The sequence below is a fragment of the Humulus lupulus genome, chromosome 3 (assembly GCF_963169125.1).
Source record: "Humulus lupulus chromosome 3, drHumLupu1.1, whole genome shotgun sequence".
NCBI lineage: Eukaryota > Viridiplantae > Streptophyta > Magnoliopsida > Rosales > Cannabaceae > Humulus > Humulus lupulus.
In genome coordinates this window covers 147146618-147218706 of record NC_084795.1, presented here as the reverse complement: position 1 = coordinate 147218706, position 72089 = coordinate 147146618, and the positions used below count along the sequence as shown (strand labels likewise).

General features: G+C 42.7%; 1 non-coding gene across 1 annotated transcript; it reads right to left on the bottom strand.

Moving 5' to 3' along the window:
- Positions 1-25926: 25926 nt before the first annotated feature.
- LOC133827800 (small nucleolar RNA R71) lies at positions 25927-26033 on the bottom strand. The gene has a single exon (XR_009890451.1). It is a non-coding gene; the product is annotated as a small nucleolar RNA R71 (small nucleolar RNA).
- Between the last annotated feature and the right edge of the window lie 46056 nt (positions 26034-72089).

Below are 72089 nucleotides of genomic sequence, written 5' to 3'. Positions count from 1 at the left end.
CTCGGACAATACAAGTATGCATACATATTAATCATCTATCTCAGCCAATTAAATACAAACATAGTAATAACCATGTTCCTTAACGGGGTTGAGCCCTAATTACATAGATAATGCAAACTATCATATATCATTAAACAATTGTCCAAACACAAAGCATTTAAGCATAACCTTAATCACGTTCATTCTTAGGGGCCCGAGCCCAACTCATAATTACATTTAACAACCGGGCCAAGCCCTAATCACATATATCAAGTATTGGGTGCAGTTTTCTTACCTCAGGTCTGATTGCAATGTATAATAAGAATGACCCTCAAGCACGATCCCGGTTCCAAGCCCCTAGTGGTAACCTAGTGTTGGTATTAAATGATCAAATCAAAGGTATGCAACGGAATATATGGACCCATTTTAATAAATATTAATACCAGCCAAGACCATACACATACATAAATATTAAATCACATACAAATAGATCAGGGATTACCTCTTGTAGCCTGTCAAGTGTCCTTGAGTCTTTTTGTATAAATCAATGATCTTCCTATCCAGTGTTTTGAGATGTCACACCCTGATCTTCCAGACAATTCCTAAATCACACAAGGACGTGTATGGGCACGTAGGATACAAAAGGTTTATTTATGTGACTCCCTAGATGTACTCAGCACATGAGATCTAGAGAGTTTTGACAGTGAGAATGTTTAGAATAATTTTCAGGTTTAGAGAGAACTATCGCTTTAGAGAGAGAGAGAGTCTGTATTTTTATTTTTTAAAAAATAAAATCAAGCCTTATTATGAAAGTCACGTACTAGCAGACTTATAATGATATTTAATCTAATTAAATTATCTTTATTTAATTAAAAAAATATAATTCAAATTAAAACAGATTAGATTTTTTCATTTAATTATTTATTTAAATCATATTTAAACAGAATAATTGAATAAATGATTAAACAAACTTATTTGAAATTAAAAATTCAAATCCCAGGGATAATTATCCCTGAGTTAGGCGCCACACACTCTACTGTACAGTGTGTGTCGCCCAGCCCTAATAGGGTTTCCCTATTTTTCTCATTTGTTTATTTAATCAACTTTTAAGAAAATATATTTATCCAAACATAAATATTAGTTAATTCAAAATTAATTTTATCTTAAAATATCAGTATTAAAATAAATATATATCATATTATAAATAAGATATTTATTATTCTCTCTCTTTATATTAATCCAAACAAGATTAATATTGATTTTAACCTATAGTTTTTCAAAATAAAAACTATATAGTTAAATAATTAATTAATTCATAATTAATCAATTATCTATTATCACATAATTATTTCCTTGCACTGGAAAATTAATTCCTTTGCAATTTAGTCATTTCTCTTTACAAATCTTTCTTTTGACATCCTTACCCTTGACAGTGTAGGACAGAGGTTATCTTGGGACTATGGACCTATAATACGAAGCTCCAATAAACCAGATTATTAATTAAACTCTTTAATCTAATAATTTTATTTATTAATTCCATGATTACTCCACTATAAATATGGAATTGCACTCTAAGTATCTATGGAATTATATTTACAGATTTTTCTTTTGTAGTCCATTGATATAATCAATATATGTAGTTCTGTCCTCCATTATTGGTTTGTTAATTAGAGTTGGTCAAAATTACCATTTTACCCTTCTATTTACCTCTTGATCCTTAAGTACCATTAATTCATTAATGAATAATTAATCTATAATCTAATTATAGATTTGAGCTCAATAACTATTCAGTTCCAGAATTAACCCATAAAGGAACCAATATTCGATCCGTTAGGAAAGTATGGATTCCAATATTGTGATTCATTTTCCCAGCCATCCATGATATTGAATCTCCAAAACAAAAGTCATTAGCCTCATTATTCTAAGATACCTCAACGAGTGAATCAATAGATCCAATAAACATAACGAGGAATTCATGAATACTCAGGATTTAGAATGTTCTACAAATGATCATCTATTACGACAAGAATTAAATCTTTACGTCAGACGACAAGTTTATAAAGATAATTAATTCTCATCGGTCCTGTCATATATAATCTCTATTATATACAACACCTTTACTAAGATTTCTATCCACATTAGTAATCTAAATCTAGATTACTTGCATCTCGTATGCTTAACAAACCGTACTAATAACCATTCATTAAAGAATCCTTACTTTAATATGTTACAGACTATTTTACTTATTATATACGATCTTAATTCTCTCTTACTAATACAAAATCATATTCTCATGAATGATTAGGAAATTTTGTTGATATTGTTATATAATTTTTTCAAACAATAATTATAGCATTCAAATATTGTACTTTTATTTAATACCAATAAAATGTATTTACATGCTTTTAGTGCATTAATCCTAACACCTAGTCACAACATTAATATAGAATCCCGTCAATAACGAGCGAATAAAGGCTTATAGACTGAGTCCTAGCCTCTGGGACGTCGAATTCTACTAAACCGGGTAGTAGAATCGATCCCATGCCCTTAGGTTTGAGTTCCCGCACTCAAAACCTTCCTGGGGCTCAAAAGCCCTTCAAGCATCGTGGCCCGCCTCAAGTTAGAGAGCCCAAGGGCTCTCCTCTGGACCACACGCACTGCAACACTCCCTGTAGGCGTCGTGACTCAAAATTGAGATTCAACACCTCCTCCTCCTCCTCGTTCATGAGAGGCGCGACGCCCCAAGAATAAGGCTGCGACTCTACATGAAAAACCAGTTTTTCCCCTCGTTTCTTCAAGAAAAATCTCACCAAAAACCTATCCCAACATAATCAAATCTCAAAGATAAAGTTCCCAATCAACTCAACACTTAAATACCCACAAAACCCAAGCTTAAACTTGGCCAAAACCTCACCAAATCTCCAAATTCATAGTTGAGTTTTCAAAACTCTAAAACTTAGCTAAAACCAGAGAAACACATAAGATTAAGGCTAGAAATCAATACCTCTGTTGCCCAAAATGATGCTAAGCCTTTTCCCCACGCGATCCCAAGCCTAAGCTAGCTTCGATTCCCCTTGGATCGCAATAAATTCAAAGAATAAGAGAGAGAGGGAGTATACACGAGTGAGAGAGAGTGTTGAGAGAAAGTTCTAAGTGTTTAGTAAGTGTTTTGTGTTTGTGAGGTAACTTAGAGTTCAAGTAACTCTAAGTAAATCCCGAGGCTCGAGATACCAAAAATGTCCCCGAGGGTAAAATGGTCAAACTTCCCAAAATTCCCTCCTATTATCACTAACTCTGAATATATCCAAAATACCCCTTGACTCACCCCGAGTCAGGTATTCGATCTCGTTGTGACTCTCCAGCTAACTTGCTTCCTAGGATCGCCTCGTGCCGAGTAACACAAATATATCCACATAATAATGTGGTCTCACACATATATCATATATATGCACATATATTCCAAATATACCTATAACATGCCAAATTACGAAAATTGCCTTCTAATAAGAAATGAGCCCACATGCATTTTTAATACACCTAAACATGCATACCTAGTCATATTATAATATAACTCACGTAATCATATAATGATACACATATATATATATCACATTAACACATATTCCATAATTAAATAACATATATGAAAATAATTTTCTATAATTTCCATCCTAGCCCCCTAATCAAGGCTCTAAGCCTTATTAGGTAATTTGGGACGTTACAACTATCCGCTCCTTACAGAAACTTCGTCCTCAAAATTTTACCTGAATAACTCGAGATATTGATTTTGAATATCTGACTCTAGCTCCCAGGTGGCTTCCTCGACCTTGCTATTCCTCCATAATAACTTAACCAAATGTATAGTCTTGTTCCTTAGGACCTTGTCCATCCTGTCTAAAATCTGAACTGGCTGCTCCTCATAGCATAAATCTGTCACCAGTTCCAGATCCTCACAAGTCAATACATGAGTCTCATTTGATACATACTTCCTCAATATGGATATATGAAATACATTGTGAACACTAGATAGTGTTAGCGGTAAGGACAACCTATAGGCCACCTGACCGATCCACTCTCGGATCTCAAATGGTCCAACAAACCCAGGGCTTAACTTGCCCTTCTTCCTAAATTTCTTCACCCCTCTCAGTGGTGAAACCCTAAGGAAGACATAGTCTCCCACTTGGAACTCCACGTTCCTCCTCCTTGGGTCTGAATAACTCTTCTGTCTACTCTGAGATGCGAGCATCTGAGCTCTGATCTTTTCAATAGCCTCAGCGGTCCTCTGAATTGCCTCAGGACCCAAATATTTTCTCTCACCAATCTCATCCCAATGAATGGACAATTTATACTTCCTACCATACAACATCTCATAAGGTGCCACTCCAATGGTCGACTGGTAGCGGTTATTATAGAAAAACTCTATCAGAGGCAAATATTTACTCCAGGACCCTTCAAAGTTTAATACACATGCTCTAAGCATGTCCTCCAATATCTGGAAAGTCCTCTCAGACTGACCATCAGTCTGAGGATGATAAGTTGTACTAAACTTTAGCTGTGTACCCATTGCCTTCTGTAAACTTTCCCAAAACTTGGATGTAAAGATAGGGTCCCTATCCAATACGATAGACCTCGGAGACCATGAAGGCGTACTATCTCTTTCACATAGAGATCTGCATACTGGTCAACCGTGTAATTCGTCCTCACTGGTAGAAAGTGAGCTGACTTCATATACCAGTCCATGATGACCCAGACTGAATCGTGTTGGCCCACAATCCTAGCCAAACCCACCACGAAATCCATTGTGATGTCCTCCCACTTCCACTTTGGGATATCCCGAGGCTATAGTAGCCTCGTTGATCTCTGATGCTCTGCCTTGACCTGTTGATAGGTCAGACACTTTGCCACGTACTAAGTCACATTCCTCTTCATCCTAGGCCACCAATACAATGCTTTCAAATCTTGGTATATCTTCGTGGTGCCTGGACGTAGAGAATAAGGGGTAGTATGAGATTCATCCAGAATCTCTCCTCTAATCCCAGTGTCCATCGGAACACAAATTTGATCCTTGTACCTCAACAAATCCATGTCTGACACTGTATAGTCCTTAGCCACTCTAGCTAGGACGTCCCCTCTAATGTTTCCCAACTGTGGGTAACTCAACTATTTCTCTTTGATCCTCTATAAAAGAGTAGACTTGTAACGTCCTCCTAGTCCAGGACCGTTACACTGTGTACTTTAAGTTGTGTCAGACTTGCTAATTAAGTCATTTGGCTTAAAATGTGTAACTATGGTCAATGTCAAGGGTTAGGGTTAAATTTTTTGGTCAAAGAAACCATTGAATTTTATTTAAAAAGTTTCATACATTAACAGGATCCCAAAATGTTACAACTAAACTTTTAAAAAGGTGTATATACATAAAAAAATTACATCCAGACGACCTAAGCGACAAAAACAGGGCTACAACCCGAGTTCCTCTGAAATATCCTCGGGTGTGGTGGTCAAGCAGCCGCATATGTACACGCTGCCACCGAAGCTCTCCAACTCATGGATAGTCAAGCTTTCCTTTCCCCTTACCTGCACCACAAAGCACTCGTGAGCCAAGGCTCAGCAAGAAAACTCAACATGTGCATAAACAGAAAAGTAAAAATTCCCAAATATTTATCTAGCATGTCCAGCAGTAATAACCTACACATACAGTCTTTCGGTTACAAACAAATGGTCATTGGACCAACTTGGGGCCGCTGCCGTGAACAGTTGACCATAGAGCAACCCTGGGGCCTATGCCTTAGCTATGTGACCATAGATTCACCTAGGGCCCTCTCCCTTAGCTCTGAATAACTAGCCATAGAGCTATCCCAACACCTTTGGTTTTCCAACGACCATAGGGTCGGCCAACGTAATAGTATGTTGCTGATTTAGGCCTAAGCCTTTTGACCAGTGCGCAATGCACTTTTGCCATCCTTGACTAAGAAGTCAAGCCCTGATCCAGGTATTCAAACTTTAATATAGAAACAGATATGAATAGGCATATCCCAACAAAACTAGTATGCAAGCATGTTAATCACACAACACCACCGAGTAACCGAACTCATAATACTAACCATACCTATTTAATGGGGCCTCGGGCCCTAACCATGGAATCCATGCAACAAACATGAAACACTTAAGTAGGTATAGAATATTCAAGTAGAATTAAAAAACATGTGAAGCAATAGCTTAAACATAAACATTCTCAGGGACCCAAGTGTTGGGAAACTTATACATGATCTTTATTTATTTTCATGTAGATCTAACATTAAACAAATTAATATGAGATAACCTACAACATGTTTCTAAAATTGAATTCAAAGAGAAACAACAATAAGAATACGCAGCAGAATGAATGAGTCCTTCCTTCAGTTTCTCTAACCCTTGTATCCTTTTTGTCGCAAAGTATTACCAAGAAACTAAATCGATCTTCTATAATCTTCACAATCTTCCTAAGTATCCTTACAATCACCTAGACTAGAGTGGAAAATTCTCAACACATGAGATAGATACAGAGAGAATAAGAGAAAATAATAATAAGAGGCTTAGAATAAGACTTGTGTTTAGAGAAAATCTAAAACTATCAAAAAACCAGTGAATAAACTTATGTCTGTCCTCTTGTGACTTATGTTTTCTTCTCTCACTTAGCACTCCTTTTATAGACTCAAATGGTCCATTTAATTTAATTAAAAAATCAATAAAATTATAGCCAATTAACAGCCCTAGATCAAAATAATCATGGGCTTTAGGCTGGTGAAATTTCTCATTTGATTATAAGCCCATTGGACTTAAAATCAAGGCCTGCATTATTTTCTATTGATTTAATTAATTATATAATTATTTAAATAATTTATCAAATTAATTATTTATAATTTGAACCTTGATTTAAAATTATTAATTTAGATACCAATTTATCTTAATTAATAAATTTGTCCTAATTTCTCTTTTCTTCTCAAAATTACATCACTCTGTGAGACTATCAAAAATTGACCTGGTCAACTTTGATAATTCTAATTGATCATTAAATCAATTAATTAATACTATCTAGATGATTTTATCCAAGGTAAAGTGGGGACCATGGGCCTATGAAATCAAGCTCCAATAAGTTATCATAAATCTAACAAATAAATTTACTAACTTATTAATTCCTCGTGACTCCACTAAAGACTTGGAATTGCACTCTTGAATTCATAGAACGATCTATAACAAATATAGATACGCTATTAATTATCCATTGTTACAACCATAATTGTCACTCAATCCTCTATAGACGGTCTACAATGAGATGGGACTAAAATACCGTTGTACTCCTCATTGTATTTTATCCTTAAAACACTTAGTTCCTTGTAAATGATATTTGAGCAAACTAATTTAATTAATAAAATGAGATCTCTATCATTTAACACCTTGAACCAAACTAAAAGGAAACCATCGCTTTACTTCTTCATCAGAAGCTATAGATGTTCATATCTATGATTAACAATCCCACTCAATTATACTCCCGAGTTCCCAAGATGTAAGTATGGGCTAGTTCGTAGGGTAAGCTGGTAACGAATAAGTCAAAGAACACAAATAATACAATCAGTTAGAATACTAACCACTCAGAATTGAGATTGAATTGACCTATGGTAAACTATATGATATGACTAGAATAGATAATAACGGTATCTTTACTTATCCTATCAACTATCAAAATCGGTCCAGTCTGATGTAACAAATACATTCATTCTTATCTACTTTGCTAATGTTCTAGAAAGAACATAACACTACAATGTGTAAGTAGATCAAATCGTAGAATGGCTAGTCAGTGCAAATTCTATGCACTGACTAATCTTAGGACTAACTTATTTTGAACATATAATCTTATTTATATTCCATTGTGATTACGTCACTATAAATACGATTAGCTATATGCTCGGGATTTAACATAAGTTTATATTAAACAAATAATCATGAAAATAAAACATGTGAGCAAAGTGATTGACCAAGTCAAAAAATGATTTCTATAATTTTATTGATAATAAAATGAGATAAAAAAGAATATGGGTTTTAATTAGGGCATAAAACCCCAACAAACTCCCACTTGCACTAATTGAAACCAATGCCTTAATTCTACTAATCCCATTTCCTTGATATGCTTATCAAATGTAGCTTCTGGTAGTGTCTTTGTAAATGGATCCGTAAGATTGTCTTCATATGCAATCTTCATAACCTTCACATCTCCCTTGGCCACATATTCTCGAATAATGTGATACTTCCTTTCTATATGCTTACTCCTCTTGTGACTTTGAGGTTCTTTCGAGTTGGCTATCGATCTTGTATTGTCACAAAACAACACAAGTGATTTATCCATTTCTGGAATAACACCAAGATCTGAATAGAACTTCTTTAGCCAGACTATCTCCTTAGTTGCTTTTGATGTGTCTATGTACTCGGCCTCCATGGTGGAATATGAGATTGCAAAGTGCTTTATGCTTCTCCACATCATAGCTCCACCCCCAAGAGTAAACACCATTCCAGAAGTAGACTTCCTGTCATCAACATCAGTCTGAAAATCTGAATCAGTGTAGCCTATAGGGTTCAGAACACCACCCTTGTATACTAACATATAATCCCTAGTCCTCCATAAATACTTCAGGATGTGCTTAACTGCTATCCAATGTTCCAGTCTTGGGTTTGACTGATACCTGCTGACTTCTCCCACTGCATAGCAGATATCTGGTCTAGTACACAACATAGCATACATCAGACTTCCAACTGCAGATGCGTAAGGAGCTTTTCTCATTGCATCTTCCTCTTTAGGTGTAACGACCCCAAATTCGGTATTAAGGCTTAGGGCCTGAGATAGCGTGCCTGGAGGGCATAATGGAATTCTGTGTGGGTCTTTAATGGGTTTTATGCATGATTATGATTTAGTGCACGTTTTATGATTATGTGATTAATTGTGGTGCATGATTATGTGAATTAATATGCATGTAGACCTGATTGAGCATATTTGTAATTTGGCCATGTTGGGCATGACTATGTTGATACCTGTGATCTATGACTCGAGACGATCCTAGAACGAGCGGGTTAGCGGAAAGTCAAAGCGGGAACCTGTACCAGGCTTGGGTTAAGCCTGGGGAGTTAATCGAGAATTTGGGAATATATTTGGTGATTTATTAGGTATTGGGTAGCGAACGGGAATTATTAGGAACACTTGAGGAATTAGTGGGAATTTGGGTAATATGACTAAAATGCCCTTTATGGACATAAAGGCTTAGAATTAGTAAGAGAGGGTATTTTGGTCATTAGGCTTGCAAGAGATAAAATAAAGAAGGCCTTTATACTTAGTGGATTTAGTAGAGAAAAAATTATAGGCTGAAAAGAAAGAAAGAAAGAAGAGAAAAGAAAGAGTGGGAAAGCTGAAGGGTTGGCTTTGAAGAATTGGTTTGTGGTTCTCCCACCCTTTTTCTTTGATTTTTCTTGAGGTGAAGCTCAGTAGTAAGCTAGGGTTGTGGATTTGCAAGGGATTAGCAAGATCAAATCAGAGATTTGAGGTAAGTTCTTGAGGTTTTCGGTTTTAGGGTTTTGCTGGTTTTGAACTGTGTTTTTGAGCTAAATGGATGGGGTTTTTGGGGAAAACAGGTCAAGGTTGTGAAGGTGCAAGCCAAGGAGGTCTAGGGTTCAGTTCAAGGTCGAAATTCCACCCACGGTATGATTTCTAAGACCCTATCCTTGTTGTTTGATTGATTTTTCTGGTTTTTGGGGTTCATTGGGTTAGATTTTGATTTGTGGGTTGCTTGAGCTTGGGATTGAGTTCTTGGGGTGCTTGGGATGAGTGTGTGGTGTATATATGTTTGTTTTTGGGCTTGGGAAAGAGTTGGACAAGTTTGGGTTCGAAATGGGGGAAGAAAATCGCAAGATGCGATTCTTGGTTTTGGTCTGCTGCAACTAGCGCTAGGCAGGGGGAGCTGTAGCGCTAGCCCCTGTCTGGTGAGGATGGTTCTGCTTGTAGCGCTACAGCGCTACCTTTTGAGCGCTGTAGCGCTGCACTGTTCACAGAGGGGATTTTTGGGCTTTTGTGAAGGGATTTTGACCTAGGGTTCGGGGTTCGATTCCGCCACTTTTTTTTGGGGATCTAGGACTTCCCGGGGGCTCGGGATTAGTCCCAAGGCTAGGTTTTGGACTTGAGGATTGGTGATGACTTTGACTTGTGGATTTTGCTTAGGTAAGCGCTAGGGCTCGGGTAAGATCGTGCTCAAGGAGTCAGGTTGATCAAGGCTACTTAATCTAAAGGTAAGAAAACCGTAACACCCGAATTTAGGGCATGGCCCCACTGTGTGATTGTAGGGCATGGCCCCGGATTGTATTACGTGCAAATGCTTAACCTTAAATGAACCGTGATGTGTGTGAATGTTTATTTTGGATGTACTATATGTGTGATTATGATGAAACGAACGGCAAAGGCCAGGTACGGCGTAGGCCGGGGCGGCCGTGGGGCCGAAAGTAACACACAGCACATGGGATGCTTATATTCAGGGTGGGACCCAAGGGATACATGAGTTATCCTCGCGGTGAGAACCGAAACTCCAGGCTTTGGTAAGGCCTTGGGAGCGGCATGGCCGTACTTGTTTATTATGATGGTTTTCCTTTGTGTCAGTGAATTATTGCCAGCTATTTGTTTTGCTTATGTTATGTACTATTTGGGTTTTCATGCTGGGCTTCAGCTCACGGGTGCTCCGTGTGGCAGGTAAAAGCAAGGAGTCAGTCAACCGGCCATGAGTATGGAGAGCGTGGGGGCGGCGCGTACATGTTCGGCCTGCCCGACTGCTTTGGTTGGGGGCATTTTGTATATGGCTGTATTAAATCATTCTTTTGATAACTGATCAAGTGTAAATCTATTTTTGAGTTGTAAATATTTTGTAAACCTTATTTTGGGATCCCAGATGTTTTATATTTAACGTTTTAATGAAGTTAAACATTTTCAAAGAGTACAGCCTTAAATTCTTATTTATCCACACTTTTGGTTTTAGTAACCACTTAGAGTCAGTCAAAAGCACGATTTCTAATTTAAACTCACTAAGTAACGGCTCTAAGGTAGTAGGGCGTTACAACTTGGTATCAGAGCGAGCCAAGGTTTATTGGTTCTGGAGATTAACCGAACATGTACGCACGCTGCCATTGAAAAGCTCGACTCAGGGTGGTTTGGTATGGTCGATTGATATATTCATGAATATGTTTTTAATGCTTTGTGTGCCTGCCTAGATTGTTATGTGCATGATGATTGAAATAACACATGCATGATGCCAAGGCGAGGCCCGTTGTATGCTGCATGATATTTGTATGTCATTCTGGTCGATTGATCTTGGTTGTTGTTGAGATTGAGAGGTGGAAATTGGACCTTGTTATCATGCCTAATGAGCGGTGTCATTGATTGCAGGCATTTAGTTGCAATGCCTCGCCAATCATCGAGACTCTGTGGCATTCAGGCCGAGGATGATAACCAGGGGTAGGACCCTCCACCTGCTCCTCAGAACTGGCAACAGATTTTAGCAGAGATGGAGGCTAGGTTGAAGAAAACTGAGGATGAGCTTAGTCAGTACAGGCAACCAGCTCCTCCATCGGCCACTGTGATACCACCACCGCCTAGTGTGGTACTGGCTCCGGTTTAACCTGTGACTGGGAACAGGTTGGAACCTCTATATGAAAGATTCAGAAAACAACAACCTCCTACCTTTGAGGGGGGAGCAGACCCACTGCAGGCTGAGTAGTGGATGAGTACAATGTCGGTAATCCTGGACTTCATGAGGGTTGAAGGAAGGGATAGGGTTGATTGTGCCAGTTATATGCTTAGACATGATGCACGAATATGGTGGGAGGTAGTAGGGCAGCGAAGGGATACTGCTATTATGACCTAGGAGGAATTCAAGAGCATTTTCAACGAGAAATACTACAGCGTAGCCGTTCGAGCGGCGAAGGCGGATGAGTTTAACAGTCTGACTCAGGGCAGGTTATCTGTCACTGAGTACGCCTTGGTATTTGATAGATTGGCGAAGTTTGCGCCAGAGCTTGTGCCGACTGATACGGCCAGAAGGGACAGATTTGTACGGGGATTAGGTGCAATGATCGCCCGTGACGTGAGTATTACAATGGCTCCAGAGACTACCTATGCGCAAGTGGTAGACAAGGCCCTCACTGCTGAGAGGGCTGAGGATCAGATCTGGAAGGATAACGCTGCTGGGCGTGATACCAGGAGGATAGTGCCTTCTTCTTCTGGGCCTAGTCGGGGTAGCGGCCCCAGTGAGCAGAAGAGGAGAGTACCAGACTCATTTACTCCCTATGGTTCTGATAGGAGGGTTCGTGGTTCTATGGGTGGCCGCCAGGGCGGTAATGACAACTGGAGGAGTTACCCATGGTGTCCTCGATGCAGGCGACGGCATCAGGGCAAGTGCCGGTCCGTCTCTGGAGCGGGTGCCGGCATCAGGGCATGTTTTGTTTGTGGAAGCACCAGTCACTTGAAGAAAGATTGCCCGCAGGCTAAGAAGGAGGAGCCTAGGCAGGGAGACAGCCTCGCACCTGCTAGGGTCTTCACCTTGACTCAGACTGAGGCAGAGGCCAGTTCATCAGTGGTTACAGGTCAGATTTTTAGCACTGGATCCTTGTTTACTGCATTGATTGATTCTGGTGCTACGCACTCATTTGTTTCTGCTAGGGTGATTGATCAACTGTGTAGACCTAGTATTTTGTATGCTAGGGGTTTTCAGACTATATTGCCTACAGGAGAGCTGGTAGTCTCTAGGAGGTGGGTTAGAGCCTTACCAGTAGTGGTAGACGGTAGAGAATTGTTTGTTGACCTGATTGAACTAGATATGGATGATTTTGACATAATACTAGGGATGGATTGGTTGACGCGGTATGGAGCAACAATTGATTGTAGGCGACGAATGGTGAACTTTGAACCGGAGGGCGAGGCACCCTTTGTGTTCGTGGGAACGGTGGATGGACCGCGGGTACCTGTGATCTCGGCACTAAAGGCTAGAGACCTGATGCAAGAGGGTTGCATAGGATTCCTAGCAAGTGTAGTGGATTCCTCTAAGGTGGCGGTAGTGGGACCGAATGAAACCAGAGTCGTCTGCGAGTTTTCAGACTTGTTTCCAGCGGATCTACCGGGGTTGCTGCCACATCGGGAGATTGAGTTCGTCATAGAGTTGGCTCTGGGAGCAGAGCCAGTTTCCAAGGCACCTTACAGAATGGCTCCAGCAGAATTAAAGGAATTGAAGATTCAGCTACAGGAACTACTTGATTTGGGGTTTGTCAGACCGAGTTTCTCGCCGTGGGGTGCTCCAGTTATATTTGTTAAGAAAAAGGATGGATCGCTCAGGATGTGCATCGATTACAGGGAGTTGAATAAGTTGACCATCAAGAACAAGTATCCATTGCCTAGGATCGACGATTTATTTGATCAGCTTCAAGGGAGTACAGTGTTTTCGAAGATTGATCTCCGATCAGGCTACTATCAGTTGAGGATCAGAGAAGAGGACATACCAAAGACTGCATTTCGGACACGGTATGGGCATTATGAATTTCTGGTTATGTCCTTTGGATTAACCAATGCCCCAGCGGCATTTATGGATTTGATGAACAGAATTTTCAAGGATTACTTGGATAAGTTCGTGATTGTGTTTATTGATGATATCCTAGTATACTCCCAGTCAGAGTCAGAGCATGAGCATCATCTGCGCCTGGTGTTGCATCGGTTAAGAGAGCATAAGTTATATGCTAAGTTTAGCAAATGCGAGTTCTGGTTATCGCAAGTTTCATTTCTAGGCCACATTATCAGTAAGGATGGGTTACTAGTCGACCCAAGCAAGACGGAAGCAGTAAGAGATTGGCCTAGACCCAGCAATGTTCCTGAAGTTAGAAGTTTCCTTGGACTAGCAGGTTACTACCGGCGGTTTGTAGAGGGGTTCTCCAGAATTGCTACTCCGTTGATAGAATTGACAAGGAAGAAGACCAAGTTTGTGTGGACAGATCGATGCGAGAATAGCTTCAAAGAGCTGAAGCGGCGGTTGATTACTGCACCAGTGCTGAGCCTGCCAACAGATAATGAGAAGTTTGTGGTCTACTGTGACGCTTCCAGACAGGGTCTGGGATGCGTGTTGATGCAGGCTGGGAAAGTGATAGCGTACGCATCAAGGAAATTAAAGGAGTACGAGCAGAGGTATCCCACGCATGACCTGGAATTAGCTGCAGTGGTATTCGCACTTAAGGTTTGGAGACACTATCTGTATGGAGAGAGGTGCGAGATATACACTGATCACAAGAGTCTAAAGTATTTCTTTACCCAGAAGGACTTGAACATGCACCAGAGACGGTGGGTAGAGCTGGTAAAGGATTACGATTGTGATATCATATACCATCCTGGGAAGGCTAATGTAGTGGCTGATGCATTGAGCTGGAGGGGCCCAGGACAGGTGTATAGTTCGAGGCAGATATCTGACAGATTAGCTGTAGAGATGACCAGAGCAGGTATAGAGCTAATGGTTGGCAGGTTAGCCAACATTACTCTTCAGTCAACGCTCCTCGAGAGGATTAAGGAAGCACAGGGAAAGGACCCCCGGTTAGTTGAACGTAGAGAGAATGTCCTATCGGGAGCAGCTAAGGACTTCTCTATTTCTGAGATGGGTTTGTTGAAGTACAAAGGACGGATTTGTGTTCCGATTGATCCAGACATTCGGCGAGAGATTCTAGACGAGTCTCATACCACTCCCTACTCTTTACACCCAGGTTCTACGAAGATGTACCATGACCTGAAGGTTTTGTATTGGTGGTAAGGCATGAAGAGGGACGTGGTGGATTATGTGGCTAGATGCCTAACCTGTCAGCAGATTAAGGCAGAAAACCAGAGGCCAGCAGGATTATTATAGCCTCTTGGGATTCCCGAGTGGAAATGGGAAGATATTGCCATGGACTTTGTGGTAGGATTGCCAAAGACCGTGGGTCAGCATGACTCGGTATGGGTGATTGTGGACAGGTATACGAAGTCCGCCCACTTCTTACCTGTGAAGACGACTTATACTGTGGAGCAGTATGCAGAGCTTTATGTTAAGGAGATTGTTCGACTTCATGGGGCTCCAAGGTCGATAGTATCCAACAGAGACCCCACTTTCACTTCCAAGTTTTGGAAGAGCCTGCAGAAGGCTATGGGCACGCAGCTTCGGTTTAGTACCGCTTATCATCCTCAGACGGATGGACAGTCTGAGAGGACAATTCAGATACTGGAGGACATGTTACGAGCGTGTGTGTTGGATTTTGAGGGATCTTGGAGTAAGTATCTCCCTCTGATTGAGTTCTCGTACAATAATAGTTATCAGGCGACTATCGGAGTGGCTCCGTATGAGATGCTGTATGGAAGAAAGTGCAGATCACCGATTCACTGGGAGGAGGCAGGGGAGAGAAGGTATTTAGGTCCTGAGATGGTTCAGAGGACCAATGAGGCACTTGAGAAAATTAGAGCTCGTATGCTCGCCTCCCAGAGTCGCCAGAAGAGTTATTCAGATCTGAAACGCAGGAACGTGGAATTTCAGGTTGGTGACCATGTATTCCTCAGGGTTTCACCCCTGAGAGGAGTAAAACGATTTGGCGTTCGGGGCAAGCTGAGTCCCAGGTTTGTTGGTCCATTTGAAGTTCTAGAGCAAGTTGGGGAGTTGGCTTACAGGTTAGCAATGCCTCCAGCTCTATCAGGGGTTCATGACGTGTTTCATGTATCCATGCTTCGGAAGTATGTTTCGGACACTACTCATGTGTTGAGCTATGAGAACTTGGAGTTGGATCAGGGTTTATCGTACGAAGAAAAGCCTGTTCAGATACTTGATAGGAAGGACAAGGTCTTGAGGAGCAAGACAATCGCCTTGGTTAAAGTACTGTGGAGGAATAGCAAGGTCGAAGAGGCGACGTGGGAACTGGAATCGGATATGCAGGAGCGGTATCCCGAGTTATTCAGGTAAATTTCGAGGACGAAATTTTCATGAGGAGGGGATAGTTGTAACGACCCCAAATTCGGTATTAAGGCTTAGGGCCTGAGATAGCGTGCCTGGAGGGCATAATGGAATTCTGTGTGGGTCTTTAATGGGTTTTATGCATGATTATGATTTAGTGCACGTTTTATGATTATGTGATTAATTGTGGTGCATGATTATGTGAATTAATATGCATGTAGACCTGATTGAGCATATTTGTAATTTGGCCATGTTGGGCATGACTATGTTGATACCTGTGATCTATGACTCGAGACGATCCTAGAACGAGCGGGTTAGCGGAAAGTCAAAGCGGGAACCTGTACCAGGCTTGGGTTAAGCCTGGGGAGTTAATCGAGAATTTGGGAATATATTTGGTGATTTATTAGGTATTGGGTAGCGAACGGGAATTATTAGGAACACTTGAGGAATTAGTGGGAATTTGGGTAATATGACTAAAATGCCCTTTATGGACATAAAGGCTTAGAATTAGTAAGAGAGGGTATTTTGGTCATTAGGCTTGCAAGAGATAAAATAAAGAAGGCCTTTATACTTAGTGGATTTAGTAGAGAAAAAATTATAGGCTGAAAAGAAAGAAAGAAAGAAGAGAAAAGAAAGAGTGGGAAAGCTGAAGGGTTGGCTTTGAAGAATTGGTTTGTGGTTCTCCCACCCTTTTTCTTTGATTTTTCTTGAGGTGAAGCTCAGTAGTAAGCTAGGGTTGTGGATTTGCATGGGATTAGCAAGATCAAATCAGAGATTTGAGGTAAGTTCTTGAGGTTTTCGGTTTTAGGGTTTTGCTGGTTTTGAACTGTGTTTTTGAGCTAAATGGATGGGGATTTTGGGGAAAACAGGTCAAGGTTGTGAAGGTGCAAGCCAAGGAGGTCTAGGGTTCAGTTCAAGGTCGAAATTCCACCCACGGTATGATTTCTAAGACCCTATCCTTGTTGTTTGATTGATTTTTCTGGTTTTTGGGGTTCATTGGGTTAGATTTTGAGTTGTGGGTTGCTTGAGCTTGGGATTGAGTTCTTGGGGTGCTTGGGATGAGTGTGTGGTGTATATATGTTTGTTTTTTGGCTTGGGAAAGAGTTGGACAAGTTTGGGTTCGAAATGGGGGAAGAAAATCGCAAGATGCGATTTTTGGTTTTGGTCTGCTGCAACTAGCGCTACAGCGCTAGGCAAGGGGCGCTGTAGTGCTAGCCCCTGTCTGGTGAGGGTGGTTCTGCTTGTAGCGCTACAGCGCTACCTTTTGAGCGCTGTAGCGCTGCACTGTTCACAGAGGGGATTTTTGGGCTTTTGTGAAGGGATTTTGACCTAGGGTTCGGGGTTCGATTCCGCCACTTTGTTTTGGGGATCTAGGACTTCCCAGGGGCTCGGGATTAGTCCCGAGGCTAGGTTTTGGACTTGAGGATTGGTGATGACTTTGACTTGTGGATTTTGCTTAGGTAAGCGCTAGGGCTCGGGTAAGATCGTGCTCAAGGAGTCAGGTTGATCAAGGCTACTTAATCTAAAGGTAAGAAAACCGTAACACCCGAATTTAGGGCATGGCCCCACTGTGTGATTGTAGGGCATGGCCCCGGATTGTATTACGTGCAAATGCTTAACCTTAAATGAATCGTGATGTGTGTGAATGTTTATTTTCGATGTACTATATGTGTGATTATGATGAAATGAACGGCAAAGGCCAGGTACGGCGTAGGCCGGGGCGGCCGTGGGGCCGAAAGTAACACACAGCACATGGGATGCTTATATTCAGGGTGGGACCCAAGGGATACATGAGTTATCCTCGCGGTGAGAACCGAAACTCCAGGCTTTGGTAAGGCCTTGGGAGCGGCATGGCCGTACTTGTTTATTATGATGGTTTTCCTTTGTGTCAGTGAATTATTGCCAGCTATTTGTTTTGCTTATGTTATGTACTATTTGGTTTTTCTTGCTGGGCTTCGGCTCACGGGTGCTCCGTGTGGCAGGTAAAAGCAAGAAGTCAGTCAACCGGCCATGAGTATGGAGAGCGTGGGGGCGGCGCGTACATGTTCGGCCTGCCCGACTGCTTTGGTTGGGGGAATTTTGTATATGGCTGTATTAAATCATTCTTTTGATAACTGATCAAGTGTAAATCTATTTTTGAGTTGTAAATATTTTGTAAACCTTATTTTGGGATCCCAGATGTTTTATATTTAACGTTTTAATGAAGTTAAACATTTTCAAAGAGTACAGCCTTAAATTCTTATTTATCCATACTTTTGGTTTTAGAAACCACTTAGAGTCAGTCAAAAGCACGATTTCTAATTTAAACTCACTAAGTAACGACTCTAAGGTAGTAGGGCGTTACATTAGGAGTCTGGGGAGACTGCTTCTTCGAATGATGAATTCCATGGCTGCACGGTAGACACCCTTCCTTTAAATTTGTCATTGAGAAACGTTCAAGCACTTTATCTATGTTAGCTGCTTGAGAGAGAGCTAAGAGTCTATTCTTTCTATCCCTGACGATCTGGATACTTAGAACATAACTTGCTTCACCCAAATCCTTCATCTGGAATTGATTGCTCAGCCAATTCTTCACATCGGATAATTTCTTAACATTGTTTCCAATGAGTAAGATATCGTCTACATAAAGAACCAGGAATACCACTATTTGATTTTCCTTTAGTTGGTAAACACAAGGCTCATCAATATTTTGTTCAAAGCCATAAGTTTTGATTATTTCATCAAACCAAAGATTCCAGGAACGAGAAGCCTGCTTAAGTCCATAAATGGACCTATTCAACTTGCAAACATTTCCTTTTTGTCCAGCTACTTTAAATCCTTCTGGTTGATCCATATAAATGAATTCGTCAAGCTTTCCATTAAGAAAATCTGTCTTGACATCCATTTTCCATATCTATAGTCGAGAGCGGCTGCCATGGATAGGAGGATGCGAATGGACTTGAGCATGGCTACCGGACTAAAAGTTTCCTCATAGTCCACGCCTTCTAATGGCAAAATAATGACAGTTTAGTACATGGAATCTCAAAACAAGGTTTAGATGACATATTTACAAAAAATCGAGAAGTTATAAACAACTCGAACCATTCTAATGGAAAAATACACATTTTAGGTTTCCGTCCTTATAAAATCCCTCGACCGTGGCAGCCGAGCAGCTGACAATGTACACCTCGCCCCCAGAACATGGAATCTCAAAACAGGGTTTAGACGACATATTTACAAAAATTCCAGAAGTTATAAACAACTCGGGCTATTCTAATGGCAAAATACACATTTTAGGTTTCTGTCCCTGTACAATCCCTCGGCCGTGGCGGCCGAGCAGCTGACAATGTACACCTCGCCCCCAGAGCTCTCCAACTCATGGTTGAATCTACACACCCTTGCCTTTACCTGCACCACATAGCACCCGTGAGCCGAAGCCCAGTAAGAAAACAAAATAATATAGCATGATCAATATCAATAGCCAACTATTCCACAAAGCATAACCAAATATTCAGCAATTCATACCATTCACCTATTCAGTGATAACAATCGACAGACTAACAATTTGTCATCCAGATAATCAACATATCATATTCATCAGGTTAACAACAATAATCACATTCATAATCAACAATTTATCACAACCATCAAATGATACTCAGGGACAGCGCCCTTAGGTCGTACCCTCTGTTTAACCCACTGTCTTCGGCTCACTTAGGTCACCTCCAGTGTTATACCCACTGACTCCGGCCAGCTTAACCGAGCCCAGTAGTCAATAAGCTATCCTTAGCTACAAGTGGCTGAGTCGCGCCCTGTGCGCAAATATTGATTTCGACACTCTTAGGCCGTTTATCATATGTCTCCATCGCATAATACCATCTTATGACATCATATTCGAGTATAGGGAGCTCTTAGTCCCTTTATGTTCACATGGTTTATCACAATCACATAACAATGTATACAAACATAGGGAACACTTAGTCCCAACCTAACCACATAATCGGGTGCAGTTTTCTTACATCTTGTTTGAGCGAGAAACACATTACGAATGACCCTTGAGAACGATCGATCCTTTGATCCCTTAGCAGTCACCTAGTCATAATCAAATATGGATTCCAATTAATGAAAACTTCAGTAAAAGGGGCTTAACCTAAACCTCACTCCCGGGACCCCGAATTGTACTCAAACGGTGAGTAGATTCGATCCCGAGCCCTAAGGATTGAAACCCCAAGCCAAAAACCCTTTAAAACACCTAAAATGAGCACCTGAGAAAATAGGGTAGCGCTACCCCCCTAGCGCCCCAGTGCTACAACCAAGGACATTTTGCCCTGGCTAGCGCTGTAGCGCTACCCTCTGTGCGCTGTAGCGCTAGGATCAGGCAGACATGGCCCTGGTTCTTCTTCCTTCTAATTCTCCATTTCCAACCTGATTCAAAAGCTTCCAAACACCATTTAAACCCCCAATTGAACCCAAATTCCATATATACTAGTCCTAGGCATCATAACCTACCCAAGCTTTCCCAAAAACCCCATCGAATTATCTACTTTCAAACCCAAAATCTTAACTAAACAAAATAAGAAAACAGAGCAGAAAACCAGAGTTCTAATGGTTAGAATCTTACCTCAAGATCAGTATGAACTCCTCTTCAATGGTGGAGCAATACCCTAGATCCTCAAAACTTGATTCCCTAGCGTGGTTCCTCAAAAGAAGCTTCAAAATCCAAAGAAAAATGGAAGGGAGATAATCTACGGGAGAGAGGTGATGTGCTCTGTTTTGCATCCTATTTTCTACAGCCTTTCTTGATTCATATACATCCTTAAGGTAAAAATACCTAAATGCCCTCAAGTCTAATTAAAATCCTTAACAGCCACCAAGGGCAAAATTGTCCTTTCGCACCTATCTCATTAACCATAATTAACATCCTCCAATTCCCGTTATTGTCAAAATTCTCAAATACCAATAATTCATATACCGTTACCCCTTAACTCCCGGCAATGCTCTAATCACCAAATTACCCCGGGACTCACCTCGAGCCCCGAACTTGATCCCATTATGACCAAACCGCTAACTTATACCCAAAGATCGTCTCATGCCGAACAGCTCGAAAAAACCCACATTATAATGTGGCCTCAACAATAGCTTACCAATATGCACACAAATATACAATTACGCCCTCAATGGGCCAAATTACCAAAATGCCTTCACAACAAAATATATACCCATATGCATGCATTTATCATCATACAATAATATGACCCACATAATCATGCATATAATCATATAATGGCACAATAAATCAATTATGGCCCTTCCGGCCTCCTAATCGAGGTCCTAAACCTCATTAGGAAATTTGGGTCGTTACAACTATCCCCTCCTTACAGAAATTTCATCCTCGAAATTTTATCTGTACTGCCCGGATATAAATTCCGCACTACTGTTTCCAGTTTCCCAAGTCACTCCTTGACCTTGTTGTCTCTATAACACTACGTTAGGGTACAATCTTTTCCTCAAAACCTCACTCTTTCTATCTTATAGCTGAACTGACCATTGCACATAGAATAACTCCATCTTCAGCTTTAGATCCCCCATAACTCAACACATGAGTTTCCTCTAACTCATGTCCTCAACCTGGAATACCTACATACACTGAGTACAGCTGACAATACCAAAGTTGTTGTCAACTTAAAAGCAAGCTAACTGATCCTTTCCAGGATTCAAACAACCTTAATACTTTAGGATCCAACTTGCTCTTATCCCCTCTCCCCTTTATCCTTGGTGATATTCTTAGAAAGGTACAATCTTCTAATTGGAACCTCATGTTTTTGCTTTTCAATTCAATAAAACTCTTCCATTTACTTTGAAAAGTGAGCCTCTAAGCTCTAATCTTTAATAATCTCAATGATCCCCTAAGCTACCTCAGGATCCAAATATAACATCTCACTTATCTCATTTCAACGAATGGATGATATACATTTCCTATTATATCCCGTTCATCAAGTGTCCTTCCAATAACTGGATAACTCCTTCTCTCTATCTCCGATTTACCATCAGTCTAAAAATTAGCAACCGTACCAAATTCCAATTATATAATCATCATCTTCCTTAACCCTTCTAAGACCTGGAAGTAAAACAAATTCCTTATTCAATAAAGTAGACCTTGAATTCCATGAAGGTAACTATCTATCTTACATAGTGATTTGAATACTAATCAGCTGTGTAACTTGTTCTTACTGATAAAAGTGAATTCACCCCAAATGCTGGTCCATAATGACCCAACCATCCCACGATGACCCACCGTCTGGCAGTCCACTGAGATACCCATCGCGATGTTTACTTATTCCAATTATAAAATACTTAGTGGCTGTAATAACCTTACTGGTTCCTGACACCTTGTCCTGACCTGCTAATGAGTTAAGAGCTTTGGAATCTCAAAACAAGGTTTAGATGACATATTTACAAAAATTCCGAAAGTTATAAACAACTCGGGCCATTCTAATTGAAAAATACACATTTTAGGTTTCCGTCCCTGTACAATCCCTCGACCGTGGTGGTCGAGCAGCTAACAATGTAAAACTCACCCCCAGAGCTCTCCAACTCATGGTTGAATCTATAGACCCTTGCCTTTACCTGCACCACGTAGCTCCGTGAGTCGAAGCCCAGCAAGAAAACATAACAACATAGCATGATCAATATCAATAGCCAACAATTCCACAAAGCATAACCAAGTATTCAGCAATTCATAACATTCACCTATTTAGTAATAACAATCGACAAACTAACAATTTGTCATCCAGATAATCAACATATCATATTCATCAGGTTAACAACAATAATTACATTCATAATCAACAGTTTATCACAACCATCAACTGATACCCAGGGTCAGTGCCCTTAGGTCGCACCCTCTGTTTAACCCACTGTCTTCGGCTCACTTAGGCCGTCCCCGGTGTTACACCCACTGACTCTGGCCAGCTTAACTGAGCCCAGTGATTAATAAGCTGTCCTTAGCTACCAGTGGTTGAGCCACGCCTTGTGCGCAAATATTGATTCTGGCACTCTTAGGCCGTTTATCATATGTCTCCATCGCATAATACCATCTTATGACATCATATTTGAGTATAGGGAGCTCTTAGTCCCTTTATGTTCACATGGTTTATCACAATCACATAACAATGTATACAAACATAGGGAACACTTAGTCCCAACCTAACCACATAGTCGAGTGCAGTTTTCTTACATCTTGTTCGAGCGAGAAACACATTACGAATGACACTTGAGAATGATCGATCCTTTGATCCCTTAGCGGTCACCTAGTCATAACCAAATATGGAATCCAATTAATGAACACTTCAGTAAAAGGGGCTTCACCTAAACCTCACTCGCGGGACCCTGAATTGTACTCAAACGGTGAGTAGATTCGATCCCAAGCCCTAAGGATTGAAACCCCAAGCCAAAAACCCTTTAAAATACCTAAAATGAGCATCTGAGAAAACAGGGTAGCGCTATAGCGCTACCCCCCTAGCGCCCCAGCGCTACAACCAGAGACATTTTGCCCTGGCTAGCACTGTAGCGCTACCCTCTGGGCGCTATAGAGCTAGGATCAGGCAGACATGGCCTTGGTTCTTATTCCTTCGAATTCTCCATTTCCAACCTGATTCAAAAGCTTCCAAACACCATTTAAACCCCCAATTGAACCCAAACACCATATATACTATTCCTAGGCATCATAAACTACCCAAGCTTTCCCCAAAACCCCATTGAATTCTCTACTTTCAAACCCAAAATCTCAACTGAACAAAATAAGAAAACAGAGCAGAAAACCAGAGTTCTAATGGTTAGAATCTCACCTCAAGCTCAGTATGAACTCTGTTGAGTCTAGTTTTTGTCATGTTTAGGTGATGTTTTAAGTAGTCTTTTATTTCATTTTTCTTTCATTTAGTGCAGGTTTATGCTTTGTTTGTTTGTCTTTATGAATATCAGGAAGAATTGAGCACTTGGAGGAAAATGGCAAAGAAAGGGAAGAAATAACCAAGTTTTTCAACATATTTTGAGAAATAATGGATCTTAGCATAATTTGGAAGTGTTGGTGAATTTTTGGGATGAAAACTATAAAATTTGAGAAATCCCTTAAGAGCCACGGCATGAGCAAAGTAGAGCCGCGACTAGGTGGTGAAAAAGAACCACTGTTTTGTAGGAGATCCTCGGGCCGCGGCATGGCTAGAGAAGGCCACGGCATAGATGGGCATCAACCCAGAATTCTTCGACACGGGCCGCGACATGGCTGACTAATGCCGTGGAATGGAAAGAGCATTTCGCCCAGAAATTTTGACACGGGCCGCGGCATGGTGCATGAAGAGCCGTTGCCCGCCTCTTTTAAAAATTCAATCCTAGGAATTAATATGGCGAAAAATACAAAAGAGGGCACGTACAGACTGGGAAGAGATTCTTGGCTTGAAGATTGGAGGCTTGGAGTATTTTTTTACATGTTTTCCTTCTACTTCCTGATGTCATCTTTAATTTTTGTTGTGATTAGCATTATGATTATGAACTAATTTTCTATTTAGGATGTTTAATTGAATCACTTGAACCCCTATTATGAACTAATGCAATTTCAATTCTCTTCTTCTTCAATCTTATTCAATTCCATACAATATGTTCTTATAGACTGATTATTGATTGGCCATCTATAGTGAGACATACATGTTTTTAAGTCAAAATCTGAGAAGTGAGATTTAAATCTGCTGTGGTTATATTGGACATAATTCTAATTTAGAACGAAAGTATCTGAATTAATTGTGTAACTGTTTATTAAGTTGTCAAGATTAATGCTACCTTTGTGGTTCAATTTACCATAGAAATATAGGAAATTGTCACCTAGGTTGAGTTTATAATTCATAGTATGATTATAGGCTGCTGTATCAACTTGTTAATTGAATTAGGTAAAAAGAAGAAGAACTCATACTTTGCATTAGGGAATAATAGGGAGGATAGTTGATGAGATTAAATATCCTAATTGTTTCTTCAGTGGTTAAATTAAAAGTTTTATTGTTAGTTGTTATTCCATTTAATTTTCAATGATTGTTTCTGCACTTTATAGTTTCTTTTGCTGTGTTTACAAAAAATCAAGAATTTTAATTTATCAAATAGAACAAGAAATTAATTGACTGGTAATTGATAAATCAGTCCTTGAGGATGATACTTGGTTTTTTTTACCATTTTATTACAAATTGCGACTGTGTGCACTTGCATAGTAAAAATATCGCAACAAGTTTTTGGCGCCGTTGCCGGGGACTGAAAATAATTATCAATATCAGTCTAATTAATTTTTATTCTAATTTGACTTTAATTTCTCTTGTTCTAATCTGTTTAGTTGCTTAATTTATCTGTCTTAGGTGAATTGTGTTATATGCGTAGCAGAAGAGGAGCAGACAATCTTGTTCCTTTGAATCCTGAGATTGAAAAGTCCTGCAAGCAAAACAGAAAGAACAAGAGGGAGGCCCAGAAATCTGTGAAGATGGCACAGAATGATGGGGATGGCAGGAATGTTCTAATTCCTGGAATTGTACAAGGGGGTCAGGCTCAGAACAATGCTGAGAGGAGCTTGAGAGATTATGTACTACCCACTCTGACGGGAGTACAAAACAGTATACGCCCACCAGCTGTAGAGGCCAACAATTTTGAAATCAAGCCAGCTATTCTACAAATGGTGCAATCCTCTGTGCAATTTAATGGGTTGCCTTCTGAAGATCCTCACACCCATTTGTCTAATTTTCTGGAATTGTGAGGAACCTTTAGATACAATGGGGTGAGTGATGACGCAATTAAACTGAGGCTTTTCCCATTTTCTCTGAGGGACAGAGCTAAAATTTGGCTAAACTCGCTGCAACCAAACTCTATTGTCACCTGGCAAGATCTAGCTCAGAAGTTTCTGTCAAAATTCTTCCCTTCGTCCAAAGCTGCTAAATTGAGGGGAGAGATCAATAACTTTTGCCAGAATGATGGAGAGTCATTGTATGAAGCTTGGGAATGGTTCAAGGAACTCTTGAGAAGATGTCCTCATCATGGCATTGAACAGTGGATGTTAGTACAAAATTTTTACAATGGTTTATGTCCTACAACCAGAACCATTATTGATGCTACGGCGGGTGGTACTTTTATGAGCAAGAATTCAACTGGTGCTTATGAGCTGCTGGAGGACATGGCCACAAACAATCATCAGTGGTCTGAGAAAAGATCATCAGGGGTCAGAAAGGTAACTGGGGTTCATGAGCTGGATGCAATCACTGCTCTAACAGCACAAGTAGCCTCCTTGACAAAACAGTTACAACAGAGCACTGTATCTGCTAATGCGGTTGAAATGGCAGCCAGGTGTGAAATTTGTGGTGGTCCTCACTTTTTTGATCAGTGTCCTACCAATATTAATAATAACATTCTGATGGATCAGGCTCAGGTTCAAGCAGTGGGAAACTTTCAGAGGCCAGTAAATAATCCATTTGCCAATACTTATAATCCTGGGTGGTGAAATCATCCTAATTTTTCTTGGAGGAATAATCAGAGCCAGCAACCTCAGTTTCAGGGGCAATTTCAGAATAATAAGCCTCAGCCACCAATGCATCAAGGCTCTTCATCACAGCAGCCTAGGCCTCAACAATCAATAAATCAAGCTCCACCTGAAAGGCCTAATGAACGACAAGCTGCATTATTGACCCTCACCAACACTCAAACACAATTTATGACAGAAACTCGCTCTTCCATCAGGAATCTTGAGATGCAAGTTGGTCAATTGGCAAATATGTTACAAAATAGGCCTCAAGGAAATTTTCCAAGTAATACAGAGGTGAATCCTAAAGAGCAGTGCAATGCAATCTCTTTGAGGAGTGGGAAGAAGTTGGAAGAGCCAATCAAGAAGTCTATACTTGCACCAAAAGTTGAAGTTGAGAATGAGAGTAAGGTAGAAGAAGAGGTTATTGAAGACCCTAAGAAGAATCAGCCCCCAGTGAGTTATGAGCACCACATCAAGATTCCATACCCTCAGCGACTTCAAAAGAAGACACTTGACAAACAATTTTCGAAGTTTCTAGATATTTTTCGAAAACTTCACATTAACATACCTTTTGCCGAGGCACTTGAACAAATGCCAAGTTATGTGAAGTTTATGAAGGAAATACTATCCAAGAAGAGGAAGATGGAGGATTATGAGACGGTGGCGCTCACTGAAGAGTGCAACGCCATTCTGCAAAGGAAGCTTCCTTAGAAACTGAGAGATCCTAGGAGTTTCACAATACCCTGCACTATTGGGAATTTTGAGAGTATGAATGCTCTATGTGATTTGGGGGCGAGCATTAATCTAATGCCGCTTTCTGTGTTCAGAAGATTGAAGCTTGGGGAAGCAAGACCTACAACAGTGACTCTTCAGTTGGCAGACAGATCAATAGCACATCCTCGGGGTATTATTGAAGATGTTTTGGTAAAAGTGGACAAGTTCATCTTCCCAGCAGACTTTATTGTACTTGATATGGAGGAGGATGCCAATGTCCCAATCATTCTTGGAAGACCATTATTAGCCACAGGACGAGCTTTAATTGACGTACAAAAGGGGGAGTTAAGGTTGCGAGTCCAAAATGAGGAAATAAGTTTTAATGTTTTTATAGCAACTGAAATTCCTACCTGTTGTAGAGTTGATGTGGTGAATGATTGTCCAGATTCAATTGTTAAAAAGAAGAAGAAGACCAAAGAACGATTTCGAACAGTTCGACGTCGTATGAAAAGATTATTATGTGGCAAGTTTGAAGGTTTCGATGACATTGGGGATAATTTCAATATTCTCAATAGTGGAAGGGAATTCTCCTCGTATGACACGATGGCTCTCAAGGATGCAAGGGGTGGACTTGAACCACCACCACCTCCTCCGCCATACTGATGTGGTGTCCGGTAAGTTCTCTTCCTTTGTTCTTTTCTTTATCACATTGGGGACAATGTGCATCTTAAGTTTGGGGGGGGGGGGGGGGGGGGAGCTTATTTTGTTTTATTTTTATTTTGTGCGTTGTTCAGTTTAGCTTTTAGTCTCTTGTGTTATTTTCTGTGGTTGTTTAGTGTAACTGTTAAGCCATCATTCTTGTCTGTTGTTGCTTTGTCTTTGCTCGTGTAAAGGAAATTGAATTCAACTGTGTGCTTGGTTCAATTGTTTTAGAGTTTAATTTAAAAGTTTTATGGGAACTTTTTAATATGTTTTGAAAATGCAACACTTTGGATTTTATTATATATGTTTGACTAAGGTTGGTGGTATGACAATTTGAATTTGATAGAACTTGCATTATTTGGCCTTTGAGGCGAAATCCTTGATGACATGTGTTTTGAAAAGTGATTTAGGCAATTTTATTGGATCGATTGTTCTTTTCAAGCCAACCTTGATTTAATTTTCCCTAGATACCCTCTTTGAGCCTAAAAGTCTACCTTTTATTGTTAAACACTTGTTTTGAGCTTAACCGAATACTTTATTATTTTTCAGTTTCTAGATTTGTACCATGAGCTTATAAAATATAAAAGGGGATTGATTTATAATGGGTATTACTCTTGTGTATTGGTGTTGGCAATAGAAAAAAAAAATTCAAGAAAAGATTGAGAAAGAAAAAAAAGAAAAAAAAAAGAGATTTGAGAGAAACTACTTTTCTTTTGATGTCCCCATTAAAATGCATAAGTTTGGGGGAAAGATAGTATATAAAAAAAAAAAACTCTCTAGTGTTTAAATTTCTCAATCTTTGGAAATAAAGAGGATCTTTGGGTTGTGTTAAATTGTGTTGTGAATATCAAGATTGGGTGTAAAGTTTATATGCTTATGGTAATGTTGAGCCTAAATGAAAATTTCATCTACCCTTGCCTAAGCCTAACGCTATAACCCGTGAAAGTCCTTTTGATTTCAAAACACATGTTATTGACATTAGTGGAGAAAGTCAAGTAATGCAAGCATATTGAAAAATTGGTTTGTGGAATTTTCTGGAATGAGTTGAGCATATATGATAGAGTCCAAGTGTTGTAGTCATTTTCGTGATATATTATTGATTTCCCTTATTGAACTTTACAAATTGGACTTTAAGGCAATTGAGCTGAAATTCTGGTTTTTAATATTGCAATTGAGATTTCATGAGTTTTGGCAAAGCAGTATAGATGGTAATGATGGTTTAGCTTGTTCGTTTTGTGTTTGTTTCTTTTTGTTGGTTTAACTTAGTCTTTACTCGAGGGCGAGTAAAGGTTAAGTTTGGGGGAGTTTGTTGAGTCTAGTTTTTGTCATGTTTAGGTGATGTTTTAAGTATTCTTTTATATCATTTTTCTTTCATTTAGTGCGGGTTTATGCTTTGTTCGTTTGTCTTTGTGAATATCAGGAAGAATTGAGCCCTTGGAGGAAAATGGCAAAGAAAGGGAAGAAATAACCAAGTTTTTCAACATATTTTGAGAAATAATGGATCTCAGCATAATTTGGAAGTGTTATGACCAAACCGCTAACTTATACCCAAAGATCGTCTCATGCCGAATAGCTCGAAAAAATCCACATTATAATGTGGCCTCAACAATAGCTTACCAATATGCACACAAATATACAATTATGCCCTCAATGGGCCAAATTACCAAAATGCCTTCACAACAAAATATATACCCATATGCATGCATTTATCATCATACAATAATATGACCCACATAATCATGCATATAATCATATAATGGCACAATAAATCAATTATGGCTCTCTCAACCTCCTAATCGAGGTCCTAAACCTCATTAGGAAATTTGGGTCATTACACAGTGGTACTTTCTTCATGTAAATTGACTTGCGTCGGTTGGACATGAAGAGTGGGAATTTCATCTTCTACTCACGTTGATGACAATGGAACATTGGTTGGAGTCAATTCTTTAACCATCTCCTCTAAAACTACTTTGCTGCGAGGTTTGATGTTTTGGACATAATCATTTTCCAGAAAAGTAGCATTCGTAGAAGTAAACACTTTCTTTTCTGAATGACTACAGAAATGTCCACCCCGAGTACCTTTAGGATAGCCAACAAACATCTATACTTCAGTTTGCGGTTCTAGCTTTCCCTCCTTTTTCCTCAGGACGTGGGCGGGACTTCCCCAGATTCTATAATGGCGTATACTAGGTTCACGACTATTCCAATATTCTAAAGGTGTTTTGGGGATTAATTTAGACAGCACGACATTGAGAATGTCATTCACGGTTTCAATTGCATGTCCCCAGAACAAAGTTGGTAGAGTTAAGTAGCTAAGCATGCATCTAACCATTTCCAATAAAGATCTGTTCTGGCGTTCCGCTACACCATTTTGTTGCAGAGTTCCTAGGGCAGTAAGTTGTGATAAAATCCCAAGTTAAGTTAAATGATTTTGGATTTGCATATCCAAATATTCTCCACCCCTATCAGATCGCAAGATCTTGAACGTTTTACCTAATTGCTTCTGAGCCATCGCTAGGAATTCCTGAAACTTTGAAAATGTTTCTGTTTTCCTATGCATTAGGTAAAGATATGAGTATCTAGTGTAATCGTCAATGAAAGTGACGAAATACTCAAAACCACTCCTGGCTTGTACATTCAAAGGCCCACAAACATATGAATGCACAAGTCCAAGTGGTTCTTTGGCCCTATCACCCTTTGCAAAGAATGGACGAATGGTCAGTTTGCCTTCTAGACAAGATTCAAAGATAGGTAATTCACCTAAGGTGAGTTCCCTCAAAGGCCCATCCTTTGTAAGTCTTTGAATCCTATCATAGCCAGTGTGACCTAGTCTCAAGTTCCATAAATACGTCATATTATCGTTATTGGTCTTTTGACATTTATTGGTTCTAGGTTTAGCTACTTTGAATAAATAATTGTTAAGTGTGAGGGTTCGTTAGGTCGCAGACTATAAAGCCCATTTTCCAAACATGCAATACACAAGTGTGATCCATTGAAAGAAATAAATATATTAGAACTTATGAAAGTCATAACAAATTGTTCTAATTGCAACATGGAAACTGAAATTAAATTTATACTAAAACCCGGAATAAAAAATACATTTTCTAAAATTAAGTATTTATTTCCGAACTTTAGACAAGCTCTTCCTCTAGCTTGGACCGCAATGAACGCTCCGTTCCCAACTCTAAGCTTTAAGCTGCCTTCGTCGACTTCCTCCCACGATTCAGGAAGCTGTAAAAAGTTGCAAACATGGTTGGTAAATGCAGAATCAATAATCCAAATAGATTTATCATTCTCTAAAATACATGTTTCCAAGATAAATGAACTATAATCATTACCTTTGTTTTTAGCTGCTAGAAACTTGGAGCAATCCTATTTCCAATGCCTCTTCTCTTTGCTGTGAAACACTTACCTTTACCTTTCTTGTTTTTCTTTTTTATCCCCTTAGGCATCCGTGCACTAGGTTGTGCACTCGTCTTTGCAGCCTTTGCAGGCTTCGAGTTGTTGTTTTGTCCACCTTTCCTCTTGTTTCCAACTTTTGAAGAAGAAGCTAGGTTAGCTTCAGTCTTAGCTAGATCAGCAGCAGCAGGAGTAGTCTTATTTTCTCCTCCTTTACTAGGTCCACTCATGATAGGCTCAATAATTTGAAGCTCGTTCATGAGCTGCATCAGACCATAGTTGAGTTGATCATGAACGTGCAGACATGATGCCATCCGAGCATTAATGGTGTCATCACGTATGTGTGGAGACGGTGCTATCCAAGAATTTACGGTGCCATCACGAACATACGAACACGGTGCTCATTCTGGGGATTCCTCAGTCATGATGAATTCAGAGTTGTCACAAATCAACACAATGTTGATGTTCTGCTTCCAATTAAGGAAGTTTTCTCTAGTGAGTTTCTCCATCGAAAGTTGAGAGAAAGGATTGGAGTAGACACAGACACTACTTAACTTAAAACTACAAATTATCAATAAACTAGAAATCAATCACATTTTTTAATAAAACACTTATTCACACAAATTTCAAGAAATAGCACAACATATATCAAAATATATAGGATATGAGAAAAAAATACCAAAATTATCATATCTCTATTTCTGTAGGTTTTTAACTAATCTATGATATCCTTGTCCTAGTTGGTGAGAGAATAGAGTTGTAAACTCATTTATTAATGGACACCATTATTAAAAACCTAATATTCGATCAAAATAAGAAAGAAAAATCTCTTATTTTATGAGCTAGACCCACGGTTTTGATAATCACAGATTTAGTCCTAGTAGTCACCGTAGGGGTGAGTCTAGTAGAATTTGACCTATAATTATCTATCTTTCAAAATCTCACCTTGTCAAAATAACTAATGAACACCTTCTGTAGGGGGATGAATCAAAGCGTCTTGAGGCCCCATTAAGTTATTGGTGTTGTTAAACCAGCAGTGGATATTGAATATAATTCTTAAAATAAGCTCATTATAAAATTAAAAAAATAGTATTTGTATTATTAATTTTCGAAAATTACTGACTAGTTCTCCAAAAAATTGTAAGATTAGAATTTTTAAAAACCAAAGTCTTATAATTTCCTATTAATTCTAAAGTGTCACATTGAAACAAATTCAATTAATTTAGAAATAATTTGTTGCTAATCAATATTTAGGTTTAATTAATATAATGAGCTAATACAATTAAGTCCAACAAAGGTAAATGGGCCTTAAGAATTGGGCTTGTATGGAGCAGGGCTGCGTCCAGTATGTCGTTCCCACTACAAAGGCCCCCAATCTTCCATACAAGGTCCAAAAGACAGGAATTTAAACCTTCGTTTTTTTAATTGTTATTAATTGATTAGGACTGCTATAGTCATGCAAAGCAAATAGGCCTTTATAAGTGGAATCACCCACAAGAGAGGAATTTAAACTTTACAGATTTTAATGGGTCCAAATAAAACCTATCATTTTATGAATATTTTATTTGGCAAAAATCATATATCTAGCAAACATATGGGTGACTATATGCATCTAAGCCCAATTACAAAAATACCACATATAGTGCAAACAAACATGTTATAATTGGATGGGCCTAATCATGTTACTATATGAGCAATTCTATGAATTTATGCAAAAATACCACAATTTATTTCATTTGCAAAAATACCATAATTAATTTTCTAGAATTTATCAAAAAAATTCGAATTAATTAAATTTTTACAAAAACTAAGTCAATTTAAATGAAATCTATCAACAATTAACAAAAAATAATTTAAATTTCATTTATCAACAATCAACTTGATTTAGGTTAATTTGAAAATTATTAATTTAATTTAAATAGGATTTATCAACTGTTATCCAAAAAACAGGCACTGGTGACGTGGCAGGAGTTTTTAAATACGTGGCTGACACCTGGCAGAGTTCTGTTCGACCATCGACCAGTAAGATCCTCCTAGCGTGGCAATTGAGTTTTCCTTACGACCAGCATGGTCGTACACTCCGCATATTTCAAGATGATCTTGTGGAAATCATAATCAATTCCGAGATTATCTCCAATGATTCCTGATTATCCGATTAATTAGGAGAGAATATCTGTAACAAATTCATGTAATCCTCCTTGAGCCTATAAATAGAGAAAGATAGCTCAAGGAACGGACTTTTGGCTTTTGGTTAATTGAAGTTAGACACTTACGAGAGAATTAGAGATATTGTATTACGATTGTATTGTTTACCTCTCTCAGCTTTGTGAAACTCAAAGAACCCTAGTTCTTTGATCACTCCTTTGAGGTCTCATATCAATAATAGCTTAAGTGGACGTAGGTCATTACCAGTTCCTGGGACCGAACCACTATAATTTCTTGTGTTCTTTACTGTTTTTGTCATTATATCCATTCCAATAAATCTATCCACATCAAGCGTTTTTACTCCGTGTCAGTTGACCAAAATAAGGGTCAACATTCTGGTGCTTTCATTGAGAGCTTGATAGGAAATTGTTGAAGCAGTAATGGCGAAAACAAAAAAGAAGACTGGGCAGTCGGCTGGCGCTGCACCATATCAACTGCCTCCTCCTCAAAACATGGCTGAAAATGAGCCACATTTGGAATTTGATGAGGAAGAACTGGATTCTGAGACGCTGAGAAATACCCTGGGGGTATTGCAGGATGAACTGGCCAATCTGAGGGCCAGCCAAGAAAGTGCTACCGAGATTATGGCGCGGCAGCAACAAGAGATAGAGCGACAACGCCAGGAGCTAAGTGAAAGATAGGCGGAGATGGACTGTCGTCAGAGGGAGGCCATGGCAGCCCTCGAAGCAGCCCTGCACTTGGCTAGGAATCAGGCTGCACCTGCCTCACAGCCTGATCAACTCGCAAATGGGGGGTCCCAATCCTAGCCCACCGATCCAGCCATCGAGCCCCCAAAGGCTCGAGCAGCCACCAATGCCTCAGGATGATGTCCCACCAAGGGATCTTGAAGCGCAGGCTGGTCGAGGCAATCCCCCGTAGCCAAGGCAGAATAGGGCTGGGCAGCAGCCCCGTAGTCCTAGACGCCATAGGGGCGAAGATCCGAACCCACCGAGCAGGGGGCAGCGTCCTTCTGGCAACAGAAAGAACTCAGAGATAAGCTCTGCGGTCCAGGGCCCCCCACATCATGATAATGCACGGGGACCTATCGACCAACGCAGGCCACCCTCTAACGCTTGGGAAGTTCCAGCCTGAGGAGGCAACTGAGGGGACAGTCGATCCCACCATAGCCAATCAAGGTTCAGAGATGGCCATGGTTACAATGAGGCCGACTCAGGTAGAGGAAATGCCTGTCGAAGAAATGAAGAAAGAGGTGGGGGCAGAAGCCCACCACCTAAGGAAGACCAACCCGAGCGACGTAACGCTGGGGGGCAGCCCAGACAAAATAACGTCTTTAACCGGCTTGGAGCAAGCGAGCAACGATGAAGAGACGAAGACTTAAGATATTTACTCAATGACCGCCAGGAACGGCATGATGAGTACATTCCTCCAGCAGCAGAGGCCCTAACGATTCCTGACGCTGTGCAAGCCCAAATAGATGCCCTGAACCAGGCAATACAACAGCTGGTCGGGGGAAGGACGTCTCATATCGAGTACGATAGGAGAAGGGGCACTCCTTTTTTTAAAAGGATGGCTGTGGCAGAAACTCCCAGCAAGTTTAAGATGCCCACACTTCAGAACTTTGACGGGTATGGTGACCCAGTATCTCATGTCAACAAGTTTGAGATACAGATGGACATTCAGAAAGTGTCTGAAGATGCTCGATGCAAGATCTTTCCTGCAACACTTTTTGATGCTGCACAGGAGTGGTTTTTCAAATTCACTCCTGCAAGTATTGTTTCTTGGGAGATGTTCGTAAAGCAATTTTACGGACAATTCTATGCGGGTCGTGTGCACCCAACTGAGGCGAATCAGCTGGTGGAGATACACTAGCAAGAAGGAGAGCCACTGAAGGATTACGTCCAGTGCTTCATGCGAGTAGTGGCTAGAGCTAAAACAGTGGGAGATGAGGGCAAGATGATGGCCTTAACTATAGGAGTTAGGCTTCGCATGCCTTTGTGGAGTAGCCTTAGAAAGCATGGAGTAAGACTACTCAAGAATTCTTGGATTGAGCCGATCGGTACATCAAGCTCGAGGATGCCATCGCCAGCGAGGGAAAGCCCCCAGGCAAAGAGAAGGGGATTGTCGAACCTGCCAAAGCCGCCAATGGGTCAAAACCCAACGGCAACGGCAAAGGCAACGGGAACGGCAATGGCAATGGCAAGAATGGGGGGAAACAATCTCATAATGAACCTTCCACCTCTGAAAAAAAACGCGCTAAGGGCAATCGTTATGAACCACGGTTCACTAACTACACTACCCTTGTCGATTCTCGAGGAGAGGTGTATCAGGCCACAAATTCTAGTGTGCCTTGTTCTGTCGTTATCATAATGACTACGGACACAATACAAACGAGTACAACTAGCTAAAGGATGAAATCGAGTTCCTTATCAGACAAGGACACTTGAGGAGATACATACGAGCCTTGGGAACTTCCCAACGAAAGGCTCCAGGTGGCAACGAGCAGGCGCCCGCACGCCAACGCTCGCCACCTTTGCAGCCTGATCCCGTAGCTGGCACTTAACTCACCATCTGTGGAGGCCCACACCTTGCGGGAAGCAGCGAAAAGGCAAGGGAATGATATGCTCGGACCCTACGCCACGAACAGGACATCGAGATGATGACTGTGGAGGACCGGGCATCAAAGAAGGCTCGGTCAGAGGACGGTGAAATAACCTTCTTTGATAGCGACGTCCAGCATGTCCAGTTCCCACATTCCGATCCGCTGGTCATGGATGTTCAAATTGCCAACATGATGGTGAAGAGAGTGTTAGTCGATACAGGAAGTTCATTAAACATCCTGTACAAGTCTTCGCTGGAATGCATGAAGTTGTTCGTCAAGGACTTGGAGCCCTACAACCAAACAATTTACGGCTTCTCTGGTGAGGGACTCGCCCCAACGGGGTCAATCAGACTTCCGATAACAGCAGGTACAACGCCTACTACCAGGACATTACTCGCTACTTTCATAGAAGTCGATTGTCCTTCGGCGTACAATGCTGTAATCGGAAGGCCCATACTAGTTGACCTTTGGGCTGTCACCTCAGTATGGCACTTGGCCATGAAATTCCCGACAGACGCAGGGGTAGGACACGTGTTGGGAAATCAGAGGGAAGTAAGGGAGTTTTATAATGCCTCGATCACGAAGGCAAAGAAGGGAACGTTGAAGAGCACTCCCCTAGAGAGGTTGCAGATGGCCATTGATACACAAGCCCGATCCGGTGATGGAGTCACCAAATAGGGTGTTGCCCAAAGTGAGGATAGAGATTTAGATCCTTGCTTTGGGGATTTTGAGGAAGATGTTTGACCCATCGAGGACCTTGAAGAGGTCCAACTTCATAAAAAAATTCTGACCAGAGTTGTAAAGGTTGGTAAAAATTTAGAAGCAACAAATTGGTGGAATTTTTGAGAAAGAACCAGGAAGTTTTTTCCTTGTCACATAAAGACATGGCTGGGATAGATCCTGCAGTCATTAGCCATGTCCTAAACATTGACAAAAGTTTTCCACCCGTGCAACAGAAAAGAAGGCTGCTCGATAAGGATAGATCGAAAGCATTAAAAGAGGAAGTTGAAAGACTGAAGGAGAATGGGTTCATCAGGGTGGCGTTTTATCCATCATGGCTCTCTAATCCAGTATTAGTTCCCAAGCCTAATGGAAAATGGCGAACCTGTGTGGATTTCACAGGCCTTAATAAAGCCTACCCAAAAGATTGATTCCCACTTCCAAGGATCGACCAGCTGGTCAATGCGACTGCAGGACATGAGATCCTCTCTTTCATGGATGCATACTCAGGACATAATCAGATCAGTATGCATCCCCCTGACGAGGATCACACTAGCTTTCGGACCGATACAGGGTTATACTGTTATAAAGTAATGCCCTTCGGACTGAAAAAACGCTGGTGCGACTTACCAACGATTGGTTAACCACATGTTTAAGGAGTTAGTCGGAGTAAACATGGAGGTGTACGTGGATGACATGCTGGTAAAGTCAAAGAAGGCAGAAGGACATGTGAAGGATTTACAGGAGTGTTTCAATGTTTTGAACAAATATCAGATGAAGCTAAATCCTCTCAAATGTTCCTTCAGAGTAGGATCAGGGAAATTTTTGGGGTTCATTGTTAATTCAAGAGGAATCGAGGCCAACCCCGAAAAGATCAAAGCCCTGATCGATATGAAATCGCCGGTGAAAATCAAGGATGTGCAAAGTTTAACTGGAAGGATTGCTGCACTCAGTAGATTTATTTCAAAGTCGACGGATAAATGCGTCCCTTTCTTTAATCTACTTAGAGGCAACAAGAAGTTCGAGTGGATTAGAGACTGCGAACAGGCTTTCCAGGCCTTAAAAGCCCACATGGCACAACCTCCTGTTTTATCAAAGCCTATAGATGGATAAACTTTGTTCATTTACCTGACGATCACCGAATATGCTGCTAGTGCGGTGCTAGTACGAGAAGAAGAAGGCATACAAAAGGCAGTTTATTATGTTAGCAAGAGATTAATCGGTGTCGAATTGAGGTATACTCCCATTGAAAGATTAGCCTATTGCTTAATTTTGGCTTCAAGGAAGTTACGTCCTTACTTCCAAGCCCATCCCATCACAGTCTTAACTGACCAGCCCCTTTGGCAAGTTCTACAAAAACCGGAGGCGGCTGGATGTTTGTTAAAATGGGAAGTCGACCTCGGGCAATTCGATATCACATATTCACCACGAGCAGCAGTAAAAGGACAAGTCTTGGCTAATATTATTGCTGGATTCATTGAGCTCCCAGACAACGAGCAGTGCGGAAAACCTTGTGTGCCTGAGCCCCAAGTTGAAGCTCCTTCATGGAAGTTATTCATGGACGGATCGTCCAACGAATCTCACGTAGGAGCAGGAGTGATATTGATAATGCCAGAAGGGCATCGATTTCACTGCATCAAACAATGAAGCCGAGTATGAAGCACTCCTCGCTGGGCTAAGGTTGGCACAAGACATGAGTATAAAAGTGTTGGATATTTACAGTGATTCACAGCTGGTATTGAATCAGTTCTTAGGGGAGTATCAAGCACGAGGCCTAATAATGGTGGCCTACCTGAACAAACCAAAGATCTGCTGGCATAATTCGAGAAGTATACCCTCCAGCAAATACCTCGAGATCAGAATTCAAACGCAGATGCCTTAGCCAAACTCGCGAGTGCGAAAGATGCTGACACTTTAAATATAGTGCCAGTGGAACAGCTATGCGAGCCGAGCATACGAGCAGATGAAACCAGTATGGAAATTCAGATAGAAGATACATGGATGGCACCGTACTTGGATTATCTCACGAATGGTGTACTACCAACAGATAGAAACAAAGCCAGGACTCTTCAGAGACAGGCTTCTAGGTACATATTTGTCGATGGTATTCTATACCGAAGAGGATACTCCATGCCACTGCTCAGATGTATTACACCAGAAAAAGGCTAAAGAGTTGATGAGGGAAGTACATGAAGGCTTCTGTGGGGATCACGCTGGGGGGCAGAGCTTATCGAAAAAGATTCTGAGGCAGGGTTATTTCTGGCCGACTATGAACGAAGACTCAATGGAGTTTGTGCGAAGATCCCACGCGCAGCTCCCAACGAGTTAAAGCAAATGCAAAGTCCATGGCCCTTCGCAATATGGGGTATCGATTTAATTGGATCCTTACCAACGGAAAAAGGTGGAGTAAAATACGCAGTTGTAGCAGTCGACTACTTCACCAAATGGGCCGAAGCTGAGCCACTCGCTACCATAATGACAAAGAAAGTTCTTGACTTTGTCATGAAGAACATCGTTTTTCGGTATGGATTGCCTCAGAAGATTGTCTCAGACAACGGCACCCAGTTTGACTGCGACCTATTCACAGACTTCTACGAAAGGCATGAAATCGTCAATAGCTTTTCTTCAGTCGCGCATCCATAAGCAAATGGGCAAGTCGAAGCAGTGAATAAAACACTTAAGGATACCCTAAAGAAAAGGCTCGAAGAAGCTAAAGGAACATGGCTGGAACAACTGCCCGAAGTACTCTGGTCGTATAGAACTTCTCATCGAACAACAACAGGTCATACCCTGTTTTCCTTAGCATAGGGGTATGAGGCCATGTTTCCAGTCGAGTTAGAATCGCCCTCACATCGAAGAATCACATACGACCAAGACTAGAATAGCCAACTATTTATGGAGTCCCTAGACTCGCTTGAGGAGAAACGAGAAAAAGCCCAACTCCGAGTAGCTGCGTACCAGCAAAAAGTCGCCCGGTATTTTAACTCAAAAGTAAAAGAAAGAAAGTTCAACGACAGAGACCTAGTACTTCGACGAGTTTTCTTAAACACCCGCGACCCAGCTGCTGCAGTACTCTGACCAAACTGGGAAGGACCTTCCCAGATTGAAGAAATCCTTCATCCAGGCACATACAAACTTGCACGCTTAAATGGAGATCTCGTTCCGCGCTATTGGAATGGAGAACACCTGCGCAAGTATTATCAATAAACAGTCCTTCTTAAAGGACTAGCTTGTAATAATTTTTACTTTTTACAAGTTTTGAAAAAAGGTTAGTCATGTTATATGGCTAATCGCTTATAAGTGTAAGATCTTTTTAAAAGATCACTCGTAAAGACATGTTTAGTCCATTTTAATATGAGAATTATAAGGGACTGTGCGCAGCCAGTCATTCTTGCCAACCTTTGAAATTTTTTTTTACAAGTATTTGTTCATTACGTGTGTTGTTTTGCTGTATTATAAGTGTTGCATTTTATACCGAGCAGTAATGTTCGTACAGGTCGTGGTCAAGGCAAGTGACCAAGGACCTAAAGCTCCTCAGTCACTTGGGGGGCATATAAGGTACATCGATAGCAAAGCATACCAAGAGGTATGTAAACACATGAACAAAATAAGTGAAAGCATGCTACAGTACTTAGAGTATTTTTCAAAATTTATATTTTGTTAAATCAAGCCAAAGTACTATGCTAAGTTCAGTCATGCAAACAGATGTTATAATAAGTAGAAATATTATAATATCAAAGGGAATTCTTTTACATCGCAAGCAGTACTGCTTGGATGTAATTGTTCAAAAGTAAAAGTAAAATATGCTGCCCATGCTGCAAAATTAACAAGAAAAATCAGTCTTTACATCACGACCCGTAGGTCGTGTAATTAAAGCAAAACAAAAGAAAAAAACTTTAAGGAGCTTGAGGAGCAGGAGGATCCTGTGAAGCATTCTGATCGACCACGTCCCCTCTAGCTTCTCCTCCCTCCACTTCGGCGGCTGGCGGAATGCTTGGGGAAGCAGGGACCCTAGCTCTCTCTTCGGCAGCCAACCGAGCAGTGCAGCGGGCTAGCTTGGCCTTCCTAGCGTCCTCTGGAAGGTAACTGAAATCGGCACTTTGGTTGTGTTTCCAAAAATCGTAGAAACACCGAAGTGTCACGTTCTTGTACCTCTCTAGGTCCTTGGCATTGGTAAGCTTAAGCTGCTCCACCTGGCTCTGAAGAACAGCAATGGTCGTGTCCTTAGCAAGGTGCTCCTGCCTAAGTTTCTTGACTTCACGCCATTGGATTCAAGTGGACTCTTGGTAATCATCCCTCTGCTTCCTGAGAGTTTCCAAAGAAGCTTGCTTCTCTGCCAGCTCTGCCACGAAGGCATCCTTCTGCTGGGTGACCACCTCCAACTCCCCAGCATGCCTAGCCTCTACGGCTTGAAGCTCCTCGATGACCTTCGCTCGAGACTGCTCGATGCTGGCACCAGCGCGAGTATGAGCAGCGGTCATTGTCAGCATGGCTTCAGTCAAAGAATAAGAGTTAGGCTATATTACAAGAAGGAAAAATAAAAACCAAGATCGCAAAAAGAGAAAGAGTGCTTACACTGGCCACTTCATTAAGAGCCATGTTGAGGATCTGATCGACCCCCATGTTTTCAGCCTCAGCCATTGCCTCCCTACAACAGTCATGCTTTAGGATATGGGCAAGGCGATCCTTAGCTGATCGCAGAGAGCGGCTCAAGAATTTGGCCCCAGGAAGTTCGGCTTGCTGGGCCTGTTCTTTTGGAGCCACACGCGAGGGATTTGAGGCGGCAGGCGGAGTCTCCTTCTCAGCAGGAGCGGATGGTTGGGCAGAAGGTTGGCCTGAGGGCCCATCCTTTGGAGGATCAGCTGCTCAAATCTTCTTGGCTGAGGGTGCTTGGCTAGACTCGCCATCTTGTCTCTAGGCCAATTTCCTTCGTCGGACAAGGGGAACTTCCTCCTCCTCCCGAGTCTGGTACAAGTCAAAAACGTTAGGGGAGGCCATTTCTGCTGAAAAAGATAAACATGCAGATAGTAAGACAAAAATAGATGACAAATTATGGCACATCACAAAGTCCAATACCCGAGCTACTACTACTTGTCGCTACACTACTGAATCTACTAGTCATACACTCACTCTCTGGCACGAAGAAGTTTGGCCCTAAATTTGGAGTATACGTAAAATTGCCGTCCTCATCAAATAAGTGACAGGGAATTAGCAAGCTATTTAAAAGAGAAATAATAGTATCGTTTTCGTCTGAAGACTCAACCAAGTCTACGATAGTTTCTGCTGCCATTTGTTTCCCCTTCCCTTGGGTGGCAGAAGGCCTTTCTGTTGAGGGGGCGCCAGTTGGTCACCTGATGGTAACCCCAGTCGGTCTCCTTCGAGGAGGGGATGCTAGGGGTTGCTGCTCGGGGTGCCCCTCGGCAGTGGCGTCTCCCACCACGGGTTCCTTCGTTTCTTGACGAGGGGTCAGGAGGCCAGACAACCTCAAGTTTTCATTAGTGACCAGAGACTTAACGCTTTTTTCAGCGTCAGTCATCCTGGCCAATGTGTTGGACCTCAACACCATGTCTGGTGTTGGGTTTGGGCGTAGCCATGGTCCTGAAAGGCACAAGATACTTTAGAGAAGTACAAAGAAATTTGCTAAGAAAAAGTAGCGACCAGTGGAAAAGGACATTTACCTCCTCGAGCGAAGGCCAAGTTGTTCGTAGTCATGTCGGGCGTGAGGAAATACTCGTGGCTGTATTTCCCCACATTGGAGATATGGGATGTGTCACTCAGGAATGTTCAGTTTGTTTCCTGGTGACAAAAATGAAAAAAGCCCGTCCCAGACTGTTGAGGGTTGGACTTAAGGTCAAAAAGGAAGTTGACCTCGTAAGGAGTAGGCTCTGGCCATTTTTTGAGTTTGTAAAGGATATAGAGTGCAGCAAGCATTCTATATCCGTTTGGAGTAATTTGAAAGGGGGCAACACCGAAGTAATTTTCCACCCCTTGATAGAACGGATGTAGAGGAAGGGTATCCCCCGCCTCTATGTGGTACCTGGACCAGGCGCTGTAGATGCCCCCAGGCAAGTTAGCCCTCTGGTCAGCAGCAGGGATTTTGAGATTGACCCCAGTGAGAGGATACTTCCTAAGGTAATTGGCAAGCATCCTGGGAGTCACCTAGCTGAGGGGAGAAAGATACCTCTTGACATCAGGAAGGTTTGAATGCCGAGGGCGAGCCCTGACCTGAATGCGAGGGTCCGGGGCAATGTTTTCTCAACCGTTGGTCGAGGGAACCCTAGCCTGTGAATCAGGCAGGGCAGGAGGATTTGGATTGTTTTCAGGGTTTGGTTTCCTTTTTCCTGGAGATTTAGAGTGGGCCATTTTAGGTGGTGATGGTTGAGGTCTGGAAGAAGAAAGTTTTAAGAATGGAATCTCGTGAACACGCTGAGCCGGCTATTCTTCGCCTTCAAGCAGTTGCGTAAGAAGATTGTCCTCGATTGGTCGCTCACCTCCCCACAAATCTGGCATTAAAATCTGCGAACAGAAAAATGGGGAGGTGAGGATGAAGAATCTAGAAAGTCGGTTAGAATAATGCTGGTCGTGTATAAAAGTCAAACTTTTATACAACAGCATTCTAACAAAAAAACTAATGTTTTTTCACACGAACAGTTTGAAAAGCAGATCAAAAAGTAAAAGTAAAAAGTTTTTTGAAAAAAGCTTTTTCAACTCCTTTAAGGGCGGGAAAAACTCAGTTTTTCAACTAGCATAAAAATCGAATTTTTACTTCGGTTTTACGTCCTAAATTTATGATCTCGGTTATCACACTAACTCGTAACTCCTAAATTGCAAAGAAACATCATCCTATCTAGTATCACCCGATAAATCCCCTACTTTCATGCATCTCAACTTAGGAACACATACAACACCAGAACTTAACAGTTAACTCACAAAGGCATGAACAACAAAAATAAAGAGCAGAAAGGTTCTGAAACTTACCAAAGCAAAGATCGTGGAGGTTTGAAGGAGTTTCAAGCGTAGAAGAATGGACGGCTGGTTCTTGAAACGCTGAAATATGATCTTCAGGGAGAAGGAAGGTTCTAATTTAGGGTTTCTTGAAAGAGAAATAACTTGCGTAAAAAGGAAAATAAGGCTCTGAGAAGGCTATATATATTTTTTGTCCGTGGCATGAAAGAAGAAGTAATCATCAGTTTCCTCTTTTCAAAGCATGGGGAAGGGTGATAGCCGTCAATAGGTTACTTGGGAACCGAAAAGCCGTGATTAGATAGGGGTAGGTTACTTTTCCCAAGGATGCACGAACTACCCTGACAGATCTGGTGGGGTAATCGAAGAGTCATTTTCCTTAAAGTTTATTTATTGTTGGTCGTAATAAATAAACTTGGGGGAAAATGTTATCAAAAAAATAGGCACGGGTGACGTGGCAGGCATTTTTAAACACGTGGCTGACACCTGGCAGAGTACTGTTCGACCATCGACCAGTAAGATCCTCCTGGCATGGCAGTTCAATTTTCCTTACGACCAGCATGGTCGTACACTCCGCATATTTCAAGATGATCTTGTGGAAATCATAATCAATTCTGAGATTATCTCCAATGATTCCAGATTATCCGATTAATTAGGAGAGAATATCTGTAACAAATTCATGTAATCCTCCTTGAGCTTATAAATAGAGAAAGATAGCTCAAGGAAGGGACTTTTGGCTTTTGGTTAATTGAAGTTAGACACTTACGAGAGAATTAGAGCTATTGTATTATGACTGTATTGTTTACCTCTCTCAGGTTTGTGAAACTCAAAGAACCCTAATTCTTTGATCACTCCTTTGAGGTCTCATATCAATAATAGCTTAAGTGGACGTAGGTCATTACCAGTTCCTGAGCCCGAACCACAATAATTTCTTGTGTTCTTTATTATTTTTGTCATTATATTTGTTGACGGTGAGAACTCGTCAACTAAGTTGAGTTGGAAAAAATTATCAAGTAAAGATAGCCAATGAAAAAGCAGTAGAAACTTAAGCAATAACTCAAGAACAATGACAGAACAACAATGGAGAAATCAATCTTTCATTCACTCTCAAGCACTTGCTACAGTAAATTTTCCAACCCCCTCCCACGTGGGAGAGAGGTTCTTTTTATAGCAGGCTCTAATGGCCTTGGATACATGGTGGTCCAGGAGACTAAGTGGTACATAAGTAGTCTGTCAAGAGAGTGGTTTCAGAGGTTGTGTTCTTGCATCCAGTACAGGGGCAGGCGTCAAGAGGATGCCTCCACTACTTGTCCGTACCCATGTCAGAGGAGTGGTGACAGACATAGTGGCGCAGGTGGTAGTGGTGTCAACTCTGACTCTTGGTCGTAGATGTACGGGCCATAACTCCTATCCCAGCAGTCTCACTCCCCCACTGGTACGGGTGTCCGTACTCGACATAGAGAGCCTTAACGGTCGTACTCAGTACTAGGACATACGAGTATGCTCCATTTGACTCGTACCCGAACCTCTGAGCATTGGGGTCCCAAGGTATAGGGAATGGGGCACTTGGTGCATGTAATGGTCATGGCATGAGGCGAGGCTCCCGGGTCCTTGGCACGAGATTCCTGAAGCACCCCGAGGTCGCCCATGAGCATAGGTGATAAGCATGTGGCCTCGACAAATGTCTAAGGGCGCGAGGCGAGATGCCTTCCTCACAAGACCCTAGGTGGCGCGGCCCCCATGCCACTTAGAATTTGATGGCCACGGCGTGGCTCCTATCCCTTCGCGAGGCGTCCTTAGGAGGCCTATTGATGGCATGACTCCCATGCCACTCAGACTTTGATGGCCACGGCGTGGCTCCTATCCCTTCGCGAGGCCTCCTCCGCATGGCCACCTAACGGCGTGGCTCCTACTCCCTTGCGAGGCCTCCTCCGCATGGCCACCTGACGGCATGGCTGAGCGAGACGGGAGGTGCGCGCGTGAGGCGGGCCACGTGCCTGGGGCATGTCCGAGCGAGGCCGGAGATGCGCGCGCGAGACGGGCCACGCGCCTGGGGCATGGCCGAGCGAGGCTGGAGGTACGCGTGTGAGGCGATCTGATTGCCTGGGGCGTGGCTGAGCGAGGCCGGAGGTGTGCGCGAGGTGTGCTGCGTGCCTGGGGCGTGGCCGAGCAAGGCTGGAGGTACTCGCGCGAGGCGAGCTGCTCGCCTGGGGCATGGCCGAGCGAGGCCAGAGGTGCGCGCGAGGCGGGCCGCGTGCCTGGGGCGTGGCCAAGCGAGGCCGTCGATGCGCACCTGGGGCATGGCTAAGCGAGACCAGGGTGATGCGGCTGGGACCTCATGGATCACGAGTTGCTGTGAGGCTGCTGCCAAAGGGCGATGGCCCGAGCGTCCCGCGGCTCAGACACGCGTTTTGGCCTTCATAGGACCTTAGCATGCGCTTGGGATCTTTTATGGGCATGGAATATTGAGCGTCCACACTTGCCCCCCAGTCTAGGAGAGGACCTTTAAGTGCTCTTGTAGACTATTCTCCTTAATTCTTATAAATAGGCCTTGATGGAGGGCCTATTATTTTCACCTTACTTCCTTGGTTTAGTGGTTTGGAGAATCCTTCCTTTTTCAAGAGGTAAGGAGTTCAATCCCCCACAACCTCACTTTTGCCATAGTTTCATGTATTTTATTTTTTTCATTTCATTTTCATCATTCACTTTTTTTTTTTACATAAGCTAATTTTTGGCATGTCTATTCGGAGGCTAACACATCCTTTTGGTCTATTCTTGCAGATGCGTACTTTCGACCCTTTGGTGCTTTTCGTCCCTCGACCTCCTTTCGACCCCAACTACGCTCCATCTTAACCGCTTGAGGTATATTTTCTTTTTCCCTCACATTCATTGGGTCCAAATTGGCATTGCTCGGGATGGGGTACCTTGGCCTAAGCTTGTAGTGAGTTTGACCACATGCATGCCCCTCCTTTTTTATACCCTATAGTGGGCCATTTAGGACGTTTGCACCTAGAGATATTAAGCCTATTCCTTTGTGTTTTGTAGCCATCCCCTCATTTATACGTGAACCTCTTCTCGCTTTCAGGACGAGGTCTAATGGCCAGTGACAGCCCGTCCGACATACCTCCAGGGGTTGAATTTATTGACCTGTCCTCCGATTCAGAGTCCCCTGAGGAAAACCCCTACCAGGACTATGACTCGTTAAGGCATGTCCGTATCCGCCATCTTGAGTACATGGTTGAACTTAGGCGTAAAATTTGGGTGGTGGAGAGCGAAATTGACTCGGTGTCGATAGGAGATGGAGCACCTTCCCCCCCAGACCTTAGTGACCATGTAGCGAGCCTTAGGATGACCCTTTTTGAATTGCAGTGGGAGTTGAAGTTTACGGAGGGACACCTTCCACCCGAACCTCCCAACCCACCCTCGCCTGATGACGGTCATGGGGTTGCCTCCGCTTCTCCTCAGCCCCTAGTCTCGGTATTTCCTAGCTCAGTGCTTCCGCCGTCGCTCCCTCGATGGAAAACTCTTGCTAGGAGGAAAAAACTGGAGGGTCAAGTGTTCTGTCTCTTCCTCACATTTTTCTTTTGATTTTGCAGATATGCCGAGGGCACATCGACAGGTATCTATCCAGGAACAGGACGACGCTCCTTTACTGGCGTCCGAGCTGGTGTCGCATGTGTCCGAGAATAAATTGAAAGAAATCGTGAAGCACTATCGTGTTCCCCCATAATACGCCTTATACGCTCCCCAGGAGGCATGCCAGGCCGACCGCCTTAGGGCCGGCTTTGTGGCTTTGAGCGAGCATATTTTGAAGGCGGGTGGCACCATTCCCTTGCACCCGTTTTACGTAGCGGTCCTTAACTATTTCGACTTGGCCCCCCTTCAGCTGTCACCCAACAGTTGGTTGACCCTAAGCTGCCTTTTTGTGGTGTTCAAGGAACTGGCTAAACGCGCTCCTACGGCGCAAGAGGTGCACTTCCTGTACAACCTCATGGCATCCCCCAAGTCCAAGGGCTTCTACTATTTGCAAAAGGCCAATAACGAGCTCCCCTTGATAGAGGGCTCAGTGTCCAATCTGGGGTCTTGGAAAGAAGAATTTTTCTTCGTTGAGGGCCCTCTCTCTGTCCGTGAACACTTCCGCGCCACCCCCAGTAAGTACCCTGGTCGTCCTTTTCTTTTTGTTATAACTTACTATTTTGCACTCATTTTCGCACTGACAATGGCGTGGATCATGCAGAGCAATTCGCTGTTCCCGCGGTCATTGGGTCGGAGGCGGACGCCGTGAAGGACCTCATTAATGCCGACCCCACCATGAAGAAGGCAGCATTCTTATTCACCATGGAAAATCTCAACCGCCACTAGTTGTCCCCGGTCTCGGACCCCAAGTTCATGTGGTCGATTCTTGGGTCTAAGAAGACAATGGCTGCGCCGGCTGAGCCTCTCCCAGATGATGGTGAGGCTGAGGAGGTGCCAGGGGAAACCCCCCTTGAACTTGGGGGACCTCACCAGCAATCCTTGTGCCCCGGGGGATGCCCCCCTTATGACTCCTATGGCCAGGACATGGCCTTCCAACCTCAAGACCAGCATGTCGCACCGGGGTGTTATGTTTCCCCTGGCCCTGAGGGCTACGACACCTTCCCTCAGGCTCCTCTCGACCCTGGATCATCGGGGGCTTATTACGCCGACCTTGCAGAGCCTCCCTTTGATCTACCAGAGCCTCAGTTTTCCACTTTCACCGCGCCCCCTCCCGCTTCGGCAAGCAGGTCGTCTGTCCTCATCCAGCTAGGTGCCCCTCGTACGGATGGGGAGCCCTGGGTGACTCGGATGGCAACATCTTACGGACAGTGATACACCCAACTTGCCTCAAGCCTCCCTGTATCCTACTGGAATGGCCTTGGGAACGTGACTCAGTCGGACCTTGGGGAGAACCTAAGGCGCTCCATGACTTGGGTGAGTCCCCGCACCTTGCGTCGACCCTATTATGTATAGGTGTTTATGCATATATTTTTTTTTGTTTTTGTCACTTATTGTTGTTATTAACTTTCTTGTGCAGGCCTATACTGTGGCTTTGCGGTTTGCCGACTCGGCTGGCCATCTCTCTGTGTCGTGCACCGAGAAGGACCGTCTTGCAGCACGGGTTCAAGAGCTTAATGAAACCAAGGCTAAGTTGTTAAGGGTCCGGACCAAATTTTCCAACTTGTTACTAAAGAGGAAGGAAGTAAGGGCCAAGACCAAGGGGCTACAGGACAAGGTTACCAGCTTGGAGCGTGAACTCCAGGAGGCCAAGGCCATCGTGGATGCATCGCAGCAGAGAGTTACCCAGTTGGAGGCCGAAGTTGAGGCCCTCAGGGCCAAACTTCAATTGTTGCAGGAGAGAAATGCTTCCTTGGAGGCGGAGAAGGCTACCACCGAGCACAGGTCCATGGACCGTGCCCTTTACAACGTGTGGAGGCAGGATCCTAATTTTGATTTCTCTTCTTTCGGTGAGCACGTCGTTGCTCGAGCGGCCATGTGGAGTGCCCGCGGTAGGAGGCCCTGAAGTAGTTATTTCATAACATTTTCCAGCTAGCCCTCCATGGGTATACGCTCTCTTCCTTTTTTTTTTTTTGTACTTTGGGCCTTTGTAATATGACCGTCATTACTATTTTTCTTTGGTAACTCTTGTACTGTCTCCAAAACTTTCTTTTTCAATGTATATATACATATGTTGCTATTTATCTTTTATTCTACTGCATTTTAGGTCCTTTTGAGCCTGTATGATGGGGTTTGGTTGGTTCCCCTCTTTTATTTACCAGGCTGGAGGTCCTTTGGAACCCATGTGAAAGGATTCACTGGGACCCCTTTTGGTGCCTCTTGATTACTTTTATAAGGATATTTTGACCCCTTGGGTCCTAACTATCCTTTTATATATTCTTGCGCGCGCTTATTATTTGTTGCGAGAAGCGTCCTTCTCGTCATTATTCATAGTACTATTTTTGCAAGGGTCTCTTTTGGGACCCTTTTTGGCTAGGCGACTTGGTGGCCGCTCTAGACTTATTATTGTCGTTACCATATATTGGCTAAAATTATTATTGGCTAGACAGCTTGGTGGCCGCTCTAGACTTATTATTGTCGTTACCATGCATTTTTTTTGTAAGTCCCTATGGCCTCCTTGATGTTCACAAGGGTAGCTAATCCTTGTGATCCCAGGAGATGCCTTGTCAGGACTTCAGTTAGGGCCCTGATATAAGGGGTCCTCTTTAGGGTCATGGTCTCTTTTTTAGGAGGGCGAGGTTTAGGATCCTCTGTTTTAGGAGGGCAGGGGGTCCTTTTTAGGTTCTCCCTGCCAGTTGCATGTTTTCGCCTCCTATCCTGCCCCCCAAGTGCTTGGTGAAATTTATTTCGGCAGGCACTTTGGCTGATGCCCGCGTAGCGAAGAAAAGTACATACGAAGTTGCAAACAGTTTCGTTCATAAAATTCTGGCTACAGCGATACATATGAGATTTTCATAGAAAATAAAATAAAAAAGACTCACACCTACTCAGGAGGTTATCTAAGTAACCTCTTTGATTCTTCTCTACCATACTAAGATAGCGTGCAACACCTGTCTTTTTAGCATCGGGCGTGGGCGCCTTACTGGTAGTACTTCATAAGGTGCTCCGCATTCCATGCTCGAGGTATGATGGTGTCGTCCATGCGCGCCAGCTTATAAGTGTTCGAGGGTATGCACTGAGCAACCTGGTAGGTCCCCTCCCAGTTCGCCCCAAGCACTCCTGCTCCTGGGTCTCGCGTGTTAGGGAGTACCTTCCTCAGCACCAGGTCGCCAACTCTGAAAGTTCTCTCTCGCACCCTCGAATTGTAGTACCTGGCGGCGCGCTGTTGGTATACTGCCACCCTCATTTGTGCTTTTTCTCTCTTCTCTTCAAGCATGTCCAAGCTCTCGGCCAGAGCTATGTGGTTGGCCTCGTCTCCATACGCCTGTACCCTGAGGGACTTAACCTGCATCTCAACCGGGAGTACGGGCTCGTATCCATAGGCCAAGGAGAATGGGGACTCCCCAGTAGTCGTGCGTGGGGTGGTTCTGTAAGCCCATAGCACATTTGGTAGCTCCTCTACCCAGGCTCCCTTCATCTTTTCTAGCTTTGCCTTCAAGTTCTTCTTAAGGACCCTGTTTATGGCCTCCACCTGTCCATTGGCCTGTGGGTGTACGACCGCGGAGAAGCATCTCCTTATGCCCCTTCCCCTACAATACTCCTCAAAAGCTCCCCCCTCGAACTGGGTACCGTTGTCAAAAATAATTTTGTAGGGTACTCCATATCTACAAACAATGAATTTGTTGACGAAAGAGGTGATGTGCTTGGCCGTTATATTCACGAGGGGTTCTGCTTCTACCCACTTAGTGAAGTAGTCCACTGCTACCACCGCGTATTTCGCTCCACCCCTGCCTGCAGGAAGAGCGTCGATCAAGTCTATCCCCCAGATAGCGAAGGGCCAGGGGCTGGTCATGCTAGTTAGCTCACTTGGGGGTTTCCGAGGGTAGTTGGCATGCCTCTGGCATTTGTCACATCTCTTGGCAAAGTCATGCGCGTCTCTCTCCATGGAGGGCCAGTAGTATCCTTGTCTTATGGCCTTCCTAGCGGTGGAGGGTCCGCTCTCATGGTTGCCACACTCTCCCTCGTGTATCTCATGCAATACTCTCAACACCTCCTCCCCTTCCACACACTGCAGCAGTGGCATTGAGAACCCTCTCTTGTAAAGAATCCCATCTACCAGGGCGTATCTAGCGGCCCTGTACACCAACTTCCGGGACTCGTTTTTGTCTGCAGGCAAGGTTCCTTCCTCCAGGTATCTTTTGATTGGCTCAGTCCATGACTCCCTTGGGACACTAATCATGTGCACGTCTCCGCCTCTGATGCTGGGTTTGGGTAAGTACTCCACGGGTATCGACTCCAAGATATCACCGTCCTTGGTGAACGCCAGCTTCGCGAGTGCATCAGCATGGGTATTCCTTTCTCTGGGGATTTTTCTGTGGTATATGCCACTAACTGTCCCAGATAGCCCTTTACCCTTTCCAAGTAGGCTGCCATCTTGGGTCCCCTCACCTGGTATTCCCCCTTTACTTGGTACACCACCAACTGAGAGTCGCTAAAGATACGAAGGCGCGTCACTCTCAACTCCTTTGCCAAACGCAAGCCAGCCAGGAGCGCCTCGTACTCCGCCTTGTTATTGGAGGCCTCAAACCCGAACCGAATCGCGCAATACATTTTGTGTCCCTCGGGCCCTGTCATCATGATGCCCGCTCCGGATCCTCCCTCATTGGACGCCCCATCAACATGCAAACTCCATTCCACCAGACCCCCTCGCTCTTCCTCTATAATAGGCTGCACCCCTTCTTCATTTCTTCCTCCATTCGGCTAATGGGTGAACTCTACTATAAAGTCTGCCAGCACCTGTCCATTGATGGAAGCTCTTGGGGTATACACAATGTCAAATTGACTTAACTCAATCGACCATTTCATTAGCCTCCCTGAGGTTTCAGGTTTATGTAAGACCTACCTCAAAGGACTATCCGTCAGGACTTCAATCGCGTGCGCATGGAAGTAAGGCCTCAACTTCCTCGAGGCCACAACTAACGCATAGGCCAACTTTTCAATCTCTGGGTATCGGTTCTCCGCGTCCACCAAACGCTTGCTGATATAGTACATGGGTTGTTGCTGCTTCTTCTCCCCTTTAACCAAGGCTGCGCTTATGGCATGCTCCGGCACTGCCAAGTACAGGTATAACTTCTCACCTTTCTCAGGTTTTGCCAACAGGGGCGGCTTCCCCAAGTGCTCCTTCAGCTTGACAAATGCCTCTTCGCATTTTTCATCCCAAGCGAACTTTTTGCTCCCTTTGAGGATGTCAAAGAAGGGGAGGCACTTATCGGTGGACCTTGAAATAAATCTATTAAGGGCCGCCACCCTTCCCGTTAAGCACTGCACTTCCTTCTTGTTATTTGGCGAGCTCATCTCTATTAGGGCCTTTATCTTATCAGGATTGGCCTCGATGCCTCTGGAATTGACCATGAAGCCCAAGAATTTTCCTGAGGATACACCGAAGGTGAACTTGACGGGATTCAACTTCATTCGGTATTTCCTAAGTGTGTCGAACATCTCACCAAGGTCCTTGTTGAGCTCTGTTGCATTCTTGGTCTTCACTAACATATCATCCACATACACCTCCATGTTCCTCCCTATCTGGTTAGCGAACATCTTATTTACCAACCTCTGATAAGTGGCACCCGCGTTCTTCAACCCGAAGGGCATCACCTTGTAACAGTAGAGCCCTTTATCTGTAATGAATGATGTGTGCTCTTCATCTGCTGGGTTCATTGGGATCTGGTTGTACCCCGAGTAGGCATCCATGAAACTCAGTAATTCATGTCCTGCCGTCGCATCTACTAGCTGATCTATCCTTGGGAGTGGGAAGCTGTCCTTAGGACAAGCTTTATTTAGGTTCGAGAAATCGATGCAGGTCCTCCATTTCCCATTTGGATTTGGCACGAGTACTGGGTTCGACACCCACACAGGGTAAAAAGACTCACAGATGAACCCGTTGGCCTTCAGCTTGTCGACTTCCTCTTTTAATGCTGCGTACCTTTCTGGGTCTAGCGCCCGCCTCTTCTGCCTAACAGGCCTCGCTTCTGTGGAGATATTCAGATGGTGGCACATCACACCGGGGTCTATACCCACCATATCCTCATGACTCCATGCAAATACGTCTAGATTATCCTTCAAAAATCTTATCAACTCCTCCTTCACGTCATTTTGCAGGCTTCTCCCTATCTTCAATTTTCTTAACGGTTCCTCCGTCACTGTAACCTCCTCTACTTCCTCCACTGTTTCTGCTCTTGACTCCTCCACGACTCAAGGGTTCAGCTCCTGCGGACCCCCCGCGGGCACACGTAGCGCCTCATGTATCACCATGGACATTGGTTCCCGTGGTTTCACAGGCGCACGGAGTGAGGTATTGTAGCACTCCCTTGCCTCTTTTTGTTCTCCCTTCATACTAGCGACCCCTCCTGGAGTTGGGAAATTGAAAACCAGGTGATATATTGAAGTTATGGCTTTCATTTCTCTTAGGGATGGTCTCCCCAATACCGCATTGAAAGCTAATGCACAATCTACTACGACAAAGTTAGCCATGATTGTAGTCTGTCGTGGTTGCTCCCCCATGGTGAGTGCCAATTAGATCATCCCTAGGGGTTGGACTGAGTCCCCCGTGAATCCGTATAGGGATGATTGGCAGGGCTTCAAATGACGAATGCCCAGTCCCATCTTTTCCAAGGCAGGGCGATATAGGATGTCCACCAAGCTCCCGTTGTCCACTAGGACTCGATGCACGCGCATATTTTCCAACTGAACTGTCAGCACCAGCGGATCATTGTGGGGAAAATGTACCCCCCCCCCCCCCCCCCCGCGCATCCTCCTTAGTGAATGTTATCGAGTAATTTTCCCCCTTGAAGCTTTTCAGGGGTCGCTGTTCCAAACTCATGAGACATGGTGGTGGGCTTCACCGAGCCTCTCTTGCATATTTATCTCGCCCCTTCCGAGAGTCCCCCCCAAATTCTGGACCTCCGAAAATGGTTCAGACCTCCCCCTGTATTTCTGGGGCTCGCTCTTATGCCTGGGGTGTCGCAAGCTCGTCCTCTGGCTTTGGCCTTTCTCTCCTAACATAACGGCCTAGGTGTCCCCTGCGGATGAGCTCCTCAATTTCTTCCTTCAAATGGATACACTCTGCTGTGGTGTGACCGATATCCTTGTGATACTGGCAGTATCTACTGGGGTCCCTTTTGGACCGGTCCTTTCTCATTGGTGGGGGATTTTTGAAGGGAACTCGATCTTCGTTGGTGAGGTAAATATGCTCCCTGGTATCTGTGAGGTTCGTATAGTAAGTATAATCCGCTTGCCTATGATCATTCCCCCATTTGGTCTTCCTCTATTGGTCATCTCTCGACCCATCGTACACCCTTTTCTTCTTTGTTGCATTCGTCCCGTCGCTAGCTGGGGGCTTCGCGTGGGGCTCCTCCTTTCCTGCCTTCTGGTTTGCGTGCCCATCCTCCACACGAATGTACTTCTGCGCTCTCTCGTAGAAGTCATCTAAGTCGGTGACTTCCCTCTTCAACATGTTGTCCCACAACTTGCTTCTTGGGAGCACTCTGGCTGTAATGGCCATTTTTAACTCTCAGCGAGTTACGCTCCCCACTTTCGCGGCCTCCATATTGAACCGGTGAATGTAGCTCTTCAGGCTCTCATTCTCCCCTTGCTTCACGTTGGCCAGGCTGGTACCTGGCATCGTGTAGTCCCACACGGCATGGTGCTGTTGGAGGAATTCGTCAGAAAACTGTTGCTAGGACCTGATTGACCCCGGCCTTAATCTTCTAAACCATTTGTAGGCGGGTCCTTTCAAAGTGACAGCGAAGCAGTGGCATCTGGCACCACTTCCAATCCCTCTCAGTTTCATCAGATCGTTAAACGCATCCAGGTGGTACTTTGGATCCGTATTTCCTTCGTAGGGGGTCATATTGGGTTCCGTAAAGTTGGCAGGGAGCCGGATGGCCTGAATCTCCCTCACAAGGGGCGACTCATGGTCGAATTCTTCCTCAAAGACCTGACCGCCTGATGCGGTGACGATCTTGCTTCGCAGGCTCCTCATTTCCGTGTCCAGGTCCTGCCTCCTCTTGCTTAGAGAGTCCCTCAAAGCGGACGGGCTAAGATCCGCCTTTCCCTTGCCCTCTCGAGGTGCCATAGGGGGCGTGGTCCCTTTGCCTGCCCTCTTTTTATTGAGCTCCTCCTGTAAATCCGAGGGTGCTCTTTTAGAGGTGACCTCGTCTTCGTTGCGAGGGGCAGCGTTGGTCTTTGGCGCTAGTTTCTGGGCCTGCTTAGGTGGTTCAGGATGCTCGCGTTGCTTCGCTCGGGGGGTGTTATTGGTAGAGTGTCGGATTCTTCTGTCATCTATTGGTACAGTGGTCTCCACCCCCTCCCGGCCTTTCTCCTTCCTCTTAGGCAAGGTCACGCTCGATTTACCCTGCAACAGGCCATTCAGGACCTCTTGCATGTTCTCCAAGGTGGTCTCCAACCTTTGGTTCTTACAGTGGAGCTCATGTATTTCCTCTTCACAAAATCGAGATTTCGAACTCGAGCTCACGGAATGGACCCGGGGATGCTTATCATGCCTACGGGTAGAGGGGCCCGGGTCCTGCCGGCCGGAGTTCGGTACTTGCGGTGGTTTTGGGAGAGGGAACTCATTAGCATTTCCCGGTGGTGCTCTTGGAGGACTTTCTCCAGGTGGAGCGACCAGTGACGAGGCCACTCTATCACCTCCGTGAACCTCAGGGTCCTTCGGGGGCTCCATGTCTCTGGGTGGAGGACGGTCCTTCATGGAGGCCTTCAGCTGGACTCCGCTCAGGAGGACCTCTACCTCCCGTGGCTCCCTGAGTCGTTTTGAACGTCTCGGCATTTCTTCTTGCCAGAAGTAATGGTATAACAGTAGGTTGGAACTAACGTTCCCACAGACAGCGCCAAACTGTTAACGGTGAGAACTCGTCAACTAAGTTGAGTTGGAAAAAATTATCAAGTAAAGATAGCCAATGAAAAAGCAGTAGAAACTTAAGCAATAACTCAAGAACAATGACAGAACAACAATGGAGAAATCAATCTTTCATTCACTCTCAAGCACTTGCTACAGTAAATTTTCCAACCCCCTCCCATGTGGTTCTTTTTATAGCAGGCTCTAATGGCCTTGGATACATGGTGGTCCAGGAGACCAAGTGGAACATAAGTAGTCTGTCAGGAGAGTGGTTTCAGAGGTTGTGGTCTTGCATCCAGTACAGGGGCAGGCATCAAGACGATGCCTCCACTACTTGTCCGTACCCATGTCAGAGGAGTGGTGACAGACATAGTGGCGCAGGTGGTAGTGGTGTCGCCTCTGACTCCTGGCCATAGACGTACGGGCCATAACTCCTATCCCAGCAGTCTCACTTCCCCACTGGTACGGGTGTCCGTACTCGACACACAGAGCCTTAACGGCCGCACTCAGTACTAGGTCGTACAAGTATGCTCCATTCGACTCGTACCCGAACCTCTGAGCGTTGGGGTCTCAAGATATAGGGAATGGGGCACTTGGTGCATGTAATGGTCATGGCATGAGGCAAGGCTCCCGGGTCCTTGGCACGAGATACCTGAAGCACCCCGAGGTCACCCATGAGCATAGGTGATAAGCATGTGGCCTCGACAGATGTCTAAGGGCGCGAGGAGAGATGCCTTCCTCGCGAGCCCCTAGGTTGCGCGGCCGCCATGCCACTCAGACTTTAATGGCCACGACGTGGCTCCTATCCCTTCGCGAGGCCTCCTTAGGAGGCCTATTGATGGCGTGGCTCCCATTCCACTCAGACTTTGATGGCCTCGGCGTGGCTCCTATCCTTTCGCAAGGCCTCCTCCGCACGGCCACCTAACGGCGTGGCTCCTACTCCCTCGCGAGGCATCCTCCGCATGGCCACCTGACGGCATGGCTAAGCGAGACGGGAGGTTCGCGCATGAGGCGGGCCGCGCGCTTGGGGCGTTGCCCAGCGAGGCCAGAGGTACGCGCGCGAGGCGAGCCGCGTGCCTGGGGCGTGGTCGAGCGAGGCCGGAGGTGCGATCGAGGCGGGCCGCGCGCCTGGGGCGTGGCCGAGCGAGACCGTAGGTACGCACGCGAGGCGAGCCGCGTGCCTGGGGCATGGCCGAGCGAGGCCGGAGGTGCGCGCGAGGTGGGCCGCGTGCCTGGGGCATGGCCGAGCGAGGCCGTCGATGCGCACCTGGGGCATGGCCAAGCGAGACCGGGGTGATGCGGATGGAACCTCATGCATCACGAGTTGCTGCGAGGCTGCTGCCAAAGGGCGATGGCCCGAGCATCCTGTGGCTCAGACACGCGTTTAGGCCTTCATAGGACCTTAGCATGCACCTGGGATCTTTTATGGGCATCGAATATTGAGCGTCCACAATATCCATTCCAATACATCTATCCACATCAAGCGTTTTTACTCCGTGTCAGTTGACCAAAACAAGGGTCAACATCAACAATTAACCAAAGTTAATTTAAATCCCATTTATTAAAAAAATATTTTATTAATTGGTTGAAAAAATGATATTTTTCAAATTTAACCAATTTTAAATTTTAAAATCAATATCTCAACTGTTTTTAAAAAATATCTTGTGTTATTAAAACTATAAGCAAATATTTTAACCATTTTTAAAATAAATAAAATATTAATAGTTATAACAACCCTAAAATATCTTAAAACAATTAAACAAATTCAAATATCCATGAAAATATCTAACTAACAAATTTCAAATTTCAAATAATTTAAATATTAACATCTATAGAATAAACAGATATTTATATTTTCAAATAAAGATTTAATAAAATATCAAGAATTTAAAAGAAAATATCTTAAATATAATATTTTAATATATTAAAATATTTAAAATCAAGTTGTTAATCTATTTTGAAATTTGAATTTAAATCTTTGTAGAAAATATCTAATTATTTAAATCTCAACTAACAAAAATATCTTATTTTAAAAAACATTTTTAAATGCAAAAATAAATCTGATATTTTTGGCTTTGATTATAAATAATTAATTTTCACAATTTTGATTTCTTTAATTTTAAAAAAAAAAATTCTGGATGAACAGTACCCGTTCGGGTACTGTTCACCAAATGGCCTGCTGCAAGGTCGCGCGTGCGAGGGTGCACTGGCTACTGAGGAGGTGTGTGCGTGGGTGAGGAGACGCGGGCGTGTGCGCGGGCTCATGGCAGCGAGTGGAAAAATTTTCCAAAAAAATTTCATTTTCTAATTAATTTTTAATATATGTTACACAAAATAAAGCATATATAAAAATTAATAGCATAGAAAACACGACAAAATAACCTAAAAATTACTAATAATCACATAAAATAAATATGCTTCATAAAAATATGAAAACCGTCCAATTATTCAGACACATTAAATAATCCAATTTTTAACATGTCAATGCGTGAAAATAAAGATACCAAATTCTCTAAGGCTAGGTGTTGGGAAACTTATAAATGATCGTTATTTATTTTCATATAGATCTAATATTAAACAAATTAATATGAGATAACCTAGAACATGTTTCCAAAATTGAATTTAAAGAGAAACAATGATAAGAATACTTACAATATATGCAACGGAATGAAAGAGTCATTCCTTCATTTTCTCTAACCCTTGTATCCTTTCTGTCGCAGACTATTACTAGGAAACTGAATTGATCTTCTATAATCTTCACAGTCTTCCAAAGTATCCTTAGAATCACCTAGACTAGAATGGACAATTCTCCACACATGAGATAGATACAGGGAGAAGAAGAGAAAAGAATAATAAAAGACTTAGAAAATGACTTGTGTTTAGACAGACTCTAAAACTATCAGAAAACCAGTGATTAAACTTATGTCTGTCCTCTTGTGACTTATGTTTTCTTCTCTCACTTAGCACTCCTTTTATAAATATTAATTTAATTAAAAAAATCAATAAAATAATAGCCAATTAACAGCCCTTGGTCGAAATTATCATGGGGTTTAGGCCCGTGAAATTTCTCATTTGATTATAAGCCCATTGGACATAAAATCAAGGCCTCTATTATTTTCTATTGATTTAATTAATTAAATAATTATTTAAATCCTTTATCAAATTAATTATTTATAATTTTAACCTTAGTTTAAACTTATTTATTAATTTAGATACCAATTTATCTTAATTAATAAATTTGTCCTAATTTTTCTTTTCTTCTCAAAATTACATAACTCGATGAGACTATCCAAAATTGACCTGGTCAATTTTGATAATTCTAATTGATAATTAAATCAATTTATTGAGACTATCTAGATGAATTTATCCAAGGTAAAGTGGGGACCATGGACCTATGAAATCACGCTCCAATAAGTTATCATAAATCAAACAAATAAATTTACTAACTTATTAATTCCTCGTGACTCCACTAAAGACTCGGAATTACACTCTTAAATTCATAGAACGCTCTATAACAAATATAGATACGCTATTAATTATCCATTGTTATAACCATAATTATCACTCAATCCTCTATAGACGGTCTACAATGAGATGGGATTAAAATACCATTTTACCCCTCATTATATTTTATCCTTAAAACACTTAATTCCTTGTAAATGATATTTGAGTAAACTAATTTAATTACTGAAATGAGATCTCTATCATTTAACACATTGAGCCAAACTAAAAGGAAACCATCGTTTCACCTCTTCATTAGAAGCTATAAATGTTCATATCTATGATTAATACTCCCACTCAATTATACTACCGAGTTCCCAAGATGTAAGTATGAGCTAGTCCGTAGGGTAAGCTGGTAAAGAACAAGTCGAAGAACTCAAATAATACAATCAGTTAGAATACTAACCACTTAGAATTGAGATTGAATTGACCTATGGTCAACTATATGATATGACTAGAATAGATTATAGCGGTATGTTTACTTATCCTATCAAATGTCAATATCGGTCCAATCCGATGTAACAAATACATTCGATCTTACCAACTTTGCTAATGTTCTAGAAAGAACATAACACTAGAATGTTTAAGTAGATCATATAATAGAATGGCAAGTCAGTGTGAATCTTGTGTACTGACTAATCTTAGGACTAACTTATTTTGAAAATATAATCATATTTATATCCCATTGTGATTACATCACTATAAATACAATTTGTTATATGCACAAGATTTAATAGAAGCGTATATTAAACAAATAATCATGAAAATAAAACATGTGAGCAAAGTGATTGACCAAGTGAAAAATGATTTCTATTCTTTTATTGATAATAAAATGAGATTACAAAGAATTTGAGTTTTAATTAGGGCATAAAACCCCAACACCATGTGTAACGCCCTGGATAGCCAAGACTGTTACACTGTATGTTTATTAAGTGCTAGACTTGTTAATCAAGTCATTTAATTAAAATCATGTTAATGAAACTATAGAGGAACTAGGGTTAAAATGTTTTGGTCTCAAAAGTTGCACTTTCATTAAGAAACATCATCTGTTTACACGGGATCCCAAAAATATTAAGTTAAAAGACCGTTTACAATAGTCATAGGGTTTAGATACAATAACAAGCCATATTAAGGCAAAACAGACAGTTAGGCAATCCCTGTCCTGACCCACTCCTCGACCATGGTGATCGAACAGCTGGCTATGCACATTCAACCCCGCAGCTCTCCATCTCAGGGTTGGTCCAGCTTGCCTTTGCCTTTACCTGCACCACGTAGCACCTGTGAGCCAATGCCCAGCAAGAAAACACAACAACAGAGCACAAGCAATCAACAGACAAATCAATATCTCATATTGCATCACATATTCTCAACCATATAAATATCCAGTATAATCAAGTATTCAACATACTAAACACATCAACTCATATCATATATCAATTCACAAATGATAACTAGGGCTAGCGTCCTCAGGCCGCTCCCTCCGTTATCCCACTGACTCTGGCCCACTTCAACCGAGCTCAGTGAATATTAAGCTGTCCTCGGCTACCAGCGGCCAAGCCGCGCCCTGTGCGCAAATATTATGTACGGCACTCTTAGGCCTCTTTCACATGTCCCATGGCATAATACCATCATTGACACGATACAAATATCGGGAGCACTTAGTCCCATCACAAACATATAACCAGGTGCAGTTTTCTTACCTTTCGATACGCTAGCTTTGATCACTCGACTCCTTGAGCACGATCCCCCTCGAGCCCTAGCGCTTACCTAAACACACCCATAGGCCAAAGTCATCATCAAACCTCAAGTCCAAAACCTAGCCTCGGGGCTAATCCCGAGCCCCCGGGAAGTCCTAGTTCCACCAAACAAGGTGGTGGAAACAAACCCCAAACCCTTGGTCAAAAACCCATGCAAATAACCCTAAAATCCTCTTCAGAAGGCAGGGTAGCGCTACAGCGCTCATGGGAGGGCACTATAGCGCTACAAACAGAAGAAAAATCCCCTCAGCAAGCTTGGCCTAGTGCTACAGTGCCCAAAGGCTAGCGCTGTAGCGCTAGTCACGGACAGGCCAACTCCAAGTTTCTCTTCTTGTGATTTCCTCGAACAAACCTCAACCAAAACTCCTCTAAATCTTTCCCAAACTCAAAAATAACCTTTTGAACATACTCCACTCATCCCAAGCACCCCAAATACCTAGAACTCAAGCACATGCATCCCCAAACTCAAAATTCACCATAGCCACTTCTAGACACTAAAACTCAGCAGAAACCAGTTTAACAACAAAGTTAGAAGCTTTGAATTTATACCTTTGGTGGAATTTAGACCTCAAGGTGCCTCTAGACTTCCTTGGCTTGCTCTTCCTCAACTCTTGGCTCCAACTTTCCTAAAATTCCCCATCAACACAGCTTAAATATCTTAGCTAAGAACCAAAACCAGAGCTGAAGAAACTTACAGAATTTTACCTCAGGTGTAGGTGAGTACTAGCTAAACCTCTGCCAATTCCTCAAACCTAGCTTAGGATCCTTGATGCTTAGCCTATCCCAGCTTTCCTCTGAGCTTTGCTCCAAAAATCCCAGAAAAGTGGTGAGAGAACCACAAACCAACCCAAGAGAGTGCAACTCTATTTTTCCCTTCCTTTTCTCTTTTCTTTCTTTTTCCTTCTTTTCTCTCTTTCAGACTTCTGTAACTTTCTACAATTCCCACTAACATAAAGCCTCAGCATCTCTATCCCTTACATGTCAAATGACCTTAATGCCCTCCCCTTTATTTCTAATCCTTTAGTCCACTTAAGGGCATTCTAGTCATTTTACCCAATTCCCACTAACTCCTCGAGTGTCTCTAATATTTCCCGCTTAACTCTCGATACCTAATTAATCACCAATAATATTCCTCAATGTCAAGATAGACTCCAGTATATTCACTAAATTCCCATTTATACCCCTGAGCTCACCCCGAGCCGGGTATAAATCCCCACCATGACTTTTTCGCTACTTTGCTCACTAGGATCGTCTCGAGTCATAGATCACAGATATATCCACATAATAATGTGGTCTCAACAATTATCACATATATCAATACAGTTATGCCCATAATGGCCAAAATTACGATTACGCCCTTCTAACCTAATCAGGGCCTACATGCATACTAATACACATAGTCATGCATCTCAAATATTCAAATAGTCATATAACATGCTTTAAGTCATAATCATGCATCTTACTAACTAAAATCACACATAATTCCCATTATGCCCTCTAGGCACACTAATCAAGGCCCTTAAGCCTTATTAGCAAATTTGGGTCGTTACACCATGCCCTAATCATTATTATTTATAACAGTCGGGCCAAGTTCTGATCACAAATAATACGTATTGGGTGCAATTTTCTTTCCTCAGGCCCTAGTATAGCGTAAAATAAGAACAACCCTCGAGCACGATCCCGGTTCTGAGCCCCTAGCGATAACCTAATCATAACCATATTATAGGATTCCATCAATAATGAGCAAATAAAGGCTTTCGGACCTAGTCCTAGCCTCCAGGGCCTCGAATTCCACTAAATAAGGTAGTAGAATCGATTCTGAGCTCTAAGGAAAAGATTCCCTTCATTAAAAACCCACCAAGGCCAAAACTGCCCAGGTTGTTCGCGACCTGCCCTTAAGGGTCGCAGCGCGCCCCTCTAATCCAAGGCGTTATCCCTCTACCAAAGGGGATGGGGGCTGCGACCTGCCCAAAACCATAATTCAATCACCACAATAGTTCTAACATCTTCTCAGCAGCAAAACCTAATAAGAATCTAGTTATAAAACTCATCAAAACAACAAATTTAACTATTGAGCTATAAAGCTCAAGAACTCTTCAAGAACAACCAAACTACGCATAAAAATCAATGGAAATCAAGGTTCAAAGCTGACCTCAACTGTGATTTAAGTCTCCCCAGCTGTAGCTAATCCACTCCCAAGCTTAAGCTTTCAATCTCTCAAGCTTCAACCAACAAATTTCCCCTTAATTTACAAAGAATTCCCTTAGAAGAGTTGAGAGAAAAAAATCAGAGAGAGAGGGAGAGAGAAAGAGTCAGTTGGTGAGCTGCTAGAAGCGTTTATGTGTTTCTTTATACTTCCTAAGGCTTAAGTTTCACTTAAGATAATCCCGAGGCTTGGGGTACCAAAAATGTCCCCGAGGGAAAAATGGTCAAATTTCCCAGTATTCCCTCCTAAACTCACTAACTCCAACTATATCCCCAATTATTCATTCCCATTACCCGATAACCCAATTAAATGCCAAATACCCCTTGACTCGCCCTGAGTTGGGTATTGGGTCCCGTTGTGACTTTCCCGCTAACTTGCTCCCTAAGTTTGTCTCGTGCTGAGTAACTCAAATAAACATATATACAATTATGCCCATAATGGGCCAGATTATCAAAATTTCCCTTCTAATAAGAAACGGTCCCACATGCATATTTAATACCCCTAAACATGCACAAATAGTTATATTATCATATAACTCACCTAATCACAATTAAATATATCAAATAAACAAATAACTCCATATATTGCAATCCCGACCCCTTGATCAAGGCCCTAAGCCTTATTAGGTAATTTTGGGACGTTACAAGACTACAGGGTGATGTTGGCTAACTGGCCCACGACTACCTCAATACCTGCTTTAGTATCCTTTGCCAACTCCTTAGATATATGTCTCACACTGCACAACTATCCCAGACCCTTCCGACTTAAGGTATCTGCCACCACATTGACTTTCCCTAGGTGATAGAGGATCTCACAATCATAATCCTTCACCAGCCCTAACCAACATATCTGCCTCATGTTCAAGTCCTTTTAGGTGAAGAAGTATTTCAAACTCTTGTGATCTGCGTATATCTCACACTTCTCACCATACAAGTAGTGCTGCCACACCTTCAGTGCAAAAACCACTACTGCAAGTTCTAAATCATGTGTGTGGTACCTCTACTCATACTCCTTTAATTTACGTGATGCATAGGCATTCACCTTTCATGTCTGCATAAGGACACAACCTAGGTCTTGTGCAAGACTTCACAATAAACCACAAACTTGTCCTGATCTGTAGGAAGATTCAGAACTGGAGCGGTGATCAGATTCTTCTTCCATCTCTGGAAGCTCTCCTCACACCTGTCTGACCATATAAACCTCTTATTCTTGTGTGTCTACTCTATCAGTGGTGACACAATCTTGGAAAACCCTTCCACAAAGCATATGATATAACCTGCCAATCCAAAGAAACTTCTAGTTTCTACAGCATTCTTTGGCCTTGGATAATATCTTACCACCTCCATCTTCACTGGATCCACCATAATTCCATCTTCGCTAGATCCACCATAATTCCATCCATACTGACTATGTGACCAAACAAAGTCACATGTGGTAACCAGAACTCGCACTTCTTGAATTTTGCATACAACCTATGCTCTCTCAGCCTCTGTTGTACTAATTTGAGATGCTACTTGTGCTCTATCTTTGTCTGAGAGTATACCAATATATCATCGATAAAGACGATCATGAACTGATCCATGTAATCTTTGAACACCATGTTCATCAGATCCCTAAATGTTGCTCGGGCATTAGTTAGTCCAAATGAAATTACCAAAATCTCATAATGCCCATACCTGGTGCAAAAATCTATCTTCGGTATATCTTCCTCCCTGATCCTCAGATGGTGATAACCAGATCGAAGGTCTATCTTAGAGAATACCATCTTACCCTGTAACTGATCAAACAGATCATCAATCCTTGGCAGAGGATACATGTTCTTGATAGTTAACTTGTTCATTTCTCTATAATCGATACACATCCTCAGAGAACCATCTTTCTTCTTCATGAAGAGAACTAGTGCGCCCCATGGCAAAAAACTAGGCCTAATGAAACCCAAGTCTAGTAATTCATGTAACTAAACCTTTAGTTCCTTCAACTCTGCTAAAGCCATTCTGTACATTGTCCTAGCCACTTGTTCCATCCCTGGTGCCAATTCAATCACAAACTCTATCTCCCTATGTGGAGGTAACCCTGAAAAATCCTCTAGAAATACATCCAGAAACTCACGAACTAATTTGGTCTGTCCTGGTCCCACTGGCACGACCTGAGTGGTATCCACCACACTAGTTAAGAATCCTATCCATCCCCCCTACAATAAGTCTCTAGCTCTAAGTACAGATATCATAGATATACGAGGTCCATGCACAGTGCCAAAAAATACAAAGGGATCTTCACCCTCAGGCTCAAAGGTTAATGTCTTCTTCTTACAATATACCATTTCCCCACACTTCTCTAACCAGTCTATACCCAAAATTATATCAAAGTTAGTCATAACCAACTCTTTCAAGTCAATTGACAACGCCCTCCCATCCACTGTCACTGGCAGTGATCTGACCCATCTACTAGAAACCACTAACTCCCTAGTAGGCAGCACAATACAAAACTCCACAAGGTAGAAGTCACAAGGTCTACACAGTCCATCAATAATCCTACTAGCAACAAAAGAGTATGTAGCACCTGAATCAATCAAAGCAGTATTAAGGGTCCCAGCACTAGAAATCTGACTTGTAACCACTGAAGGACTAGCCTCGACCTCTGCCTAAGTTAGGGCAAACACCCAAGTTGGCGTTAGGTTGTCCACCTTCTTGGGTTCTTCCTTTGTAACACCCTGGATAACCAAGACCATTACACTGTGTGTTTATAAAGGTGCAAGACTTGCTAATCAAGTCATTTAGTTAGAAATGTGTTACTGAAACTATTGTTGAATTAGGGTTAAAATATTTTGGTCTCAAAAGCTTCGTTTCTTATAAATAAAAATTTTCTTTTTTACATGGGATCCCAAAAGTAATAAGTTTAAGACCATTTACAAAAGAATTAAGATTTAAATGCAGTTGCTAGCCACTCTAAGGCAAAACAGACAAATAGGCTTTTCTCGTCCTGTTCCACTCCTTGGTCGTGGCTGCCGATCAACTGTATATGTACATTCAGCCCCGCTGCTCTCCATCTCATGGTGGGTCCAACTTGCCTTTGCATTTACCTCAACCACGTAGCACCCGTGAGCCAAGGCCCAGCAAGAAAACATAATAACATAGCATAATCATTAAACAGACAATCAGATAATCCACACCGCATAAGCATGTAATCAACAGTCTAAGCTCACGTTAATCAAGCATTCAACATACCAAGTATATAATTTCATATCAGTAATGAAATCACATATGATATGTAACGCACTAGATAGCCAAGACCGCTATACTGTGTACATATAAAGGTGCAAGACTTGCTAATCAAGTCATTAATTTAAAAACGTGTCACTAAACATGCATGAGCTAGGGTTAAAAAGGTTTTAGTCTCAAAAGTTTCATTTTATATAATTAAACTATTATATACACGGGATCCCAAAAGAAACAGAGTTAAAAGTAGGTTTACAAACTTCCAAAAGTACATAAACAATTATTAGCCATACCAAGGCAAAATAGACAATCTTTGAATCTCGCGTCCCTGCCTAAACCTCAACCGTGGCGACTGAGCAGCTGGCCATGTACATTCTGCTCGTAGAGCTCTCCAATCAAGGCTGATCAAGCTTGCCCTTGCCTTTACCTGCACCACGTAGCACCCGTGAGCCAAGGCCCAGCAAGAAAACATGTGCAACACAAACAGTAATAACAGATAACAAACTCATTAAGCATGAAATCTCATCATATATTCCACATTAAACACTCAGCATAAGTTCAGAATCATGGATGCAATCAAGCACTTATAACATTCATATCACATAATAATCAGGGCCGACAACTTAGGCCCCAGCCCCTGTTTACCCCACTGACTCCGGCCCGCTTAAATCGAGCTCAGTACATATTAAGCTATCCTTGGCTACCAGTGGCCAAGCCGCGCCCTGTGCGCTAGTGTAACCCTTGGCACTCTTAGGCCGTTGGTTCACTAATTAGCTTGCATGGCATAATACCATCTATTCAAGCATACACAATAGGGAACCCTTAGTCCCATCACATATATTCAACCAGGTGCAGTTTTCTTACCTTTAATCTTTGTGGATACTGATTACAAGCAACGCTCCTCATGCATGATCCGTTCCTGAGCCCTAGCTTTCATTACCTAGCCACAACCAAAGTGAAGGATACCATCAAAAAACTTAAATGAGCTTCTAGACAAAGTTCTAATCTCCAGAACATTGAATTACACCAAACATGGTAAAAGATTCAATCCCGAGCACCCTAGGTTAAATTCTCAAGCCTAGAATCTCAAAATCACAAAACCCCTTAAGGGCTGTGGCATTAGCCATCCATGCCACGGCATGGCCCCAACCAGAGGCCTCCCAAAGCACAAAAATATGTAAGGGCCATGGCCCTACATAGACCATGCCGCAACACGCCTTCCTTCCTCAACATCCATCAGATTGGAAGGGTCGCGACTCACAAAGAACTATGCCGCGGTCCGACCCCTTCGAACCCAGAAAAACCACTGTAACGACCCAAATTCAGTGTTAAGGCTAAGGGCCTGGAGCAGTATGCCTGGAGGGCATGATGGGATTTATGTGTGACTTTAATAAGTTTAATGCATGATTATGATTGATTGCACGTTGTATGACTATTTGATTAATTGAGATGCATGACTATGTGAATTAGTATGCATGTAGACCTGATTGTCTTATAATGAGCATGATTGTAATCTGGCCATGTTAGGGCATATCTGTGATAATTGTACTATGTGAATGGTGTCATGTGAGTGTGGTGTTATTATCAGGATGCACGCATCGAGACGGTCCTAGTGAGCCAATTAGTCTAAAAGTCACAACGGGATGTTGTACCCGGCTCGGGAGGAGCCTAGGGGTACCTCGGGAATTTTATGGTTAAGTTGAGATTTAGCGGGTAATGGTTATTGGAGATTTAGTAACCTGGGTAACCATTAGTTACTGCTGTGGGTAACAAGTTTTAAGGTAAAAAGTGATAGAATTGAAATGAAGTGTAAAGACTTAAGTGCCCTTTGAGGTTTAGCTAAGGAGGATTAGTAGGAAAGGGTAAAATGGTCATTTGGCAAAGGTAATAGGCAATTCTCAGCTGGGTTTTAGTGGGTCACGGTTTGGGCATTTGGGTTATATGATGGCTTTGCTAAAATAAAGAGAAGGAGAGTTAGGGCAATGAGAAGAAGAAGAAGAAGAGGAAAATGGGCTGAAGTGGGAGCTTAGGCGGGGAATCAAGGGAGCTTGTAGGGTGGATTCTCCACTTGAGGTATGGATTTTATGAGCAATTAAGTTTGATTTCTGTTTTGAATTGTGAAATCTATAGCTTGAGTTAAGTTTTAATGTTTGAGTTTGAAGTTGCTGATTTTTGCAATCTAAGGGTGGATTATTGGGTATGTTTGTGTTTTGAGCTTGAATCTAGAGTTTATGAGTTGTTGGATGGTTCATTTGATGTTTGAAATTGGTTTTGGGGCTTAGGTGTGAGTTGGGGATGTTTTGGGAGTGTTTTGGGTGATGAAATGCAGAGGAAAAACCCAGTTTTTCTGGGTTCGCAAAGGAGCGCCGCGGCCCTGTTCTTGGACGCCGCGGCGCGAGGCTGTTTTCAGTCAGGGGAGCTTTCTGACTTCGCTAGGCGCCGCGGCCCTTGCGGGTAGCGCCGCGGCGCTACGCCTTTTTCAGGATGGGAAATTTTGCATTTTTGGGCATTTGTTCCAGGGGCTCGGGGGATGTTCCCGATGGATTGTTTTAGGAATTTGGGAGTCCCGAGAGTGTGGGATTGGTCCCGGGAAGTGGTTTTGAATTGATTAGTATTAAAGGATGTTCTATGTGTGTTGTGACTAGGCTATTGGAGAGGCTCGCGCTAGAGGACCGTGCTCGTGACTTTGGTGCATTGTGAAGCTCGGGATGCAGGTAAGAAAACTATAACACCCGTAGGATAGGGCATGGGCCCATAGTATGATTGCGGGGCGCGGCCTTATGTTGAATGTTGCATGATGAGATGATTGCAGGGCACGACCCTATATTGTATCACATGTTAGGGTGCAGATTTAAATGAATTAATATTTGATTGCATGTTGTTGTGTTATATTATATGTGATCATAATGGAATGAACGGCAAGGGCCGAGAGCGGCGTAGGCCGGGTACGGCGGCGGGGCCGGAAGTAACACCTAGCACATGGGATGCTATAGTCAGGGCGGGGCCCGGTGGATACATGTGTTATGCTATATTCAGGGTGGGACCCAAGGGATACATGAGTTATCCTCGCGGTGAGAACCGATACCCCAGGCTTCGGTAAGGCTCTGGGGCGGCTTGGCCGTGTTTGCATAGTCTAATGGTTGACTTGTTTATCTGTGGATTATCTGTTATGATAAACTGTATAAACTGCATATGTTATGTTCTGCATGAGTTTTCTTGCTGGGCTTCGGCTCACGGGTGCTCTGTGTTGCAGGTAAGGGCAATGACTGAGTCAACCAACCATGAGTACGGAGAGCGTGAAGCGACGCGTACATGTTTGGCCTGTCCGACTGCTTTGGTTGGGGGTTTATTCGAAAATGGCTGTAATAATCTATGATTTTTATAACTGATCAATTGTAAACTTATTTTGAGATGTAAATAGTTTTCAAACCTTATTTTGGGATCCCAAATGTTTAATACTAGAAGTTTTATTGAAACAACACATTTTTCTAAGATTACAACCTTAACTTTTAATTAGTCACACTTTTGTTTCAAAACCTCGGTTAGCGAGTTCATTGCACACTGTTTTGTCTTAAAACTCACTTAGTAACGGCTCTAAGGAAGTAGGGCGTTACAACCACCATTTTTAACTCCCAAGCCTCATGCAAACTCACTCAAAACCACCCCAAATCTACAACTCAATTATCCAAAACTTCCCACAAGATTCCAACAACACAGCCGAACTGAATCCTATGCTAGAAACCCATCAAAGACCCATTTCAATTACTGAAACTTTCTAGCCCAAGAACTCAAAACCCAGCCATGTCAAACTCGAATTTAAGCCTCTAAATCATGAATTATAACTTACCTCTTCAGCTGAACTCCTTTTCTAAGCAGAATCCCAGCTAGTTCCAAAGTTTTCCAGCTCAAATTCCAACCTAAACATCAATGGTACAAACACCTCAATACCCAGCTGAACACTCATAATTTTTAAACCAAAGAGAGAGAAATCCCTGCTTACCTTAGTGTTGATTCAATTTCTTGGATGAGTCTTGAACTAAGCCTCAAAATCCAGCAATTCCCAGCTCAAAAGTCCCAAAAATTCCCTGTTTTTCCCTTCCTTAAGCTTTCCTTGAGAGAGAGGAAAGAAGAGCTGAGAAGAGAGTCTAAGTCAGTTTATTTCTTCTGTTTACAACTTTCTATTTTTAGTAAGTTATCCTTATCACTTAGGTCAACCTAAGGCTCGGAGTGCCGGAAACGTCCCCGAGGGCAAAACAGTAAATTCCCCCAATATTCCCGCTTAGACTTCCTAACCTCAAATATATCTCCATATATTTATTTTCATAATCCGATAGTCTAAATAACTACCCGATACCTTCTCACAAGTATAACATTTAATCACATTTATATTCATATAATCATACAAGCATGCTGATCATGTAATCATGCATTAAATCAATAAATTCACACATAAACCAATTATGCCCTCCTGGCACACTAATCAAAGTATTTAAGCCATATTAGTGATTTTGGGTCATTACAACTATTCCCTCCTACTGAGAATTTCATCCTCAAAATTTACCTGAATAGCTCGGGATACTGATCCCGCATTGCTGTCTCTAACTCCCAAGTCGCTTCCTTGACCTTGTTGTTTCTCTACAACACTTTTACTAACAGAATTGTCTTATTCCGTAAGACTTTGTCCTTCCGATCCAAAATCTGAACTGGTTGCTCTTCATAGGACAAGTTTGTCTGTAACTCTAAGTCCTCATACTTCAGCATATGTGTCGTATCTGAAACATACTTTCGCAACATGGAGACATGGAACACATCATGTACTCCTGACAGCGATGGTAGCAAGGCCAGCCAATAAGCCACCTGTCCAATCCTCTCTAGGATCTCAAAAGGTCCAACAAACCGAGGGCTCAGCTTGCCCTTTACTCCAAACCTCCTCACCCCTCTCAACGGTGAAACTCGTAGAAACACGTGGTGCCCAACCTGGAACTCCACGTTCCTACGCTTAGGATCAGCGTAGCTTTTCTATCTACTCTGCGAAGTAAACATTCTGGCTCGAATCTTTTCAATAGCCTCATTGGTCTTCGGAACCCTGTCT